At 33.5% G+C, this 72,089-nt stretch overlaps 2 protein-coding genes across 2 annotated transcripts in view; both read left to right on the plus strand.

Moving 5' to 3' along the window:
* Positions 1–2,144: 2,144 nt before the first annotated feature.
* Positions 2,145–60,024, plus strand: LOC129229590 (uncharacterized). Its single transcript, XM_054863926.1, has 7 exons — positions 2,145–2,314; positions 36,627–36,786; positions 38,436–38,800; positions 42,167–42,321; positions 50,115–50,258; positions 52,748–53,059; positions 58,614–60,024. The coding sequence occupies exons 2-7, from the start codon at positions 36,640–36,642 to the stop codon at positions 58,628–58,630; spliced, it is 1,140 nt and encodes a 379-aa protein (XP_054719901.1). The 5' UTR covers positions 2,145–2,314; positions 36,627–36,639; the 3' UTR covers positions 58,631–60,024.
* A 2,469-nt stretch (positions 60,025–62,493) lies between these two features.
* The window catches only part of LOC129229362 (cysteine-rich protein 1-like), a 17,423-nt gene continuing 7,827 nt past the window's right edge, over positions 62,494–72,089 (plus strand). Inside the window, exons 1-2 of the mRNA XM_054863652.1 lie at positions 62,494–62,590; positions 72,023–72,089. The exon at positions 72,023–72,089 is cut by the window's right edge and continues 28 nt beyond it. Coding sequence (XP_054719627.1) covers positions 62,551–62,590; positions 72,023–72,089 — 107 coding nt within the window. The 5' untranslated portion in view covers positions 62,494–62,550. The remainder of the gene's footprint in view (positions 62,591–72,022) is intronic.

Here is a 72,089-nt window from a genome sequence, read left to right on the forward strand (position 1 = left end):
TTTTAAATACTTGAGTGCTGTCTGAATTGCTTGTAGTTTTTTTTTTTTTTTCAAAGCAGCAGAGTGAAAAATAAAGTATTTTTCAGTTGAAATATTTTTGATTTCATTATTAATAGATACTATTTTTTATCAAATGAATGAGTAAATAAAAGAATGAATAAAAATATGAGTAGATAATGAAACAATAAAAGAATAAATAAATAAATAAATTGATTAATATATGAGAAAAAATGGGTGCATAAAATAGTGAATGAATAAGAAAATAAGAAACTGAATGAATAAATAAGTGAATAATTAAATGAAGGAGTGTAAATGGTTTAATTAATTAATTAATACGTAAGTGATTTGAGAAAGAAATTAGTAAGTAAATGAAATGAACTATTTCATTTTGCCTTATCTACTTTGCCTCGCATATACAAGGCATTTAAAATAAAAATAAGCTTAAAATTAAACAAATAAATACTGTACTGAGCATTCGTAGGGCTCAATTAATGTTTAAATTGTTTATGAAGAGAAATTTATCATTTTATAATAACAAAAATAATGTTTGACTTCATATGTGTTACTTTTTAGTTAAAATACTACCAGATAAGTGCTAAAAGCAGAAGAAATATTTCACTTTTGCCCCAAATTTCACTTTGCTCCACAATCCATTACTTAGTTAAATCTTTTCTCGAAAATCACAATGCAGTCTCTATGAACCTATTTATTTGTATTACTTTCGTTAATTACTGCATTTAAGATCATCAGTTTCAACAAATGAAAAATATCTATATCGTTCAGTATTTTGAACAAAGGAAGTGGGCAATATTTCAAAAAAGTGGCTGCTAATAAAATTGCTACTACTGACTACTGGTCAATGGCAACTGGGTAGTTAATTTTGGTCATGGAATATATGAGGATTTGTAAAGTACTCTAATGATATTCAATGCTTGGATTATTGTCTGTTACGCGAGTTTTCTCAAGAATTTTTTTTAAAAAAGGTTCCGATATGGAATATGATAAAGGATACCCTTTTAATATTTTTCTATAGCTTGATGAAAAGATATGGAATGGGATAAAGGATACCCTTTTAATCTTTTTCTATAGCTTGATGAAAAGATATGGAATGGGATAAAGGATACCCTTTTAATCTTTTTCTATAGCTTGATGAAAAGATATTTTCACTTCACTTTACATATTATTGTTCACGTTACAAAGAATGTCAACTACATTTTTACTGTCTTTGCAGACACTATTTTTCGATCTTAACATTGATTCATTGATGGCACCCCTTGCAAAACACCCGAAATAGCGAGACTTGCAAAAAGTCGCACTTATCAAGTTTCTTCTGCGATAATTATTACAAAAAAAAAAATGGATTGTTTGGTTTTTAGGTGTTATAAATATCGTTGCACGAAAGGAAATTTACGTTAAAATGATTATTTTGCTCTAACTATTAACATACACATTTAAATTTTCAAACATTTCATAATTTTTCATGCTTTAGATTTCCTACTTCAAGTCTCAGGCACATCCTGAATTGACGACATAAGGGTCTGGAATTTAAGGAAATATGGTCGTTCATTTAACTATTCTTTCGTGGGCAGGAAAAGGGCAGCAACAGCAAATTTATTTCTCTTTATTTTTTAATTTAATTTAAATTTTATTTTATTTTATTTATATATTTATTTATTTGCATTTTTGTAATCTGTTGTACGTTACTGAAAAAACTTGCTTATTTGGTTTCCGCTGAAAAAAAAGAGCGAAAAAAAGTCTAATGCCAACTTTCCCTATTGTTAGTATGAAATCCAAAACGCGTTTCTTTAAATATCACGAAAACTCATTTCTGTAGATAGTGCCGTTTACCTGCCCACGACAGTATTATTCGTTATATGAAGCTTCGTTATTTGGAGTTATTTGTTATTTTGTTATTTGTAGTCACACACTAACTCGTCTCCAAACAACGAAAAATCAGACGCTGACATGCCGTAACATCCCACTGCGTTACTATGAGTGGGGATGAAAACAAAATCTAAACAAAGAGTTAAAAGCAGGAAAAAAAAGAGATTTTTTTTTACTCCTTTTGATGCATAAGGCAAGCAAATCGAGTCGCCAAGATCTGGATGCAGCGCCAACTTGTTCTCCAGAGTTAGAAATGCCAGAAATAAACGGCACACATTACGTTTCCTTGGGATCAGGTGGTATTTTCTCAACCCAACTGTTTCAGTGATTCTTTTAGCGTAAAAACATTCTAAAAGATTCAACCAACACGAATACGGACGCTTACGAACGATTTAACCTTCCCGGTAGGATTACCAGTATATTTACTTAGGTAAGAAAACAAATTTTTATGTGAATTATCTTTTAAGTCCAATTTTAAAAGAACATTGAGGTTAGAAATTAAGTTCTTTTATAAGAGAGAATGAATCTATTTTAAGTATACCCACTAACAATGATTCGCTTTGATTAGAACAATCCTTTGTTTGTTGGCAGTGGTTAGCCACAATGCCTTTTAAACATTATAATTTACACTTCGATCGTTTCAGTGAATAAATAATAATTCCTGTAACACGCTATGTAAAAATATATGACGTAATATGAAATTGAAAGCTGCATAAATTTTTAAGGTACATTTTCTTACATTTAAAACATTAATATGATTATTACGTTAATTTATTGAACTGTTATACTAGTAAATTTTCAGTAAAACTTCTGAAATTTGTAAAATATGGAGCAATAGAATGTCTCATTAAAAATAAAATTTAAAATAAAAAAAAAAGACTGAGTCGCAACTCTAGAATCAAGAGAGAAAATTGAAAATCCTTTTAAAAGCCTTATACTGTTAAAAATCTATTGCAAGTATTTTATCTGTCAACAAATAGAAACTGGAAACAGGTAAAATTTTTAAATCATTGTGTTTAAGAGTCATTTTTTTTAAAGCTGGACAAAGTGAATGGGAGCCTGATAGTTGACACCTTCGATTTTCCTGAAATTTTCAGAATATGTTGCTAGTATTGTGATAAGACAAAGTGTAGCTTCTTTCTTCTCAAATTTGACTTGTTGGCAATTCAGTAGAGGTCAAAGTTTAAGAACGTGAGAAAAAAGAGCTTAATATATGATTGCTTTGCTTCAAAACCAATGGGTGTAGCAAGCCAATTTTTTTTATGTGGATACTACTTGATACTAGGTACATGCCAGCCGAAATATTTTGGTCGCTCATTCATGGCTTTGAGGGCAAAGGTCAATTGAAAATGCTATTTTTTTTACTTTTTTTGCCTTGTTTGGGCCCGGATATCTGCTAAAGCCGTGAGTAACCCTCGGAAATAAGTATATACCTAACTACTCACCACAGTATAGTACTAAGAAAAACATGAAATATCATGGGTTACTCTTTGCTTTAGTAGTTAAACGGTCTCAAAGTCGATAATTTTTTAAAAATAGCCAAGTTTAGACGTCAATAACTCTGATCGCGACGCATCAACAACTTTGGGACACAGCTTTAGATATAGTCCAAGTGGTCTATTTTAAGGTCCAGGTTAGAAACCCATGGCAATTAATAAACTTTTTTAGTTATACGGCCTCAAAGTTGAAAATTTGAGCTATAATTTATTTTTTTTTTTTCAATTACTCTATGATTGGTGAGTTAGTAACTTAGAAAAACATCTGTAATTACATTCAAAGTGATATAGTTTTAGACTCAGGCCAGAAAACTTTGGGATCTAATCATCTTGCTTAATTAAACGGTCTCACAAAAATGATAATTTTAACATAAAGTGTCAAGTTTCAACTAAGCTAATCCACGAAAACAAGACTTTCAGACACAGCTGTAATTGTGCTCCAAGTGATGTAGTTTTAGAATCTGCTTCATACCCATGACACTTTTAAAATTTCAAAAAAATATATTTTTAATTCGAACTTTTACTTGTTCAATATAGTTAATAGCACGTGTTGAGTTTTCTCCCTTTTCAAAATGTATTTCTGATTTTTTTTAAAAGTTTCGTACTTTATTTTATAGATGGCTTCATTAAATTATATGTAAAACCTATAAAACCGGATAGTAGTGGCTGATGTAGCCATTTTAAACAAACAACACTGAACCGAAGCTTTGAAAGGCGGAGCATTCAAAACAAAATCTATCAACAACCAGCTTTTTTTAAATTTTTAGCAGAGAGAATGTTGGCCAGATATTGTGTAAAGGTAAGGTACTGCTTTTTTTAATGTTAAACAACTATTTTTTCATTTAAGTAGTTTACAAGTACTAGTGTTCAAATAGTTGTACTATTTTAATGAGACATAACACGTGGTTTAGTAACAAACTGTATATAGTTTAACAAAATATGTTCAATTGAAAGTAAGGTAGACAAAAATTGATTCAAGTTTCAAAAAATAATCAATATAATTTTTTTCTCGTTAGTCAAATAAAATATTTTCTGAAAATTGTGGGCAAAGAATCAAGGTAGAAAATGTTTGAGACCTATTTTCGTGTTGATTTACTTTTTTTCTTTTTTAACAGAAAAAAAAAACCACTGTATTAGTGGACCGCTATTGTTCAGGTGTGATATTTTACTTTACCCCTAAGTTGCATATGAGAAGTACAAAAAATATGCTTAGTGCACCAAACAAGGCCATCCTAAGTTCGTGACCTCATTTATGATTGACTACTCCAACTTTTGCACATTCATTAGATAACATATTTCCATGGAAAAAATATAATTTTCAATTATGTTTTCCTACACTGTTCTAAAAAAGAAAGGCAAATTGGCTAAACTAGGAACATTGGTCTCCAACTCTGAAAAAAAAAAAACTCCGAAAAGAAACCATTCTCTGTTGCCAATAGGATAGCATATTAAAACACATTTGACACGTTCAATAAACTTGTAAAAAAAATCAAATTTCCTTCAGCGGAAAGGTGAAAGTACAATTGTCACATTTAAGACACTGATAAATTGACATTTTATGATTTTTGGTCACTCAGCACAGTTCGTAGACATATGTTTAGCGTAGGCAAGACAGGATCATATCCTCCACCCCATCACCCGGTGTCCTAGTGAGGACACTGGGCTGATAAGGCTAACCATGACCTTAATGGGCAAAAATATGCTTTTCTAGGTTAAAAAATCAAAGGAAAAAGCAACGGTTCACAGCGGCATTTATGTTTTTTTAATTCTTCAACTACATAGATTGGGCTTCAAGAAAAATAAAGAACTATTTTTAAATACTTATAAACGACAGTTAACCATAACGAAACAAAATTTAAAATCACGCTGTCTTGACGTCATCTACATCAACTACATCACTTAGGGTATGATTACAACTGTTTCTCGAAGTTACTAACTCATCAGTCATAGAGTAATTGAAAAAAAAACTTGAAATTATAGATCAAATTTTCAACTTTGAGACCGTGTAACTAAAAAAGTTTATTAGTTGCCATGGGTTTCTAACCTGGACCTTAAAATAGACCACTTCGACTATAACTACAGCTGTGTCCCAAAGTTGTTGATGCGTCGCGATCAGAGTTATTGACGTCTAAACTTGGCTATTTTTAAAAAATCATCGACTTTGAGACCGTTTAACTGCTAAAGCAAAGAGTAACCCATGCTATTTCATGTTTTTCTTAGTACTATACTGTGGTGAGTAGTTAGGTATATACTTATTTTCGAGGGTTACTCACGGCTTTAGCAGATATCCGGGCCCAAACAGGGCAAAAAAAGTTTAAAAAATAGCATTTTCAATTGACCTTTGCCCTCAAAGCCATGAATGAGAGACCAAAATATTTCGGCTAGCATGTACCTAGTATCAAGTAGTATCCACATAAAAAAAATTGGCTTGCTACACCCATTGGTTTTGAAGCAAAGCAATCATATATTAAGCTCTTTTTTCTCACGTTCTTAAACTTTGACCTCTACTCAAGGGCAAACAAATCAGTTTTTAAAAAAAATAAACTTCACTTTTTCTTATCATAGTACCACTAACACATCCTGAAATTTTTACGAAAATCGAAGACATCAACTATCAAAAGTGTCCAAGCTTAAAAAAAATGACTCTTAATTACCTTGTTGGCCAACAATGAGGTCGGTTACCAATCGCGTGAATAAAGCTTATGCGTATGTAAAATCTACTTTAAAAAATTGTTATTATTTATAAATTAATAATTAACTTATAAATTAAAGTAATGATTAACTTATAAATTAATATTATTTATAATTTAAAAATTATTATTAATTATTTTTTAATTCGAATTCTAAATTACATTGAAGTCCTAACACATTTTATCAGACGCCGAAAAAATACTCCTTATTTTGGTACTTTTTTTTTAATTTTGAAATATGTTTTCACTGAAAAAATCATGAAAACCTTTTAGAGGTTTTTAATTAGTATCTTCGTTAGATACTGTTACCTGAAGACGCAACCTAGCTAAGAACACTCTCGATCAACTCTCCTTCCGAACATTTTTTTTTTTTCAAAATCGGTCCACAGACAGATACACAGACACACAGTTACACAGATACACCCTACAGACACGTCAAACTTATAACCTCCTTCTTCTGTGTCAGGGGTTAATAAGTCAAGTTCATTAAAATTGGGTGGAGGGGAAGTAACTCGTAACAGTTCTTACACGTATATAAACTGCAGCTTTAAAATTGGGAATGCGTGTTAAAACGAAGGGGATTTCGACCCCCCAAACCACTCTTTCTACGGAAATGATTAAATGAGCTTATTCATAGAATTCAATTAATTCGAAATTAAATTTATATTTATGATCGTTATAATTTGTTTTAAAATTAAAATTTATTTTTATGGAAACGTTAAACTTAAGAAAGCCTTATAAAAATCTTTACCGATACACAACAATTAAAATGCATGTTCATAGCATAACACAATGGGGTCGTTTCCAAAATTTTAAAAGTATTTTTTTCTGAAAGAACATGCTTAAAAACATAGGATCTAACCATTTTTTAAATAATTTGTTTAAGTTTAATATTTAAAAAAAATACTTGAATCGGTCATTTTTATTGTTTACATTTCTTGCCGATGACATCACAAAGGATGAAATGCCATTTTGTGTTGCCATTCACAGAGCAAAATATTTAATTCCCATCTTTACTCACGTGTATTGGCAACGATATGGTTGATAGCAAACGTAGAGCGCAATTTTAATTCGCTTCTTGATTATCATAACGTGGAAACGCGGTACAAAGATGCGCCAAAAAGCATCATTTGTGACGTCATCTAGACCACGCCTTGTTTAAAAAATCGGACACTTCAAAAAATTAATTAAAAAATAACCGTTGGGAAAATGAAAGAATTTTCTGGGTCCATGTTTTTTTTTTTTTTTGCTTATTCTATCAATTTCAGTGACTAAAAGTACTACTTTTGACTGAAGGAAACAACCCCATTGAAATACGAATTAAATTCAACTTGAAGGAGGTAACTGGTAGTTCAGAAAAAATTTATTGATTAATTTTTTTAATTATTTATTTTTAAAATGAATTATTGAATTATTTATTTTTAAAATGACCGAACGTTGAAAAAATCTTTCTATCCGAATAAAGTAAACTGCGTCTCAGTAACTTTTAATGCTATTATTTATCTATCTTACTCTTGAAAACTTGCATCTAATTGACCATAAAACAACTACTATAAATTATACTAAAGTGAAGTTGAGTTGTATCAAGGAATGTCTTAAAAGGAATTGCAGTTCAAATAAGAGAAATAGAAAAAGGTACGAATTAAACATTCAAAACAATTTTCCTTGTTGATCTCTTAATCATGAAATAGGAAAATAGACTTTACTGTATTCCTAGTACCATGCTTAAAATAAAAAAAAGGTAGGAGCGATCTTACTGTTTAAGAAAAATGTAATGCACTCTGTCATCTCATCACACTTTTTCCAAAATGGCTAATATGCTTCTTCTGGGATGAAAAAAAAATATGTATGTCAGAATGAAAGCTATATTTTTTTAAAAAATATTTTAAAAACTTGCCATTGTTGACAAAATAAAACTATTGATACATTGCCAACAGCAGAAGAGTTAACGCACAACAGAGGAGTTGAATTGCTACGGAAGTTTCACAAGAGTCCCCAGAAAATGTTTTTCGAATATATCTTTAACTTTGAAACATTTCTTTTCCCCTGTTGGAGCTCATGTACTTCTGAAGCATTGTTTTTGCTTATGAAATGTTTGAAAACTTAAGCGATAATACACAGGGGTGCCTCTCTTCATTAAGAGCGATATCGTACCCCTCTCAACTACTACGGTGCCCTCACCGCTCCAAAATGAGATTAAAACCCCGATAAAAATAATACCCCCCCCCCCCCCAGGATAGTTGAGTCATTGCGCAGTCTGCGCAATGACTCAACTATCCTCCCCCCCTCCTTGTGCGCACCCCTGCAATACCTGTGAAATGCAGTACCTATTTTTGCTTGTGCTTGTTGTACATATACATAAAAGAGAAAAGAGACCGACTTCAAGAATTGGAGTTGGTCATTTTCCCTCCGAGTCTTGCTGCAAAAATTTAAATTGTACAAAAAAAAAAAAAAAAAAAAAAAACCCCTGGCTAAATATTTAAAAAAAAAAAAACCTTTTCTATACATGTTTTTCATCAAGAGATTTTTTCCAACAAAGTTTGTTTTAAGCAAATCCTCCTTTGAGTTCGGAATCTATATTTGCCATAAGTTTCCCCATAGGTGCAAATGTTAAGGTTTTTTGAACTGTTCAAAACTGATCGAAAAATTGTTCAAACCAAAAAGATTTTTTCTATACCTGTTCTTCATCAAGAGCTTTATCTAACAAAATTTTTTTGAAGCACATTCGCTTTTAAGTTCTGGTTTCGTCTTAAATCTCCCCATGATCTCCTTATCCCCATGTCCTCCATCTCTCCCCCGATGAAATTCGTCTTAAATCTCACCATAGACGCTAATGTATATGAAAAAATTTGAACTGTTTAAAGTTGAACGAAAAGTCGTTCAAACCAAAAAGTGAAACATAGAAATGTGATACCCTTCGCCGAGATATTTCGAACAAAAAGTGTTTTTTTTTTCAAATCGGGCTATTTACTCAAAAGTTATGAGGAGGTGGACCAGGGTGGAGATGCAGACAGACCGACATGCACAAATTTTCCCCATCTGAGAACCTTACTTTCCAATCTTTAATTTTTCGATATATATTTATTTTACTTATTTTTTCACTTTTTTTCCTTTGTTTATAGCAATATTTTTAAGATGCACTACGTTGTCTTCTTTCTAGATTTTTTCTGCTTTATTTTACTTTTATGTGAAGGTTGGCTAAAAATCGTTAAAGCTTCCGGGTAAACATAAAGCGCCTCGGATTTTATTTTCCCCACAGAATAATTAATAAACAACTAAATAAATATACTTTAGAAAATAAACAAAAAAATAATTTAAAAAAGTGTGCTTAAATAAATTATTTTTATCATCAAAAAAAAAAAAAGAAGAAGAAGAATAAGAAAGCTAAATATTTACATCAATAAATTGATTTAGGTATTGCCTCATCGGGAAAAAAGTGCATAGTTGAAATCCCTACTAATATTATAAATGCAAAAGTGAGTTTATTCATTTGTTTGTCTGTTTTTTTTACTAACGTTTTCACGCCTAACTACTCAACCGATCATCATGATATTTTGTGTACACAATGTCAGGGACGCAGAATAGAACATAGGGTACCCTTTATCCAAAAGAAAAAGGAATTCCAAGATATTCTTCCAATTTTAAAGAAATTCATAAACTAGCGAGTATCTCAGAAAAAAATCATATTTGTTTGATTTTTACAGCGTGTTATGGCTTTTGAAAAATTGTACAGGATAAATTTTACCCGAAGTTCAAGGGATAATTCGCAACTCCAGAGCTCGAATACGCTACCTTGCGGATATTTAAAAAACTGCCGAAAAAACTAAAACATTGCGTTCCACGTGTTCGTTTTGGGCAAAACAAACAGTTTGTTAGGTCTATTTTTTTATTTGCGTAATTCATCATTTGGAATCGTCATCCGCAACAGCGTAACATCAAAAATATCTGATATAACTGTGAGTACACATTTTATTTATCTTGTTCTGAGTGAATTTGAATAAATATCAGTTTTTCAATTCGATGAAAAATTACTCTTTCCTTAACCTAATTCCACATAAATGATTTAAATAACCTTCGTTACTACAGCATCCAACTTAAATGGACAGTATGCGAATAAATTTTCTTGAAAATATTTATCGCAGAACAGATTGAAAAATTCAGAAAGAACGTTAAGAATTTGAACAATAAAAAAAAAAGTTTGGAATTTTTATCGCTAAAATATCGCGCCAACTTAACTTTATTGCTTTGCAAAAGCTGTCATTATCGGTGGAAGAGTTTCGCCAAAAATCTGTTTATAGGGTTATGGTTTTAAAATTGTGTGAAGGAATAATGTATCTTGACAAGATTTTGCATATCAGTTAAATCATTTCCATGACGAATGAATTAAATGCATGATGATTTCTTTTGATATCCAATCATATAGTCATAGAAATAAATTATCTAGTGTTAAATGTTACTCTTGACAGTCTGTCACGTATGTGCACTATGTGACAAAAATGTCAAAAAATGCCGGAAATGTCACAAAAATGTCAACAAATGCCGGAAATGTCACGAAACTGGAGACATAAAATGTACTAATGTATGGAAAAAATGGTACAAAATGAAAATGCTTTCGAAGCGAACCAAAAATTTGTGAATTCCGAATTCAACATCGTGAAAATGGCTGCTTCAGAACAACTTACTGTGTGTTCTGCATTAATTGTTTACTTTCGTAATACTTTTTGGTTTCTAATCTCTTTCTACATGGGTCAGAATAACCAAAAGACTTTGAAAAATCTTTTCAAATGAATAAAGAACAAAAAATCATACATGCGAACAAAAATTTCTCTCATTTCCTAAGTTTAGAAGCAATTTATACGTTACAGCGTGCGTTTGTTTTAGTTTTTTCATCCGCCATTAGACAGTTATTGCAGCGCCCCCTATAGTTTGTTGGAGTTGCGAATTACAACACCCACCAATTCTTCATTTTTATTTGATTTCGTATTTTAAAACAAGGCTTATCTTGGTTTTTAAAGAGCTACTTTACGACACGTTTTCATGAAGACAGGAGGTAATATTTTCATTTTCTAAAATGAGGCTTATCTTGAGTTTTAAAGAGTTAGATTGCGACGTGTTTTTGCTAAGACGGGTAGTCATTTTGTCGTCGAAATCATATATTTTACTGAAAACAAATGCATGAATATTTTTCTAGAATTGAATCCATTATTCTGGTACAAATTGTTTTGGGCGTTTTGGCTGTAAAACAATTAATTGCTTTGTGTGCAGTTGATACAATTTATTTTCGAATTGAATTGCAGCCATTTTGAAAACTATAAATTGAAAAAAAAGGCAGTTGCATAGGTTTGATTGCACCAGATTAATAATTACTGACTGGTAACCTTTTAATAGACAAGCAGAACAGGACTGTCGTTTTAATGAAGGGAAAGTCATCAGATTGTATTAAACTTCAAGTTAGCCCAAAGCGGGTAGGTAATTTTAACAATGTATGTCTAATAAGTTTAATTGAAAACAATTTAAATAAAAAATACAGTGGCTCCCAAAAGTGTTTCGTACACTTTGAAATTTTTTAGCAAAACCAAAATAATGCGAAACTGAATTCGAATATGAAGTCCAATATTTTTTTACATCATTCCTACGTCATTCTAAATGAAACTTAGTAGTTTTTTTTTTTTTTTTTTCAAAATATTAGCGGATCTTCTTTTTGAAATGGGTCAAAAAACGAAGATTTAGAGAAATAACACGCCACAAAAGTCATCGTACACACAAATATTTTCGAATAAATTCATGATTAAACTATCATATGTCACTTTTTTATTATTTTTGCATTGTGCTGACCCTTCGAAGTCATTTGGCGTTAATTTCTTGTTTTTTTATTTTCTAATATTTCACTTATTACTTCGAAATGGCTGGTATTCGCATAAAACAACAAACACCATTCGAATTTTGAATTTTTTCCTCGCAGTAGCGGTAAATTGGTGTAAAATGTCTCTAAATTAGTTAATTTTTTCCATTCTGTAGTAAAGTGTTTGATAAAATGCTTTAAAGAAAAGAATCGGATCGAAAACAAGCTGAAAAAAGGTCACTTGGCAAAGTTAATAAAGCGTGATAGGAGACTTACAGTTAAAAAAATCATGAAAAAAATCATGAAAAAGACACATTTAAGTACTATAAGAGTTTCTGAAGAATTTGATGAAAGATTTTACGTTTAATATTCACCTAATATTGTTCGCAAAGTTCTCTGATTAGCTGGATTAAATGAGATCCCTTCCCGCAGAAATTTTCCTGTTCGTGCGAAAAACAGAAAGCTTACGCTTTCCGTCGCAAAATCAATAATAAATAAGCTCGAAGCGATTTAGAATAAAGTCTTACTTAGAGATAAAAATAAATTCAACATTTTTGGTTAATTTTTTGTATAATTGTTAATAGAAGAAAAAATGCGGAACGTAATCTTAAGAACTTAGTTGGATCAGTCAATCAGGACGGTGAAGGTGTTCTTGTGAGGGTACATGTGAGTATCAGGACTTCGTAGTTTGAAATGTTTTGATGAAATAATGAATCATGCTGTTTATATAATTATTTTAAAAAACTATTTTAAACTCTTAGCCAAAAATTTGATTATCGGAAACAACTTTGTTTTTTATCAAAATAACAATAAAAAGCACACGATTTTCAACGTTTGCTTTTAGTGCCACGAAAATTGTCCTAAAAAGTTTAGAACATATCCCCTCAATCGCCAGATTTGAACCTAAAGTAACATATTTAGAGATATCTGGAGGGTAGATTACGAAAATGCGGCTTTGAAACGAAAAGAGAGCTAGAAACAGTAAGACTAGAAGTGTGGTTGAACAATTACTCAGAAATTACACAAAAAAAGAGAGAGAGAGAAAAAAAAAACGTTGAAATCTATTCGCAGACGTTCAAAAGCTGTGGTGGATGTTGAATGATATTCTACTAAATAATAACTTAATAAAAAGTTAGATTATTCAATAAAAAATAGATATTTTTTTAAGTGTACGAAGACTTTTGTGAGGTAAAATTTCCAGCACTTTTTGGTTTTTGATTTTTAAAAAATTAAGTTTTAATATTTCATTAAAATTTTTCATACAATTGTGTTGAAAATTAATCATAGATGTTATAATTAAATACCGATTCCGAAAAATTAATTCTAACCAATGGATATGGGCCTATTGCATTGAAAGCCGTAGGTGAACGAACAAAGTTTGGGAGCCACTGTATTGCTTATAATTTCCTTGTATCATTGCTTATAATTTCTTTGTCGGCAACAATGAATTCGGTTAGTAATCGATTGAATAAAGGCTTAGCCGTATTTAAAATCTGCTTTAAAAAGCGTTATAATTCGAATTCTATATAATATGGAAGTTCCAAACGCATTCTATCAGACGCAGAAAAAAAAACTCTTTATTTTGGTACTGAATTTTTAAATTGTTAAATATGTATTAACTGCAAAAATTGCGAAAAACATTTTAGAGGTTTTTAATTAATATCTTCGTTAACTAATGTCATCCGAAGTCGCAACTTAGCTAAGAACACTCTCGATAAACTCTCCTTTCGAACAATTTTTTTTTTAATCAGTCCATCCGTGTAGGCGCTAGAGTGCCACAAACAGATACACACACACAGAAACGTCAAACTTATAACCCCCTTCCCTTGTGTGTCGGAGGTTAACAATAAAATTTAAAATTTTAAACACTCCCGACTGAGTAGCAAATGTAGAATCAAGAGGAAAAATTGAAAATTCTTTTCGCAACTACAGAGCTAGAATACGCTACCTTGCGGTGATTAACGATACAACTGAAAAAGGTCAAACATTCCATTCCACGTGTTTTCTTTTGAGGAAATAACAGGCTTCAAACAGTTTGTGATGTAATGTAATTTCAAAGGAATAGGAAACAAAGCTTCCCACAAATACGACAAAAAATTACTGTTAATCACTAAGCTTCGAAGTAAGTTATAAGTTACGGCATTTGTTTGTTTTACCTTTATCGTCCACCATTAGACTGGCTGTAGCGCCCCCTATAGTTTATTGGAGTTGCCAATTAAAAGCCTTATGCAATTAAAAATAAATTACAAGTACTTTATTTGTTAATAAATAGAAATTGGCAACAGATAAAAATTTTAAATCACTGCGTTTCCTTTCCTTGTCGGCCAACAGTGAATTCGGCTACCAATCGCATGAATAAAGGTTTAGCTGCACTAAAAACCTGCTTTAAAAAAACGTTATAGTTTGAATTCTATACAACATGGAAGTTCCGAACACATTCTATCAGACGCAGAAAAAATTATTCTTTATTTTGGTACTAAATTTTTAAAAATTTGAAAATGTTTTCAATGCAAATATCGCGAAAACCCTTTTAGAGGTTTTTAATTAATATCATCGTTAAATAATGTCATCCGAAGGCGCAACTTAGCTAAGAGCACTCTCGATCAACTCTCCTTTCGAACAAAAATTATTTTTTCAAAGTCGGCGCATCCGTTAAGGTGCTACGGTGCCACAGACAGATACACAGATACATAGATACACAGACACGTCAAACTTATAGCCCCCTTCCTTTGTATGTCGATAGTTGATACAATGACAAGCAACGATAAAATTAAAAATTTTAACCCCCCGTCCCCCATCTGAGTCGCAACTGTAGAATCAAGAGGGAAGATTGAAAGTCTTTTTAAAAGCCTCTATATTATTAAAAACCAATGTCAAGTATTTTATTTACTATTAAGTAGAAACTGGCAACAGATAAAAAATTTTCAATCATTGCTTTTAATTTCTTTGTTGGTCAGCAATGAATTCGGTTATCAATCGCGTGAATAAAGGCTTAGCTGTTATCAAAATCTGCTTTTAAAAAACGTTATAGTTCGAATTCTAAGAAACATAGAGGTTCCAAACACATCCTATCAGACGTGGAAAAAAATTCTGTTTATTTTATTATTAAATTTTAAAATTTTTAACTATGTTTTCACTGCAAAAATTGCGAAAAATCTTTTAGTGGTTTTAATTAATGTCTTCGTTAATTAATATCATCTAAACATGCAACCAAGCTAAGAACACTCTCGATCAACTCTCCTTTCGAACAATTTTTTTTTTTTCAAAATCGGTCCATCCCTTTAGGCGCTAGAGTGCGACAGACAGACACACATATACGCGGACACGTCAAAATTAAACCCCCCTTCCTTTGTGTGTCGGGAGTTAAAATGATAGTTTTATGCGATTTCTGGTGGAAGAGTCCTTGCAAAATGGGGCGTGGCTTAAGACTGTATGAAATTTGGATTTTTGAAACTAATTTGGTACTGATTTAAGGAGGAAGTAAATGTTTTCGACTGATAACAATTCACTTTGAAATCTCTGAAAAACTTTTTAGTAAAATTATAAAATCATCTGCTTCAATAGTTAATGCATAAAGTATTCGATTGCAGCAATTAGTTTGGGACTAAGTTTTCGACGTAAATGTAGCAACAAATTTGGTATACGGAAGGTGTAGAACTTATTATCTAATCTATCATAACAAAATTGACATAAGAGATAGGATATTGAACTTTTTTCGCTTAACTCCGTGATTTGGCTAGAGTCCACATAAGAGTAGGCAATTACTAACTCAGCATACCGCAAATCTCTAAAAGGGTTACGTTGCATTAAAGACACATTGTGTTTAGAAGAACGGGTAAGAATAAAGTTCAACAACCGTTAACTATTTCTGTCTGAAATCAAGAAAACTTGCCTAGCACTTGACTACTTTGAAGTTTATGCTGAAACAACGGTCTATCGGTGTTTAAAAAGAGAGAGAGAGAGAGAATAAGAAAAAGGGGAGGGGAGAAAGAAAGCATCTGCCTTTTGTTTCTCTGCGTGTCCATGTATTATGCGAGAATTAAAACCAGAGTTTTTTGCTAACAAATGCGGAAATCAAAATAATGGATTATGAACATTATCTTTTTTCTATCAATGGTCAGATGACCGGAATCGGTCATTGATCCCGTTGGGGTTGAGGGTGGATTTTTTCAGTTTTTCATTTTCTTCTTCAGTTTGTAAAAATGGAGTGATTTTAACTGCGAATCACGGTCATGCAATTTTAATTTTCATCGATATTTTCTCTCTTACTATCTTGATTACTTGCATCGCGATGGGAGAGCGGAGAAAGAGAGAGAGAAAAAAAGAAAGTAAAACTCCTCCAGTTCTCCCCCGAATGGTTGCAAGCATACTGTTGCAAGACCTTCTCTTTTATGTGGGAAAGTGGAGAGGTGACGCACTGGAAAAATTTTTCGCGATTCACTATTTATCATACTAAAACAAAGGTGTCAACCAACGGCCCTTGTTATAGTCAATGTTTCTAACCGAAAACTATATTCTGGCACCTGTCACAACAACCAATCCTTTTCATTAGGTGTTATTCGAACGTTTGCTGTAATTCGGAGATAAATAGCCAGAAATAGGTTTTCAAAAACAGTTGGTAGCTTCGTTTTTATAAAATAAGCATGTAGTAAAGATAACAACACAATGGTTTTGTTTCCTTCAATCAAAAGTACTACTTTTAGTCACTGAAATTAATAGAAAAAGCAAAAAAATAAATAAAAAATAAATAAAATAACAGTAATAACATGGAGCGAGATAAAAATTTCCTCTTCCCAAAGCTTAATTTTTAATTAATTTTTTTGAAATTTCCAATTTTGAAAAGAAGGCGTGATCCTTATGACGTCAGAAATGATGCACTTTGGCGCATCGGTCTACCGCGTTTCCACGGTATGATGATCAGAAAATAAATCAAATATTGCGCTCTACGCTTGCTATCAACCCTATCGTTGCCAGTACACGTGAGTAAAGATGCGAATAAAATATTGTGATCTGCAAATGGCATCAGTGAATAGCATTTCATCATTTGTGATGTCATTGGCAGAAGCGTAAACAATGATAGCGTACCGATTAAAGTAATTATTTTCAATATTAAACTTAGCAAATTATTTAAAAAATGGTCAGACCCTATGCTTTTAAGCATGCTCTTTCATAAAAAAATACTTTTAACATTTCGGTAACAATCCCATTCCCGTTTTGTAATTGTCTTTCATTTTTCTTGTTTTCCCACGCTATCTGTTTTATTTAATAGATTCATCTTAATATGAGCTGTATGGTAACTTCGGGTAAAAAAAAAATGGGAAGAAGGAGAGCAAACAAGTTTTGAAGCATTTAAACGTTAAAATAATGGCTCTTTGTGCTGAAGTATGACCATTTAAAAAGTAACTTTTGTGCAAAAACAAACAGTGAGAACAAAACGTCTTCTTCCACTTGAAAACATTTTATCTTTACAATGTTGTTCTTTTCTAATTTTTGACCGATTAATTACTATAGTAAACGTCCCTCGCATAACACGGTTAATTTCTGCCGTGCTATATCGAAAAAGTGTTATTTGAGACGTTTTTATTTTTTTGTTTAAAGTATTATTTTATTTTGATGTATTTACAAAACATAAAACAGAGGAAAGTGTACCGCGTTTTAGCGAAACCGTGTTATTCGAAACTTTAAAATAATGTAAATCAAGGCAATGTGTATCGTGTTATATCGAAATCAAGACTTAAAGTGTAAAGTTCGATGGTAGTTAAAACTTCGTTCCAATAAAACATGTAAAACACGCTATTCACTTTTATTTTAAAAAAATAATAAATAAAAATAAATACATATATAAATAAAAAAATAAGATAAGAAAAAAAAAGAAAAAAAAACTTTATCATCTTCATTTGCAAAGAACAGAACGCATATCATCAAGGAGAGAAATTAGGGAACTTCTGCAGCAATAAAGTTTGTCAGAGCAATAAACAACAAAAAAATAAAATGAATAGAATTATTCTATTCCTAAATTTTTTTTTAATTTATTGTTTATAAAATTTAGCTCAAGAATATTTTCTATGTTTTTTAACAGTAAATTGATGGAAAAATGATATTTATTTTTTCTTAAATCGTGTTATATCAAAACCGTGCAATGTTGAATTTAGTTTTTATACCGTACGCTATCGAATGCGTGAGAAAAAAGCGCAAATTGTGTTCCGTGTACTATCGAAACCGTGTAGAACAAGTAACGTGTTATACGAGGGATGCCTATACATGTACAGGATCGATGCGGATTAGCATAATTATAAACACGATTATTTGTACCCAGTAACAACCAAAAGAATTAGAAACTAAAAATTAAAGCAATATTCTGCGTTACAGAATATTCAAGTCAGACTTACCGTAAGTCACACTTCACTACTTTGCAGGAGAGCGTAAAAGACTGGCGCGCTTATAAAAGGGATAAATAATTACATATGAATCAGAAAAGAGAATTACGTTGTTAATGATCAACACGGAGTAATAGAATTTATGAAATCAGATTATTACGAAAAGGTAGGAGGCAGCCGCTTCATTTAAGGGACCAGGGGGGAGAATCCCCCCCCCCCTGGTTGTGAGAAATCCATGTGAGGGCGTGTTCTTTTTCTTTTCTTTTTTTTTTTTTTTGTTTCTTTCGGTGTAATTTTCATTAAGCTCTTTCCTTTTGACCATGAAAAAATTTGAAATGCGGGCCTCGAGGGAGGTAAGCAATTTTTGTACGAAAAATGGGGCGCAGGTGCCAAACGTTTGGAAACCACTGATTTATGGTATCAAATGTATCTGAGTTTATCGCGCTGCTATTTTTGGCTATTTTCTTAGCTTTTCACCTAAAAACAGTGATACGAACAAGAACGCACTGAGTAAAATTTCTCAGTTTGATTTGAAAAAATTACCTTTTTGGTCTATCTTAAAATCCTGACATTTTTGCATCGATAAAATGAAGTCTCCAAAAAGCGTCTGTGTGTTTGAACATGAAAACTCGAGAACTACGCGACCGAGTTCGCTGAAGTTTTCAGTTTATTTCTTCAAGTCCGGAAAAGGTTTGCAGCCCGATTCGAAAAATATTCGATAAGCAGTTCTTTTTTTATTCCAATTTAGGCTCAATGTTCACATTAGTTCCTGAGTATGGTGGTGAAAAATTACTTGAGCATATTAATATTATATAAGGTAACCAGTAAAGTTCTTGCCGTTTTTACTTTGTCATTTGAATAAGTGATCATATGGTAAGCAAATTAGTGTTTCACGTTGTTTAAACAGCTGTCAGGTATGCAAATTAGTGTATCACGTGTTTTAAACACCTGTCGGGCGGGGTTAGCTCTATCGGCATCCATGCATTAGAGTAGCAAAGTGGAAGTGTCAAAGGAGCTGATTCGGTGTTTTTGCTTTATGATTTCAAAATGAAACTCATCAAATATGTCCAGCATTTGGGGATAGTGCTGTAAATGAACGTACAGTAAGGCATTGATTCCAAAAATTCAGATCTGGAGATTTGTCTCTTTGTAGTGGACGACCACCAGCCTTGGATGATGAAGCCCTAGAGTCGGCCATCAATGAGGACAGTAGCCTAACACGTAGTGAACTTGCAAGACAGTTTCAAGTTTTTGATGAAACAATTAAACTTCATCTGCAAAAAAATGTTTTCGACTGATAACAATTCACTTTGAAATCTCTGAAAAACTTTTTAGTAAAATTATAAAATCATCTGCTTCAATAGTTAATGCATAAAGTATTCGATTGCAGCAATTAGTTTGGGACTAAGTTTTCGACGTAAATGTAGCAACAAATTTGGTATACGGAAGGTGTAGAACTTATTATCTAATCTATCATAACAAAATTGACATAAGAGATAGGATATTGAACTTTTTTCGCTTAACTCCGTGATTTGGCTAGAGTCCACATAAGAGTAGGCAATTACTAACTCAGCATACCGCAAATCTCTAAAAGGGTTACGTTGCATTAAAGACACCTTGTGTTTAGAAGAACGGGTAAGAATAAAGTTCAACAACCGTTAACTATTTTTGTCTGAAATCAAGAAAACTTGCCTAGCACTTGACTACTTTGAAGTTTATGCTGAAACAACGGTCTATCGGTGTTTAAAAAGAGAGAGAGAGAGAGAATAAGAAAAAGGGGAGGGGAGAAAGAAAGCATCTGCCTTTTGTTTCTCTGTGTGTCCATGTATTATGCGAGAATTAAAACCAGAGTTTTTTGAAAAGTGGGTCCTGTATGACACTCCCAAGCGTTTCAAACATTGGTTGTTCACAAAGGACGCTGCCCCTTACACCACAAGGCCACCTATGCACCCACGTAAGACCATGCTTTGTGTCTGGTGGACTACTCGCCAAGTGGTTCCCTATGAACTGCTTCCAGCGTCCCAAACCATCACTGCTGTCCTGTAAACACAGCAATTGAAACGTGTGCAACAGGCATTACAAATGAAGGAGCTATCACAAGTGAATCGCAAGAGAGTACTCTTCCTGCATAATAACGTGCGTTCACATGTGGCACGGGTGACCATGGGTACTATTCGGCAACTTGGTTGGGAGAATTTGTGCAATCCTCCGTATTCACCTGACCTTGCGCCAACAGATTACCACATCTTTCACTCCCTGGACAATCATCTTTGGGGGAAATCCTTCACAAATGAAGTTGTACTGCGGAAAGCAATCACAGACTTTTTTGCATCCAAGATCCTCGAATTTTACCACAAGGGGATTTCGCAGCTAGAGACTGAGGCAGAAGGTTCTTGATACCGATGGAAGTTAGTTTGAGGACTAACAATAGACCCTACTTTCTGTAAGCCATTTTTTGTTCCATCATTAAAAACGGCAAGAACTTTATTGGTTACCCTATATATCGTTGGAAAGAGTAGAACTTCCCGCGTTCTACGCACTTTGTTTCAATGCCCAAACATACTTACGGCGGGAGTTATTTGCTTTTTTACTTCGAATTTTTTTTAGGTTTAGCTGACATTTAGGTACTACTTTCTTCATTAAATCTATCAAATAAAAGTGAATGAATTGCTCCGCAGTTTTCTTTTTGACACCATTCGATAGAAGGATATTTTTTACTGAAGATCTATCCCGACCTATAGTCGAAAAAACTAAGCTTCTATCTCCAACGGAAAAAAAGTTACAAGCCTTTTTAAATCAAGTTCGAAAAATCCCATCTGCATTCAAGTTGCTGACCATTTTATTTTCGTGTTTCCGCGTATACGGTTTTTGAATCCATTGTTTCTTTCCATCTTTCTCTTAAACTTATTTTGTTTTGTGTTTCCATGGTTACGTTTTGTAAATCCACCTTTCTCATTTTATTTTCTTAAAAGTATTTTTATATCTGTAGCTACTCGCTACTGTTTGGAAGGGAAATTTTGCATGATGTTTTTTTTTTTCGTTTATTTAAGCCTGATTGTTGAATATACATCACTTAACACAATTTTTATTTTCAAAGTAGACCGTGGTAACGCAGCTAGTACAATGATAAAGCATGATGTATTTGAAAACACGACATAACCGATGTCATTAAAACTTTTCAAAGCCGATAGTCGACAGGTAAATGACCAGTGTTTTTTTTTTCTGGAACGCTTATTAGTGACGATTTTCCTAATTAAAAACACCATGAAAAGCTAAACACTAGTCCTTCCTTATTATTCTCCTCAATGGGGTTGTTTCCTTCAGTCAAAAGTAGTACTTTTAGTCACTGAAATTGATAAAATAAGCAAAAAAAAAAAAAAAAAAACATGGACCCAGAAAATTCTTTCATTTTCCCAGCAGTTATTTTTTAATTAATTTTTCAAAATGTTCAATTTTTCAAACAAGGCGTGGTCTAGATGACATCACAAATGATGCTTTTTGGCACATCTTTGTACCGCGTTTCCTCGTTATGATAACCAAAAAGCGAATTAAAATTGCGCTCTACGCTTGCTATCAACCATATCGTTGCCAATTCACGTGAGTAAAAATGCGAATTAAATATTTTGCTCTGTGAATCGCAACGCATAATGGCATTTCATCATTTGTGATGTTATCAGCATGAAATGTAAAAAATGAAAGCGCACAGATTTCAATATTTTTTTTTAAATATTAAACTTAAAGTAATTATTTAAAAAATGGTTAGATCCTATGTTTTTAAGCATGTTCTTTCAGAAAAAATACTTTTAAAATATTGGAAACGACCCCCATTGAAACCTTTTTTTCTGGAAGAAAAAAGATTTCAAAGTTGTTTGCTTAAAATTTATCTTCTGCGTTTACTTGAAATCAATGATTTGCTTGCTTGAGAATTTTGAGACACATTTTATTTGCTTATTTATTCATTTTATTGCCAAGTTGTTTAAATAGTTTCCCTGCCAAAAGATTTTTGCCTGGCAAAAATTTTTGGCATTCCCCTCCACCTTCGTTCACTTCTTCCTTGCAATTTAGGTATTCAATGGGGTCGTTTCCAAAATTTTAAAAGTCATTTTTTCTGAAAGAGCATACTTAAAAACTTAGGATCTGACCATTTTTTAAATAATTCGTTTAAATTTAAAATTAAAAAAAAAATCTTAAACCGCGGTGCGCTTTCATTGTTTACGCTTCAGTCAGATGAATTCACAAATGATGAAATGCCATTCAGTGTTGCCATTGACAGAGCAAAACATTTAATTCGCAATTTTACTCACGTGTATTGGCAACGATATGGTTGATAGCAAGCGTAGAGCGCAATTTTAATTCGCTTATTGATTATCATAACGTGAAACCATGGTAGAAAGATGCGCTAAAGAGCATCATTTGTGACGTCATCAAGACCACGGTCATTTGAAAAATCGGACATTTAAAAAAACTAATTAAAAAATAACTGTTGGGAAAATTAAAGTATTTTCTGGGTCCATGCTATTTTCTTGCTTATTCTATCAATTTCAGTGACCAAAAAGTAGTACTTTTGACTGAAGGAAACAACCCCATTAGGGGAAGTATGATGGGAAGTAACGGGAGGTCACTTCGAGCTCCCAAAAAATCCTTTTTCGGCATATTGTTTCTGACGATTCGGCAAATGGTAAAACAAAATTGCAATGTTGCAATTTGTAAATGCCCGTACGTCCTTTTCATTAGATGTACATAAATGTGCATACCCGTATTTTATCATTTCTCAAAATTCGTAATTCCGTTCGGCAAATTAAGAATTTCTGCCCTCACAAAAATTTATATTCGGAGCGCTCCTATCTAGCCTCACACCTTTTTCGTTTCTGAAGGAAGTCAACGTGGGAAATTATTTTTGTTTGAGACTCATCCCATGGTTGACGAGTCCAAGTTTCACGGTTTTCTCATCCATATGACAGCTCCATCTCTACTTTCAAACAGTTCTGAAATTCAACAAATACTTTTTGAATTCGTTTAGCAATGAGATTAATATTAAGTGATGGAGAAAACTCCCCAAACAAAGGGCTTTAACGCAATCAAGGGCGTCCCAAACGTAATTTTTTCGGAGTGTGGAAACTCACTATTTCCCAAACGGAACTCCAAATTTTACCGAATGATGAAAGTTTTGCAGAATGAATGGAACTCTAAATTTCACCGAATGATAATAAGTTGCCGAGTAGAACTCCAAATTTTGCCGCATCATGGAATTTTTGCCGAATGGAACTCTAAATTTCACCGAGTAATAATAATTTGCCGTATAGAACTCCAAATTTTGCCGAATGATGAAAATTTTTCCGAATAGAACTCTAAATTTCTCCGAATGATGATAATTTGCGGAATAGAACTCCAAATTTTGCCGAATAGTTAGAAAAGATTCGCCGAATATGGACATTTTTGCAAGGTCACAGTGACCTCCCATCGGGGTGCCCCTGAACGCAGTTACAGTCATTATTCAACCAAATAGTTTAGCGGAAAACGTAATTCAAATATGTAACTAGCTTCAACTTCAGAAATAAACAAACGACCGTGGTGATTCATTGCCTGGCATTGGCACTATTTTTACTCATTGCCATTCGCTTAACTTTAAATCTTTAGTTACGTTCTGCTAGGTATAAACTTGACTTTCAAACAGTACACCCTCTACGACTGCCTGTTGATGCCACACACAGCTGTTGCCAACGCGGTGGAGAATAAAGCCACATTCACAGACATCCTGATACTGAAAAGATCGTCTCGAGTTTCCCCAAAGGCACGAGGAGGCATTTTCTCATTCGATGGCAAAGGGCCATTGGCAATTGTCCCGCCCTATTCAGAAACACCCACGCAGTGAAAACGAGCATATTTCGTCCAAGAAGATTTTAACAGTTACAAGCAAATATTTACTACTCAAAAGTGCGAGAAATGATAGCTTTGCCTCCTTTTGGGACACTTCCTGGAACACTAAGTTCCAGGATTCTATTATTTCTTTTTCAACAGCTTTTGTATACGGATGTGGAACGGTAAACAAGTATTTCGTAGAAAAAGCTTTTTTTTCTGAATTTTTGTTACTTCTGTAGCACGGTGAAGAAACAATGTTTAGCTTCGATTTTTTTTTTTGGAATGTTTGCAAGTATATTTCACAAAAGTTAACGGCGTTTTCTGTACTGTTTTGTTCAAACAAACAGAGTTGCCATTTTACTTGGTAAATATTTTAGGAAGACATAACAGCAATGAAAGTATTGCGTTAAACGAGAGCCAAGAGAACTCAGACAACATTCGACTGAAGTACTAAAGTAAGGATATTTTTTATAGTTGAATTGTTAAAAAGCGCTAAAACACATTATACATTCGTGGTTTGACTTCCTATAGCTTGCTTTCTTTGGCCAAAAAATTTTGTACACAAAACTCGAATAAAAATTCTATTTAAAGAAATATTTTCGTTCATGTCAGGGAAAAAAGGTTTAAGACTGGGAAGGAAAAATCATTTTCTCCGATTAAGTAGATGTTTCCTTAAGTGAAGATATTTTTCATGGTTGAATTGTTAAAAAACACTAAAGCACATTCATGGTTTAACTTCCTACCTTGGTTTACAGTTTCTTCTCCGGGTCCGGGAAAAAGGATGAAGTCTTGATTTCAGTAAAGTCCGGATAAGTAAAGATATTTTTTACGAAAAAGTAAAGATATTTTTTACGAAAAAGTAAAGGCATTTTTTATAGTTGAATTTTTCATTTAAGTAGAGATATTTTTCATGGTTAAATTGTCCAATTAAGTAGAGATACTTTTTATGGTTGAATTGTTAAAAAGGATTAAAACGTATTTATGTTTTGACTGCCTAGCTTGTTTTGTTTTTGAAAAAAATCTGTATACAAAATTTAAATAAAAGTTCTTTTAAGGGAAATATTTTCTTCCACGTCAGGAAAAAAAATTAAGTTGTTAACACGCTTTTATTAGCTTCATCTGTATGTATGTATGTATCTTGCAACGGAATCTTGCAGCTCAAATTTCGCCCACGTTCTGCGATCGGATTCTTTTGAAATTTGGCACGCGACCTCAGACCCGATAACAATGCAATATTCTATAATCAGATTAATTAATTAATTCTTTTAATTGTTAGTTTCCTCCAATTTTAATCAATATTTTGGCATAAATCCAACAATGTGAAAAAGGAAAAATTTAAAAGAATACATTAAAAAATGCCCGCAAAAAATTATTTAAAAATATCTACAAAAACCTTTAATTTTTCTACATCAGACAAAATTTCTTCCAATGTTCCAAGGTAATTAGAACATGAAATATAATTGTTTTTAATTAATTTCATGCCAAAATTTAGGTAAGCCTTCAATTGGAAATTCATTGCTGATCAGACCATTGTTGAACAAAACTTTTATTCAAAAGCATCTCAAATTTTCAAAGTAATGTTGATATGACTTCCGCACACATATGTACATCGATGACTGAGATAGATTAGCTGGATTAGACAATTACTTCACAGGCAATTTATATGCGAAGTTGAATGTTTTTAGAGCTAGGCTATTACACTTTAAGGGATTAAGTTGCTCTTTTTGGAATTCGAGAGACCACGTTTCGAATGCCACCCGAGACCTTTAGTTGCTTTTTTTTTTGGGAGGGGGGGCAAATTTCATGAAAATTAAAGATTTTGAACAATGTTGAAATGAATATTTTTTCGTAAAACAAGTTAAACTAAAAAGAAGAAAATAAAATAATAGTTTAAAAAGCTAAAAAAACACGCTTTCGTAGCAAAATGAACTAAAAAGTGAAAAATAATCTTTGGATGATAGTAGTTGATCAATCACTTAATTTTAATGTAATACAAAAAAGCGTGGGGGGCTTCTTATCAGTTGTCTTGAATTTCTTCCATTTGTTGTCCATGCAAAAATGTAAATAGACAGCACCCCGTGGTTTTTTGTAGTACATTAAAATTAAGTGACTGGTCAACTACTATCCTCCAAAGATTATTTTTCACTTTTTAGTTCATTTTGCTACACTGTAAAAAAAATCCGGAAACGTTTCTGAGTATATCGTGCAGCTGTGGTTCATGAAAGTTTCAAAAACGTTTCTGAGTATTTCGGAATCCTCTTTCTGTAATGTCCAGAAACGTGTCTGAGTATTTCGGAATCCTCTTTCTGTAATTTTCAGAAACGTTTCTGAGTATTTCGGAATCCTCTTTCTGTAATGTCCAGAAACGTGTCTGAGTATTTCGGAATCCTCTTTCTATAATTTTCAGAAACGTTTCTAAGTATTTCGGAATCCTCTTTCCGTAATTTCCAGAAAAGTTTCTGAGTATTCTGTGCAGCTGTGGTTCATGAAAGTTTCGAAAACGTTTCCGAGTATTTCGGAATTCTCCAAACAATTTTCAAAAACGTTTCCGAGAATTTCAGAATCCTTTTTCCGTGATTTTTTCTAAAAAATAATTCTTTATTATAGTATTGCATACCATATCAGTTTCAATTCTTTCATATCTAAGAGCAATAATACAAGCAATTTTAGAATCATTCGTGGATTTTTTTTTTTTTTTTTTTTTGAATTTCTAATGACAAATAGCATGGTTAACAGCATAACATATGCACAGTTATAAATTTTTGAAAAATTATGAAATAATCTAGTAGTTTCATTCCTAATCACAAAATCGTCGGGGAATTGGAGGAGGGGGGGGGGGTACCTTCTGAAAAGTGGGGATTGTTTGTTAAACAATCTTAAACTTCAGTTTTTCTCTCTTGATGAATTTAAATATGACACCAAGTCCCCCTGCTGGAACCATTCGGGTTGATTCTTCTGTTCTTGCCCTTTTCCAGCTCATCACAAATATAAATACTTATTCAAAATAGGTTACTGATTTTATTTTTACAGTGTGCGCAAAATGCATTATATATTTTATTTATTAAAACATTGAACTCTATTACATGATTATTCCATTTCATATATACGAGAATCCCCCCCCCCCCACCATAAGAGTAATGGTGCACCCATAAAATGCTATGAAGCGCCCACCCCCCCCTTGAAAAAGCAACATCATATACATTATAAATCAAAGTATCATATACATTATAAATCAAAGTATCATATAAGTTATAAGTCAAATACTTTAATATGGTGTAAAAATACAAAATTATTTTATTAAGACTTTTTTTTTTTTTTTTTTTTTTGCTTTTGGTAAAATTGAGGCTCGTAAAACGAAAAAAATGAAGACACTTTTAAATACATATATGTATCTATTTGTTAAAGAAATTAATACACATTTAACTAATTTAAAGCGTTTCGCTAATGCAAATATTTAAAGAGATATCGTCATTTAGATAATACTGAAGCACTATGTTCCTAATTACAAGAGATAGTTTTTTTTTTTACTTCATACAATCTAGCTACACTGTTTACAAGAGAATGAAAACATGCAACCTTAAAGACGAACTATCAAACCTGACAATTTGCATATTATTAGGACTCGACCGATGCATCGGCCTGGCCGATGCATCGGCGCCGATGGTTCAACAATTTAGCCATCGGCATCGGCATCGGCGGCCGATGCTAACTTGCAGGAAACATCGGCCCATCGGCCTTAAAAAACATCGAAAAGTCGATGGAATTGGCCGATGTTTTTGGAAAAAAAAGGACCTTTGTTGTTTTACTTTTTAATACAAAGTAAAGTGAGTTATTGTTTTCATATAAAATTGTTTACTTAAATTTCAGTATGAATTTTTATTTCAATCACCCCTGAAAGAGTTTTTAATACTGCATTCAGGTACCAAACAAGTTAATTATTGCGTTGTTTCTTGCGGTTGGATGTACGTAAGTATCTCTCATAAGTCATAACTCAAAACTGGTCAGCTGTAGAAGGTTAAATTTTCGCGTGTGGGGTGTGCGTACGTTCCAGTTGTGCAATTCCCTTTTTGTTTTCAATCGGGTGTTCTAAAAAGCCTATTACTCATTTTTTGTGGCTGTTAATTACTTATTTCAAGGTAAAACTAATACAGCGCCTCAGACTGACGATCATTTGGTGATATATTGCCGAATTGGAGACTATGCCCCTCCTCCCACTCCCTCAATTTCTGAAATTAAACTGTAGTTGTACTTTTGAGTTGTTTAAAAAGTAACACCATTCATATTTTTTTTTTTTTCAAGCTTTATTTTTTGTTTAGGAAAAATTTAGAGAATTAATCTAACAAAATTGATTAAAGACGTTTTGAACAGTGACATAATTCGGAAATCAAAGGGACTTTTGAATTTTTTCTTCGTAAGTGCTGAAGTAGATTCAGAAACTCTTACGAGGCGTTGGTGGTAGCGGTTCTGTAACTAAAAAAATGAGGCCGAAGTTTAATGTTGTGAGTTGCCCCAAAATCAAAGGGTGACTCTCCTAACCCACCCTCGTCGTGTCAAGCATTTCTTACATATTTAGCGATTATTTATTTTGGTCAAGAAATGTCATTTTGTGTATTTCTTATATTTGTTTCACCTATATTTCGTATTGCGCCATCTTTTTTGCATCAATAATAGCGTTCGATTTTTTTTTCTGTTGAAAGTAACAGAAGTTTTTATGTATTTATATAAAATCAATGAATAAGTTATTTTCGTTTTTTTCTAGAAAAGTTTCAAGGATTTTCCATTATGCAATTTTTTTTAATTTCAGAAACTTATTCCTAAATTGAAAAAATTAATTTGAACTTGTTTGTAAAGCTTCATAAAAGATTAAACAATCAAATTATTCAATATTACGTGTGCAAACATCAGATCAAGTAGTATATGTATTCAGTTATTAACATGGTGTAAACATTGAGTTTGTCTATTGTAGTTGCGTTTTAAGAACCTCGCTCTTTTCATGGCTATTTCTTTTTTCAGCAAAATTTATGTCACTCTTATAGCTTTTATGAAAAATGCAAACTTTTCTATTCATAAATTTTAAATAAGTATAAAAATATTCCTAATATGATTTAATATTGAAATTTATCTGTTACCTTTTTTGTTTAATTTGATGACTAAAACGTCTACGTGCAATTTTTCCACTTTAAATTGCGTTATTTGTTGACGGTATCATAGTTTTATTCTTAATTTTAACGATAAAACATAATTTAATGTTTTTTAACTATGTTTAATGTACCTAAATCCATATATTATTACAATATTACTGAAATCTTAGTTATATGTTCAATTTAAAAAAATCAATTGGTTATTAAACAGTCTCTTTGTTTTTCTTCCTTTTTTCCTTCCTTTCCTTATTTTATTTTATTCTTTTTTTTTTTTTTTTTGGTTGTTCTTTGTCTTCCATCATACAGCAGTCAAAAAAAGAAAAACATAACTACACCCTATACAGATTGTACGTACTACGATCCAAAAGTTCGGGGGACAAGCTGTATAAAACCTTACCCAGAATAGTTCACATAACCGAAGCACATCCACCTTCAAAAGGTCACCATGAAGGAGTATGTCAGTGTTGCCAGATGGTCAAATCCAGATTTCTCCAATTCCTTTCCAACTTTTCCCCCAAAAAGCGATGTTTTCTTTCAAAATTCCCCAAATTTAAAAATTATTTTTCCACTAATATTTTCATAAAATGAATCGACTTCCCCTGATATTTTTGTCTCTTGAAAAATCCCCCCCCCCCAAATAGCCAAATTTTCTTACAAAATTCCCCAACTTTTTTTTTCTTCCCATTTTCGCTTTTTTTTTTTTTTTTTGTCTTTATCTTTTTTTATCTTTACTAATAATAAAGCTGAAAGTCTCTCTCTCCGGATCTCTCCGTCTCTCTGCCAGGATCTCTGTGGCGCGCATAGCACCTAGACCGTTCGACTGATTTTCATGAAATTTGGCAAAGAATCAGTTTGTAGCATGTGGGTGCGCACCCTTAAGCGATTTTTCGAAAATTCGATTTTGTTCTTTTTCTATTCCAATTTTAAAAACATTTTCCCGAGCAAAATTATCATAAGATGGAAGACTAAATTACCAAGTTATCATAATGTGGAACCGTAGCGTGGGCAAGCCAATTGGCGAGAAATTCACCACGCATTATTTGTAAATATACAGGGGAACCAAAATACCTTTTAATTTTTCTACTACGGGCAAAGCCGTGCAGGTGCCACTAGTCATAAATACAAGCGCCTGACCGAAAGATAAGAAATAACCAAATATTTTTTTTTCTACTCGCATTTACTACTCTGCTTCTGTAAATTTTAACTAAGATTTATATATATATATATTTATCTAAGAATATTCTTCATCACACTTATTTTTGCCTGTTTCACGTATCAACTAGTAACTCACGCAAAACTATTAATGCGAATTCCATACATAATATTTCACATAATACGAAATGCGAATTCCATAAAGTTGAACAAAACTAAACCAACGCTGTTTGATACAAACAATGTAACTACCAGATGTCAAGACGCAAATTTAATTACAAATTTTCCCGAGGTTTTTTCCCCCCAGGTTTTCCCCAAGAAAAAATTTTTCCCCCAAAGAATTCCCCTCAACACCCATTTCCCCAAAATTTCTCCAGAGAGCACCAGATTTCCCCAAAATGGGAAAATTTCCCCCAATCTGGCAACATTGGACTATATACTTCTTCCAGCGTTCATATAACTTTTGGAAACACTCATGGAAGCCGTTTTTCGCTACCTTCTGTGATGAAGCTTTATCTTCTCCTGACGGAAGAAAGCGGCGTCATGCAAATCTTTTTTGCTGGGAACAGGTAAAAGTCATACGGAGCTAAGTCCGACGAAACGTTATGTTATTTGTTTGTCATATCAGAGTATTGACAAACCAAACCGTGCATCCTCAACATGAAAGTCGCTTTCTTCCTCACGATGAAGTTAAAGCCTTACAGGAAGTTGCGAAAATGGCTGCCAGTGCTTCTAAAAGCTATACGAACGTTTGCAGAAGTGCATAGTCGTTCAAGGTGACAATTTTGTTGATAGATGTGCTTCGGTAATGTGAACTATTCAGGGTAAGGTTTTATACAGCTTGCCTCAAACTTTTAAATCATACTACGTACGTATGAGTTTCCAACTTACTATTTCATAACGTTTTTGAGTGACGCAAGTTTACGCGGATGAAGATATCACAAGTGAGTTTGCGATAATTAACTAAAGAGGAGTTCAAAATGGAAATTTCGGTCATCTATATGTTCTTAGGTACATATGCATGTACAGATGTGCCGAAAAAACTTGTGAAGTTTAAATTGGGTGATCGTAAAATATAAATTTAGGTCGAAATCTGATATATATATTTTGTGATTACAATTCCTTATTCATCGAAAGAAAGTAAAGTGAAATGAATCAATGATCCTTTAAACCTGAAAATCTTATCAATTTATTTCTGTTAATTTTTTTTTTTTTTTTTTGCCATCGGCCGACAACATCGGCCATCGGCCATCGGCAATCGGCCATTTGGAGGAAAACAATCGGCCATCGGCCATCGGCCATCTTTGAACAATCGGCCAACAATCGGCATCGGCCCATCGGCCAAAAAATGCCATCGGTAGAGCCCTACATATTATAACATTTAATTCATAATGCTTGATACATAAATGTTCAGCCAAATATTAACTGAGATTGACACATAAAAACAAAGTACACAATAACACTTATTTAAAGTTTTTTATAATCTTCAATTCATAAATTTTACAGAATAAAACTAGACACACTTGCACTTTAAATATGTGTTCTACGTAATGTAAAATATTTTCAAATTGCAATAGTTCACAACGAAAAAATGATACTGAAGAAAATAGTTTTTTTTAACGAGATTTATATGAACTAAATCTCTTTAAAGTAATAGAGTTGCAAAGCGACTTACCTATTCGTCGGTGGTGGTCTTTTGCAGGCTTTAGTCACCAAAAAGGTGATTTTTATGACAGAATAAAATTCTGCCAACAAAAATTACCCATTTGGTAGAAAGAAGAAAAGTATCCAAGAAAAAAGTAAATTACCTACACAAGTTATGCGACGCAATGAATTTACATGGCGTCCTCTCGGCAGTTATTTGGTTTTTAATTTCAGTTTGTATTCCTTCCGCGAGCATGCGTCGAGAATTTGCACTTCGTACTTAAAAATAAGTGACATAGCTTCAAATTCAATCTCATGACGATACATATGCAAGAAAATATAAGACTTTAAAATTATCTTCAGTGAATTCATGCGAGGAACAAAACTTCTACTAATCCCCTTGATGAGTGTTACTTCGCATACATGAGTCAGCACTTGTTTTCATTGCGTGCTTTCGAAAGTTTCAGTTTGGATTTGCTGCTTTACTATAAAATTGCCGTGTGAGCTGCGCATGCGTCGACTCTTACTTTTTTGCTAAACGGGAAAGGTTTTTGATTATAGCAGAAAACTGCGGAGGGCGTACGAATCTGTGTGTTGCGGAAAACGTTTTTGTATATTCAGAGAGTTTTCCGAGATTTTTTACAGTGTACGAAAGCGTGTTTTTTTTAGATTTTTAAACTATTATTTTTTATTAAAGACTTTTTCTGTACTTGCTTTGTCCGTCATAATTTTCACATTTTGCTTCCGGTTGCCAGGTTAAATTTTACCCGGTGAAACTTAACACACTTAAGCTTTTCAATTGTTGCCAGAAACAATGAAATAATAGTAATCATAAAACTAAAGTTTTGTTAGTAAATTTCGCACATAAGTTTCAAGGCTAAACCTTAAGCAAGCATACATTTGTGGGTTCTGGAAATTAAATTATTATCTAAGCAAAATATAAGACTTTAAGATAAATATTTTTATTTATGTGAGATTCATTGTGTGCTAACGACTCAATGCGTCAGACTAAGGCCCCTATATATACGAGCAGGCGCATCAGCTTAAGATTAGCCATTTTGGATCGGAGCGCGTGTTTGAGTGGTTCTCTTTTCGGGCGAGTTATCGCGTTTGGTGATTGTTCACTGTGAGCAATTATTAGCGGCAAATGATTTATTAAATAAATTATTACTTTCGGCAAATTTGGCGAAATCCGAAACTTGACTCTGGTAACCCTAACAGTGCAACAATGAAAAATCCGATCCAAAATGGCTAAACTTAAGCAGATGCGTCGGCCTATCTATATAGCGGCTCTAATTCGCTATGCGCATAACAGAAATCCAGACTTTCAGCTTTATTTTTAGTAAAAATAAACAGAAAATGAAAAAAAACTTTTCCTGTCAAAGTGAAAAAAAAAAATATCATGTTTTGGAAATTTTCAAAATTTCCTTCCCAAAGAAATTCAAGTCAATAATTTACTGGGTTTTAATTAACCGGGGTGTTATCAATTCTTAGCATTTTTAGTTGCGTAGTGTAAAAATATTTTGATAACTGATGTAGAACATAATGATTAAAAATGTATTGCATGTGATGCATATTCAAACTAGTTGCAGTTTGAAAGATAATTTAAAAATAACGGTTACAAAGACATCAAAAATGCAGAACTCATTCGCAATTTCCTGAAAAATGAGTTTTGTTTGTATAATGTTGTGGTGTAAGTTTCGCATTATATTTTGTTTTCGTTCATTCACTTATATCCCATGAGATTGATGAAAGTAAAAACCGACTACTGGGTTCATACATAGTTGAGCACTGGATTTCAGAGTCCGATTACTAATGCTTTTTCCCGTATTAAGAATAGCTTGGTTTCTAACATGAAAAGGATTTACTATTTCTGAAACAAGTAAGTGAATCACCATCAGAAAAAATTTAGCGTAAACTTTAACTATGCTTTTGTTGTTGTATTGATTGCTGGAATTTATAGGTTAAAAAAGATCAACAAACGAGCTCTTAAATGGCCTACTACTGGTGCTTTTACCCTATATGTTGCCGGCTGAAATACTGATTGCACATTAGTTTACTAAATTATCATCCTTAAATTCGGAACAACGTCACAAAGTCACAGTTTGAAGTATTTGCTCCTCATTATATAACTAAGTTATAGTGAAATTTCAGCCATTACGAGAGATTGGTTAGGCACTAAGCTCGTGATCGACTGGGCAATGGGGTTCAATGCTTACCGGCCAAAAACCCCCGTGTACTGGTTAGCGTTAAATCGATCATAGTCACAATATCCTCCAAGTTACCGACGCAAACACAAAGTATTGCTAATAACACTAAGCGGCGGGGGGGGGGGGGGGGGAATCTTTTCAAATGCATCCGACACTATTCTTTCTGATTCTAAGGTAAAATAATGACTTACTGAATCCAAGTATGACCTCGTTATCCCACATTACTTAACGCTTTTTAAAGATAGATCCCCCTATTTTTTTTTTTTTTTTTTTTCACTTTTCGACAGTTTTTATAGATATTATTTTGCTTTGGAGAGTGAAGAAGTCGTCATATTGGCCATCAACATTCTTCTCAAGGGCTAGAGAGATTGATAAGTTCATAAACATGAACATCTATAGCAAGAAAGGAGACTAAGAGGGGCACTCCCAAATGAAATATTTAAAAGATCATCAAATACGATCGGTTATTTTTTCTTTTTCTGAAAGTTTTTTTGTACAATCTTTTCACTTATTTTTCGGTATAAAACCAGAGTATTGGCCTGACTAGTACAAGCTCCATTTACGAAAATTTGAACACCCTTAGGGAAAAATTTAAGAAAAACCTGGGAAGTGTAGCAAGTTACTGCATACGAGTCGCATCGCAGAGAAAAAACGTTTGGTTTTTCCTTTTTAACCTACTTTCCGAGTAAAAGTCAGAAAAAGAAGAAAAAAGCATGAAAGAAGGCTTAATGCATCTTAAAAATATCGCGAAAAACAAAAAAAAAAAAGTCAAAAATAAATAAAATAATTAAATAAGTATCGAAAAATTAAAAATTGGAAAGTAGGGTATTGAGATGGGGGGAAATGTCTGTTGGTTTGTCCCCCCCCCCACTCCTAACAACTTTTGAATGAATAGTCCGATTTGAACAAACTTTGTTTTTGTTCGAAAGCTCTCGACGAGGACACCTCATTCCCATATTTCACTTTTTGATTTGAACTATTTTTTGTTCAATTTTGAACAGTTCAAAAAAAACTTAACATTAGCGCCTACGGGGAAAGTCAATGTAGATTCCGTACTTGAAGGCGAATTTACTTCAAACAAATTTTGTTGGAAATAGCTCTTGACGCTAAACTCCAGACTCCGACAATTTAGGGGCACCTGATTCCGACTCCGACTCCTGGTGCCGACAATTAATCGGACTCCGACTCCCCGACTTAGACTCTGACTTCGTAGCTTTGGCAAAAATTTATACACGGAGGACAAATGACTGACTCCGATTCCTGGATATTCGTCTCCAACTCCTTTATCTCAAAATGAGATTGACTCCGACTCCGACTCCGCAGCTATGGTTTTAACTGTGAAATAATTATTGTTGGAAATAGCTCTTGACGACAAACTCCTGACTCTGACTCCGAGAATTTAAGAGCACCTGACACCGACTCCACGACTTCGTAGCTTTGGGAAAAATTTATACACGGAGAAAAATGACTGACTCCGATTCTTGGATATTTGACTCCAACTCCGACATCCCAAAATGAGATAGACTCCGACTCAGCAGCCATGATTTTAACTGTGAAATAATTATTGTTAATAAGACTTATTTTTATTTTCACGCTGAAGTTTTAATTTAGGTATTCAGTTTTCGGCGAATAAACTCGAAGTCATTTATGTTTCTACATAAAGATATGCGGAAACGATTTTTTTTTTTGACAATGAAAAGTATTTCTTTAAGTTGACATTTTATTGTTTTTACTTATTTTAGTAAGTTCATTAATTCTTAAAAAAATATTTTTAGCAACAGGGGAAAAATAAACGATTTTTTTTTTTTTTTTTGATATGATGTATTTATTTTAATGAGCTTATTAATTTTAATTATTATTTTTTCGTTTTGAAAGCTGTTAAAGAATTTTTTTCAATGGAAAAAAGTGTATTAGCTGCTTTGTTTAAAAGGTGCTGCTATTTTATTTGTTCGATTTTTCTTTTACGCATCTAATTTTTTTTAGATGAGTAAGGAATATTTTATTTTAAAAAATCAGTTTAAAATATTAAAAAAATATGTTTGAAACAATTTGCGATTTTAGCTACTTTTGAGAATATTTATCAGGTACTAGAAATTAGTATGGGTATACGGGAAAGTAGGCTCGTTTCGTTCTAGACGGAACTTCTTGTTTAATTCAAGTTACATTTTGCATCTAATTAAGATTAAAAATGAAATAAAGTATGTTTATAATTTAGCATTAATACATGTTATTATTTCTGGAGTTGCACCGCTCCTCAGTTATAGTAACATATAATATAACATCAAGAATTCTCTTTTACATTTGTATTCATGCAAAAGATTTCTCTTTCAGGTAATCTTTTCCAATGGCGACCCACTCTTTTGCTGGGTTCAGTGCCAGTCCTAAACCCTCCCCCTGGGGTTACAGTTGGACGACAGAAAATGACTCATCGACAGATTATCGATCTTCCCCTTCTGGAAGGGAAAATGTAGCAATAAACACTCCTGTTGTGGTATGATTGGATTTTCCTGTAATTTCTTGCTTAACTTTGTTTCATTTAATAACATAAAAATAATGACCTCATGCCTGTTGGCTTGGCAGGCAAGCAACATTGCTTTAGTATATTTTTTAATTATTCAAGATGAAACCAAATTACTTCCAAATGTAAATATACTAATAGTATAACATTCCACCGCAATTTTCTACCCTCATCTGTTTCTTTAACGAAACGCAATTTGTATTCATAGTTATGATTAAAGGGCTAACTTTCTACAGAGTTTCCCAAAAAAATATGACCGCGGAATTAAGGGGACTCTCGTCGCTATCTTGGATTTTAGTGAATTTTTACCAGTTTTCGTTTCATATCTCGAAAGCTATTTACTTAAGAGCAAAACCATTAACTGAAAAATTAAAGGTCATAAAAGTTTACCTTTAAAAGTGTTTTTTTTTTTTTTAAAAGCTTTAGGAAATGTGGAGGTCTTTAGTTCCAAAATTCATGAATTTCAAACCAGAGTCCGAGTTAAAAGAAAAAGTGATTGGTAATCCTTTCGCAGTTTCCCAAAAATTAAACAAGGGGAGGAAATAGTCAGTTTTTCAAAAATTCACAAGCGTTGAAATTAAACTTCTAAAAAAGGATAAGGCGAGTTATTCTCCCATAGACATTATGCCAACCAAATATTTCTGATTTCCTCTTTAAATCCGGGTTCTCGTTAAATCAAGGCTCGTTTTAAGCGGTTATGTTATATTAATGTGTTTAATCTCATTGAAAATTACATCGTTGAAAAGAAGGTACTTAGATCTATTTTCCCACATAATCGCCATCTTTTTCGACACATTTTGCAGACAGTGCTCCAATTTCTATATCCAAATGTCGCATAACTCTGCCACCACGCCGTTGAAGAAGCGTTATTACTCATCTTTAGCTTCATCGTCGCTCCACTTAGGCGACAAGTGATAATCATTAGGCGTGAGGTCCGGACTGCAAGATGGTTGGATTATGACAGTCCACCAAAAGTGTCAAAATTTCTAGATTCCAAAAGGTACGTGAGTACAAGAGGTCGAGCGTTGTCAGACGTGTTGAACGGATATACACTTGTCACCATACACTTGTGTCAACTGGTAATGATTATCCACGGGTGGAATCTTTTTGGCGTTCAAAAGCCTCGAATTACGGAATAAAACTCGCATTTGGCGGGATCAACATTTGGAACATCCATACTGCCGTGCTAAGCGCAAAAGTGGTATCTGCAGCTGAGTTCAAAATGAGAAATTCCCGTTTAAAGTTGTTTACCTCCATATATTTGATTCAAATGCAACTTTTTCAGATTTTTATAAAAAATATTGCCCATCGACAAATGATTATAAAACATTGTATTTGAGAAAAATATGTGACAAAGAACCACTTGGTGACAATACAAAATGTGCAGATAAAACTTTTGTGCTTAGCACGGCAACATACCAGACAGCCAAACTTAACGAAGCTCGACCAGAGGAGTCGTGAGTGGAGGAACAGCACAGTGGTGTAGTTGAATTTCACCTTATTTATTTATCGACCCTCGTTCTAATAAATGAACAAAAGTTTCAACCACTTTATTGATTAGTTTAAGCAAAAATAAAGCTAATAAAAACATTCGGAAGAAAACTAAATTTCTCTCATTTCAGAATAATTGTCCATCATCTCCTGAACCTCAAATTATGGCAAACCAGTACGTGAATTTACCGGCAGCTTTGCTTACTTCCCTTAAAAGAGAAAAGAAGCCTTTCACTTATACCCCTGGTGGTGTAAACTTGTCAGAAGTTTTGAACGCCAGGCTTCAAAAACGCATGGAACGCAAGAAGAAATATTCCGAGGAACGTATGTCCTCTACAGAAAGTTGCCCAAGTCCTGTCGACAACTCGCCGAAATTCGAACCTCCGAAGCAAGTAATTGTGATGCCAACATACAATTCTCCTCTGGATATGTATTCCATGGAAAATGCTCTAGAAGCCCTGGAAGTTCAGGCAGAATTAGTTGCTGCAGATAAAAGGTAATACAGATTTAGTTTTTGTTTGAATTACCCTGGAATCAATTGTTGACTTCGTTGGTAGTTTTTATGGCAACGCGTCCGCTGTTTAATCTTTTAGGGTAAGATTTGTTGACTCCTAAACAACATTGTTTTTGTAGCTTATTCTCAATGACAAAGGTGAAATTCATTTTATAAATTCTTTATACATAGGAAACAAATCAAAGTAGTCTCAGACAGATCGACTAAAGAGAACTGTAAACTGTTATCATAGCCAAAAGTAAGTCTATTAGAAAAGATACGTGGCGGTGGTTTTTAATACTGTTTCGAAAATCAAAGAACAGTGATTACCGTCAGCATGCTTGTCCTCAACTTTGTGCATTTGTTTCGAATTTTTCTCTGAACAATTCAAAGCAAATGCTCAAATATTGTGCTACTTTGAGTATCGTTCATTCGCTTTTCCAAAACTGTAGTAAGCTCAGTTTGAAATTCTAATTTCTCTTTCATGCCTTTCGAAGTAGTATGAGACCCTACGTTCCACTATATTTATTTCTCGTCTGAATAGGTGCTATTCCCTTTATTTATTTCGTAAAAATAAATTAGACTCCTTCTACAGATTTTCTAGAAACATTCTTTTAATTATTGACTATTAATTAAGTCAATATATTTCATATCTTACGTCGCCAACATTTCGTTTGCTTTGTGCAGTCGTTAATTAGGAGGAAGCATTTGATAAAGGGTGCATTTAAAAAATGACACAGCAACATTAGTAATACAGTCCCGTATGTAAAGATTGCAACACCACGAAGGACTTACGCGAGTGCGCTGGAAATTGCAGGAAATATAAAGTAGGGCAAGATATGCAAATGGTTAGAATTACAGACCGTTCAGAGGGCATGCGTATGCTGAGCAGCGCCCTCTGAACGGCGGATAGAATCGAATATAAATAGACGGCTTCAGCGAGGCGTGTTTAATTATCGGTAGTTATATGCTAGAGTAAACGTTAACTGAATCTTTACTATGCATCTTCGACGAAAGAAAGCGAAATTTGAGCAAATTTCGGAGTTTGAACGGGGCAGAATCGCCGGCATTTGTGAAGCTGGATTGTCTTATCGTGCAATAGCCGCTCGTGTGCAGCGTAACAGCAGCACAATCATGCGTGTTTGGAAGCAGTGCACGGACGAGGTTCGGACAACTCGGAAATCCGGGAGAGGATCCCGAAATGTGACGTCAGCTCGCGATGACAGACACCTGGTGCGTATGGCGCTGACGGACCGCAGAGCTTCTTCTAGACAATTGGCAGCACAGTGGTCAACCGCTACAGGTGTTTCATTGTGTGCTTCATCAATTCGGAGACGTCTGCTGCAGCGTGAGCTGCGCGCAAGGATTCCTTTATACAGCATTCCTCTCACGCAAAACCATCACCGCCTGCGGCTACAGTGCATAGGAGCTGGCATGCTGACTGGCAGCAGATCGTCTCTTCTGACGAATCCCGCTTCAATTTGTGGCACCATGACGGCCGAATTCGTGTAAGGCGCTATGCCGGTGAACGGCACATTCCGGAGTGCAGTATCGAACGCCACAGTGGACGAACACCCGGAGTTATGGTCTGGGGTGCCATAGCATATCATGGACGATCACAATTGCTACGAATTGTGGGCAATTTGAACTGTACCCGATACATAAACGAAGTTTTACAACCCCAAGCTATTCCTTTCCTGCAAGGATTACCAGAGGCTGTATTCCAGCAGGATAATGCCCGTCCACATGTCACCAGGACTGTCAAATCCAACCTTGATTCGCAGCAGGTACAGCTTGTTCCTTGGCCTGCATATTCCCCGGATATGTCACCGATTGAACATGTGTGGATTTCGTTGGGCGGCGTCTCGCTCGTGATCCTCGTCCTATTTCTTCGACAGATGAACGTTGGTTGCGCATACGAACAATATATAATACTCTTCCGCAGATATTCAAACTTTGTTTCACTCCATGCCGAGTCGTGTAGCAGCTCTTATTGCGACGCGTGGTGGCCGCACAATATACTAATTTTTATCTCTTTTTATTGTTTGTTTGGTTTGAATATGTAATCATTTATTTGTACCTATACCACTCAACTGTGTATTAAATTTCATTCAACTGTGATGTTTCCTTCATGGTGTTGCAGTTTTCACCAAACAGGAGTGTATTATGTCATCCTAATACGAGTTCATGGTTATACGTTGAAATTACATCACTTCTGCTAATTTGTAAATGCGGTTTCTAAGGGAATGAAAGAATTTCGTGGAAAATATAATGAACACAGAATATGAATTAAACTGAACTATTTTCAGTTAAATAAAATCAATCCTTTTATCTTTACTTCAAACAAGCAGCACACATATATACCCACCAGTACATGACTTATTCCAGCTTCTCTTCAGAGTTTTCAAGAAGGTCACAAGTTATTTTTTCGCCGTCCAAAAATGATTTATATTTTTAACCAATACGAAAAATTGTGTCACCATCATTATTTTTATTCTTTCTTCCACTTTACAAAGGCTCTCAATTATTATGGGATCGCTAACAAATGATGTCACGCTTTTAGAAGTGGAGGTGATTTCGTAAAACTAACAGTTTGAGACAAGGAGGGAAAAGGGGTGGGGTGGGAAGGTCAAGACGAGAGACATCACACATTTCCTTCAAAGCAAACCCATGTTTATAACATTATGTTTATGCCACGCTATATAGCGTGACATGTGACAAGGGGGAAAAAGGAGGTATAGTATGACACTTTGCGATAAAAATGAGGTGAAAGGGGTCAACTTTTTTTTAAAAAAAGGAGGTGTGGCATCATTTATAGACAGGCCCTATATTTTTATTACAGTTTCAAGTTCCCTATTACATTTTATGGCTTAAAAACAGAGTTTGCTCATTGTGGGTAGAACATTTTTCAGTTGGAAAACAACAAAAGACGATTGATGGTTATAAACACTAGTTCCCATTAATTATAAGACTTTAAATTGTCTGATTGAACTTCTTAATTTCATACTTGTTTTTATATTTTATCCTTCTGCATTTATATTTTTACAAATTTTCAATTTTCCCTTTATATATTTTACCTTGTTACACTTGTATAGTTCACTCCCCAATTACCCTCTCTACATGTGTTTGCGCCATCTGTGCGCACTGTAGTCAATGAGTTTTTCTATGTTCAAGAGCTACTGCTAAAAATAAAAATAATAAAAAACGATTCTTAATTTCCCTCTCTTTTTTTTGTTTAATACGTTGATAAATTTTCCTTCCTAACTGCTTAGGTTTCAGTGTTTTTAATGTTAGAAACCTTGTGTCTGAATACTATCAATGATATTATTTTCTTCAGAAATAAATTAATATTAGAACTTAATGTTTTAGTCTTTCTGCTGCTTCACGTTCAGCTACATTACCTAGGAACCACACGTTCAAGTTTGACGAAAAGGATATGGACTCAAATCGTGGTGTAGCACAATCGAAAGCTTTTAAAGTTCTGCAGATTATCACTGACACAGAAGAAGAGCCAAATTACAACGGTAAGGAGTTAGATAAAGACTTTGATTAAAACTTTTGAATTATTTTTTCCCCGAAAACTCACGGAACTGCTTTTTTTGTTTAAAAAAAATGTGTGTCAAACACTCGAACTAATACACTCTACAAAAAAAAAAAATCAACGCTCCAAGGATTTGTCAAACGAAACGAAATTTTACATGCGTGAGGACAGGGTAATACTGTACAAAATGAACCTTTAGTACTGGAGAAATCCCAAATTAGTGGAGGTTTCAGTATTCGGTTGAGCCACTTCTAAAGTGAATGTATGAGGCGATACAGTCCAACATCGAAGCATAGCAGCTCCGTACGTTGTCCTACGTCATCTCGCATCATATAGTTACTGAAAACGCGCCATTAATTCGATCAAACTCATAGACTGTTCAATTTACCGTGTCAAGTGATCCCAAATATGCTCTATGTGTAACAAATCAAGGTATCGCGCAACCAGATGAAGTCCGCTGATACCCTTTGTGTGTGACCGAGCATTGTCCTGTTAAAAAATGGCTCTTGGAGTCTAGCCATGAGCAGAGGCGTGCGCACGGGAGCCACCAAGGTTTACCGCGGTACACCCGTTTGCTCAAAAAAAAAAAAGACGATGAGATTAAAATAGAGCACTATAATGTCTGCTGTACAGTGAAAGCTGCTGAAATGAGACTGAATTGGCTGTGGTTGACTGCAAAGAAGCTTCTCACAACCAGCTTCTACATCACGCACCCAGTTTTGATCATTTCTTCTTCAAGTATTCGCATTTTAGTTGTGTTTCATTAGTTTTTTAAAAAATGTTTTCATGAAACGATGCTGCAGAAAGGAAGAACTTATATTTCACTAAATTAAGTCAAGCTAATTTAAATGGCAATTTATTATGAAACGTTAGAACCTAATCGTAAGTAAAATATTCCCGAAGAAGTAGGGGGAATCGGGGATTTCTTCCCTAAAAAAGCCTCGAAATCGTTGTATAAAAAAAAGCAGTTTTAGACGATTTTTTAAAATGGAAAGATAAGTTTGGATACCCTCCCCCGGTAAATTTTGCAACTGAATTTCTAAAAGCGTAACTGTAGATTATCTTCTATTGTTTTTGAGAGCGGGGGCTACGGTGGTTCTCACTTCTCACCCAGTAATATTCGAAATTTTTGTTCTAAAAACGAAGTTTTAGACGATTCCAGGTGATGTTAGAGGGAGGAAAGATTCAAAGCATTCCGGAAATTTTTCGAAACTGAAGCTCCAAAAATCTTATTTTGGCCTACCTTCGGAAGGGAATTAGTTTTAAGGGAATGTACCTCGGAGCATTTACGAAATTGAAGCAACAAAAAAGACGATCGTAAATGGTTTTGGCGAGATAGGGAGAGACGCTCTCCCGAAATTTTTTTAAGTTGTCGCTTTAAAATCGAAGGTTTAGTCGATCTATAGTAATATTTCTGGGAGAAGTTTTCTCACCTTTTAATTTGTAACATATATTGTATTTATTTGAATAATATTTCAAAATATCTCTTTTTCCATTGAGAGGTAAGATATGCCGCCCCCTTTTCGAAAAAGATGGCTTAGCCACTTCTAGGAAAACCACCCCTAACAGCTCTCATATACGTCACTGCAGTGTAGAAGTATTGAGCAGACCCATATTTTAAAAATTCTTTTTTTTTCCACAGGGTGGGATTTATTACTGACTCCTACTTTTCCTTCTAGCTATATTATTGCTAATCTTCTAAGAAAAATCTTTTAAAGTAATCAACTTTAAACTCATAATATTTTTCCGAAATAATCTTGCAAATTGCGGCTCCTCTTCCTGTTGCACCCTTGGCGAGAGTCGCTCCTGTATCCCTAAAAGGTACCACATCAATCTAACAATGTTAAAAGTATTTTTACTGAAACAGCAAATGCTCGTATTTCAAACAAATAGAAATATCAGATTGGGAATTGAAAGTTTCATTATTTAATTCCAAAATACTCAAATGGTTTTGGAAAAGAAAAACTCGGGGAGGGGTCCCCACAGTATTTGTATCAATAATCAAAAAACGAAAAAGAAGATAGGAAACGAAGGAAGGAAAGGGAAGGGAGGGTAGTTCCCGAAACTTAGCAGTTCATTTTACGTTACCAAAAGTAGACTAAAAGAGTGGTTTTGAAACTTTGATTTTGAAGGAATTCTGTAGGAGAGTTCCCAAACCCGATCCTTTCCACTATCTTCATCAGAAATGGCTTACAATTACGTATTTAGGGAGCGTCAATTCCCAAAAGCTTCAAGGATAGTACTCCCACTCAAATCCCAGAGAAACGCCCAACCTAAATCCGCGAGAAACACATCCCTTTCATCCTTAATGATTGTCTAAAATTTCGTGTTTAGAACCTCAATTTGAAATTATTTTTCCGAGATCCCCGAACCACCCCTCAACTCAATATCATCAACAAAAAAAGTCTAAAATTTCTGTTTTGGAGTTTCAATTTCCGGGGGACCGCACCCGAACTCCATGGTAACATCATTGAAGATTATCTGCAATTGCATGTCTGGAATTTAAATTTTGGAAAATATCGAGGGAGGGTCCGCGAACGTTTCCGCCACACTAACATTACCAAAGATCCTCTTAAAACTACATTTTAAAAGCTAACTTCGGTAATTTTCCGGGAGAGCGTCCCCCCTCGCCAGCATCGTTGAAGATAGTCTGAAACTTCTTGTAAGTTCCTCAATTAATTTTGAAAACTTTCCGAAAGAGAACCCCCCGATTTTCTCCTTCCCACATTATCAAAGGTCATATGAAATTACATTATTAGAGCTACATTTCGAGCCATTTTCTAGGGGAGAGCCCCTTAACCCCCAGTTCTCTACACAATCGGAAAAAACAACTGCGTTTTTAAAAAATTTCAAAACATGGACGGGGGAAGGGTCTCTGAACCTTTCCCTCCTTCCTAACATTACCAAAGATAGTCTAAAATGCATTTTTAAGACTACAATTTCGAAATTTTCTCGGGGGAGAAGTCTCGAACCCCCTATTATTGAGTGCACCTTACGCTTACGATTAGGTTCATATTTTTAATATTTAGATCTAGTTTTGACTCCCTAACTCCATTTTAAACCAGGAAGCTATATTATCTTGTTATATTTAAGAAACTTTTTGAAATAATTCAGATATCACCGATTTCATATACTCGCCTAATTTTGTGACCTCTCCTAGACCAAGCACCCTTTTTCCGGTAGTTATCTAACCCCTCCCCCAGGCTCCCTGGTATAGTGGTACCCCCCTTACTGAAGCTCTGGGCACGCCTCTGTCCATGAGTGCCAACACATGTGATTGTCGGCACTCTCTGCTACAATGAGATGACGTCTGCCTCCAGCTCGGTTATACACTGTTCCAGACAGAGGAGTTCTAATAAGAACAAAACTGCAATCTCTGGATATGCTAACGAGGCTGTCGGTACATAGCATATAGTGTTTTCAAAACCTGAAAAGAAGAAAAAAACTAGCTATGTCCCTGAATAGGACATTCTCATGATATACATTTTTAAAATGAATCCAGCTAGAAGTTTGAAATCTCTTTTTTTCTATTCAAAGAAATACCTTTATTAAATATGTCTTAATTTTTCAATGTGTCAATTCAATACACATGATACACTTTTAAAATGAATCAGTTCAAAGCTTGTGAAATCTCTCTTTCTATTCAAAGAAACAGCTCTACTCAATGTGTCTTAATCTTTCAATTGAATTTCGGACCAATACAAGTTTCTCAAATATGTATTTGAAATTTACTTTTCGAACGAACAAAATCGGCTATTGTGTTCCTAACCTGTTTAACGTACGTTTAATTAATGTTTAAGGTAATCGTAAAAGTCTCTTAAAGTAGTTTCTAATCTTTTTTTTTTTTTTTTTAATTCCTACTAAGAGATAGTTGTAGCGTGATCTAAGAATTGATAATCACTAATAGGTAAAAAAAATAATTAAAGTACAATACTTATAATTGCTTCTTCGGTCGTGTTCTACTGCACTAAAGAGTTAAAATCATTTATCAGAAAAATGACAGATGTTCTCAATTAGAGAGAGTAAAATATTGCATGTTTGATAATCATAAAAAAGAATTACATAAATCAAAAGATTTTTTTTATTGTAGATAATCGTGTATAACAAGGATTAAATATCGCAAAAAAATGTAGACTTTTTGATCATTTATCAAATAAAGTACGACCTACCTTGACTTTCTAATTAACTCCACTAATCTGGAAGAGTATGATTGTGAAAGATGATTATTAGAAAAAAATAAAGAAAGTAAGCTTTTAATTGTTGAAATACATGATGCAAAAGGTTCCCTTACATGGGGATTGAAAATTTACTTTTCTGTAAAATTGAAACACTAGGCAAAAGTTCACAATGGTGGGTGCATCAAATAAGGTGATGTAGACCACGAAGGGCAACCCAACCTTTTTTCGTATGCAGGATAGTAAAAATTCTCTAGATCGTGATTTTTTCGTCATGAGAAAACCTAACTGATGATACAACGCAATCAACAAGCAGCTTACTATCAATAGTCAAAGGTGTAACGGCTCTTACTGCAAAAAAAAAAAAAAAAAACCTGTCAATACTGCCTGATCGTATTTTACAGTGAGCTTTGTTTCTTCGTGGTTCACTGTAATTTACTAGTATGACTTTCCCGTATACCTACATCGACTTTCTACCATCTGGTCAATATTCTCTTAATTATCGACGGCTTCAAATTAAGTCAAATATACCTATTTAACATTTTAAGCTGATTTCTAAAAGCAAAATGTATCCTCTTCATCTAATGAAATAGATACGTAAAAAATAAATAAACAAAGTAGTAGCATCTTTTGAACAATGGAACTAGTATTATTTTTTCTATAAAAGAAATTCAGTAATTGTTTTCAAAGAAAAGAGTTTTAAAAAAAAATCAAACAAATAAAGTAAAAATAAAAATAAAAAGCACATCAAAGTAAGTACATTTTATGAAAATAAAAATTGCTATTAGCTCTTTCTTTTGGGACAAAATTCGCAACTCCAGAGCTCGAATACGCTACCTTGCGGTGATTAACAATGCTACCGAAAAAGGTAAAACATTCCACTCTACGTGTTTTTTTTTTTTTTTTTTTTTTTTTTTTTTTTTGAGGTAAATTACAGGTTTCAGACAGTTTTTGGTGTAATGTAATTTTAAAAGAATAGAAAAGAAAGCTTCCCACAAACACGATGAAAAATTACTGTCATTCACTAAGCGTCAAAGCAAGTTATAAGTTACGGCATTTGTTTGTTTTACCTTTTTCATCCACCATTAGACAGTGGCTGCCGCGCACCCTATAATTTATTGAAGTCGCGAATAAAGCTCCTCAGATTTTAGTTTTCCCCTGTCGCAGAAAATAAATAAATAAATGTAATTTTAAAAAATAAATAACTAATAAGAGAGTCCTCCTAAGTAAATAATTGTCATCAATAATAATCGTCTGCACACTTCTTTCTTTCTGTTATAAACCGTAACCGATGCAGAAAAAAGTTGTGTACGAATTGTCGACAGAAATCTTGACAATTGTTTAACAGGAAAATCTTGCCAATGCGCAAAACTGACTTGATATTTGAGACCTCATTTTCAAAATTAAGTTACGAAGTTAAGTACATTTTACTTAATCTTTAACTTTGTGGAAGTAATTTTGAATCTTTACTGCTACATAAATTATAAAATGCTTTCAAAAACTTTTGTTTTGTTAGAAATATCCTTTAAAAATGTTATTTATTACTTATACTGACAAACTAAAACTATTTAAGAGAACGTCTGCTTGTTTCATAATTTTATCTGCACCTGAGGCTGATTCAACTGCTTTCTAATTTTATATGAAAAATATTTCTGCCAGTTGGGGTTAGAATTAGTTTCAACTATTGTTAACATTTAAGCATTTTAAATCATATTTAAACATTTAAACAATATCAAACTACGGACACACTGTAAAAACGATTCAGAAACGTTCCTGGAAAATAATGGGCAGCTGATGTGCCCAATTTCTTCCAGTAACATATCTTACAAAAACCAGGAACATTTTCCGCTAAAATTCATTAACCTTCCTGAAATTATCCTGGAATCAGAAATCTTCCCGTTTGCAGCCAATCGTGTCTCTGGAATCTTAGACTAAACTTAGGTGTGTACACTATAATACAGGGTGTATCAAAAAGAATCATCTGATTTGGCATGTCTATATTTCGAACAGTAATAAACATATGCAATTACAAATTTTTTTGGATGAAAGGGAAACTGAAAAAGTTTCCATATGTCCTTCCATTTTCAAAGGTGTTCCATTTGTCCACCTTTAGATATGCGGCATATGTCTAAACGGTATAGAAACTCGTCCCACACTGCAGCGAGCATGTCCTGAGTTACGGATTCCACTGCTGTTATGATGCGCTTCCTTAGATCATCCATTGTTGTTGGTCGAGGAGGCACATATACAGAGTCCTTTATAAATCCCCACAAGAAAAAATCACATGCAGTAAGGTCCGGTGACCTTGGAGGCCAGAAATGTAAGGATTTGTCATTTTGTCCAGTGCGGCCGATCCACCGATCACGAATCGTTTCATTTAAAAATTCGCGGACTGCCAGATGCCAGTGTGGCGGTGCCCCATCCTGTTGGAAATGTAATCATTCGAATCGTTGGGGATTCTTCAGTTGGGGATTCTTTTTCTGGATGATTCTTTTTGGTACACCCTGTAGTTTGGCACCCTAAACTTAGGTGTGTACACTATAATAGTTTGGCACCTAACTGCGCTTCAAAGAGTGCTCCAAAACCAGTATTGCAAACAAGGCCAACGCTAAGAAAGTATTGCAAGTAAGTATTACGAATTTTACCCTGCAATTCTTGCTAAGCTATAGTCCATAGACTGATTTGCGCCCTTTGGGAGACTTATCAGTCTGGACGGTCCGCAGTCAAGCTAAAGCGGATACACTTCATAAATACGCTCAGTTAATCTTCAAACTACACTGTAAAAACGATTCAGAAACGTTCCTGGAAAATAATAGGCAGCTGATGTGCCCAATTTCTTCCAGTAACTTATCTTGGAAAAACCAGGAAATTTTTCCGCTAAAAGTCAGTAACCTTTCTGAAATTAACCTTGAAACTTTCTGAAGAAGTGTGAAATCTCCCCTGTTAAAGCCAGCCATGTCTCTAGAACCGTCCAGAAAAATTAAGTAGGTTTAGTGTTATTGATTAGAACCTTCCGGATTAACCAAGAAGGCTCCACAAAAATCAGAGCGACCATGACCAAAGCTATGCAAGATGGAACCAACCATATCTCCTGCCTTGCAAAGCTGTAGCTGTCCATTGACTTTTGTCGCTCTCATTAGGAGCTTAGTCAACCTGGACAGGCCGTAAGCAACCATAGGCCGATACACTTAATAAAACGCTCATTCAATCATTAAACTGGTTGCTAAAAATATTTTCCACAACAGTGAAAAGTCTGCACGCGTGCAACTTGTAGTGATTCAGGAAACTTTTATGTGAAGATACTTGTTTTTACGAGAAAATAGGTGAAAGCGTGTGAAATCCCGAGACGTTCCACAGAAATAACCAGTAACGTTTCGGAATTTTTTTACAGTGTAGGAGCTAAACATATTTTTTGCAACAGTGAGAAGTCTGATTTTGTGCGTTTTGTAGCAATTCAGGAAACTTTTTGACAAGAATACTTGATTTTTCCAAGAAGTGGATAAAACCATTGAAATCCCGAAACGTTGCACGGAAATATCCAGTAACGTTTCGGATTTTTTTTTCAGTGCAGATAAATGTTTATATATTTTTTCTTCTTTAGATCGAAAAAAAGGCCATCATGAAGAAATGAGGTTTACGGGAATCAGAGATAGTAAAGCGATCCCTTCCAAATTTTTCCATACATTGCAAATGATTACAGGAACTGAAGAGGATGAGGAACCAAATGGTGACTCTACACATCAAGGTAAATTGAACACATTTCTTGTGTTTTTATAATGTTTTGCGTCATTGTAGTAGCTCATAGTATAGTCAAAAGCAAATTACCGTTTATAATACCTATAGAAATCCGTGAGTAACACAAAGGGTTAACAAAGTCTTGCAGTAATGAAGAAAAATCATTAAAAAAACTGCTTCCAATTAAAATATTGTAATTATTTTTTTGTTTGGATCCTTTTACTTATTTTTTTTTTTTTTTTTTTTCGCAAACAGCTTTAATACAGTTCTACGTTTGCACTTTTTGTAGTCATGAGAAGATTTAGACGATTTTCAACTTCGCTCCAAGCGCTGGCGTAATTAGAAATTTACCTTTTCGGGGGGGGGGGGGTATAACAGTTCGAACATGGATATAAACTGTCATATTATAATTGGCAATATGTGCTAAAACCAAAGGTTCTGCCGTTTGTGATCCCCAAAAACCTCCTTGCGATGCCTAGGGAGAATAGACGCTATTCTCAGTTTTTGATATTACCGACACATGCATACCTTTAATATTGTAGCAATGGGGGAGTATTTTAGTGAAAAAAAAGACCAAAATAAAAACGAATTGTGTGTGAATCTAAGTTTTTTTCCCCAAATAAATTTTCTTTATCTGTGCAAGACTTTATAAACACCCTATAACAGGGGCGTGCACAGAGGGGGGGGGAGAAGGGACACCTGTTAGCCTTAGTTCGAGCCTGAAGGAAGACTGAGGTTTTTAAAATGGAGGGGGAAATATATGTAGGGACGTGGGGGGTAAGCAATATGGAGGTGAGCTCATAAAACTCATTTGTGACGGCCCCCAAATTTCTATGCACGCCCCTGCCCTGTATCAATATCATATTCAAGTTGCATCTAAACATAACTAATGCAACTTGTTGGAAAGACTCGACTGGGTAATTTGACGCTTGGCAACTTGATTACTAACTGTAAAAAAAAAATGTGTAACCTTCCTCCATAAATCGGTGGCAGCATAGCTGCTTCCACTTCTCTGGAGTAACTTAGCTGATATAATTGATGTAAGGTTACACATCGCTTGTGGAAGGTTACACCATCACTCGTTTCTGTGTAAGGTTACACCAGAATTTTATGCCTGCTTACAGAGAACTTGATTGAATGGTTACACACTAGCAAAAATTGAGTTTTCATCTGACTTTCTTGAAGGGGTACTCGTTTTAAATTGTAAGTAGACTTATACTTCAAGTTAACTGTTCGATGGTTTAAATTATTCAGATATACTAAATGATCAAGTAATAATTTCTTTCTATACGTTTTAAATTAAAAGTACAAAAATAAATTAGTAGGTTACAATACATCAAATTTCGTAAAACAGTATATAAAAAAAAATCATGCTAGAAACCCCTTGTTTTTTGTCTTCTTTACAGCTTTTGTTTTCAATCATTTGTTTATCCAATATTTATCAAGTTCATGCTTTTTTGCAACCAGTATACACCAACCATTTATTTGTTTTAATATACTAACAAGACATTTTTATTGCACTAAGAGAGGAAATAACACCCAGGACGCCTGAGTGGTTTCCGAACCCACAACACGAGTCTCACAAACAGGTCGCAAAGCAAGTTTTTTTTAACCGCTTGGCCACAAAGGCCGGTTTTCGTTTCGCTAATAACTGTTTACCAGCTCTGTGCCGATGCTGATCTTTACGCATGCGCTTTGAATTCTACCGACTGCAGGTGAGAACCATAGCGCAAGGTTCCTGCAACAATTTGAGTTTTTAAACCAATGATACAACACACTCTAGAATTCGTCTAACGTTACATCCATCAATATTGGTAACCTTACAAAAAATTTTTAGTGCTTTCTTCCTAGGCGAAAATAGAAAAATAGTTTGCATCACCTCATCTTTACTTCACATTTTACATTCTATAGAACCTTTATCGTTTCTTAATTATATATACGATGTATTCAATTGGCAAACTATTTCAAATTTAATAGAGCTTTTAATGTTGCTTGATTTAGTTGACTGATTATTGTACATTTTATTGTTATTTAATGACTCGTTTCCTTCATTTGAAAACATTGCAATGGCTTACCTTATTTTCGAGGGGGGGTGGTGAATTCTACACTCTAGTCCTCAAATGTAATTGCAACTGAAACAAATGGATAAATAAAACTAGATGTTTATCCCATAATCACTCACAAGAAAAAAAGAATTTACCGTATTTTCAGGTTAATAATATTAAAAGAGTTGATCAAAATATTGAAAAATGACAGTTCCAGACAAATAATTTCTTAGAGTTCATAGAAAAGCTCAGTGTAACATAACTTTCGAAATATTCTCAATCCGAAAGAACTAGTCTCCCGGGCGACCTGACGCCTATGACTTATGGGACCCTGGACGTGCATGTACAAAATTGTTTAAATCTTATTTCCTTCCTGGATAACATCAAAGTATTGACTTTTAGACGTTGCTTGCCTATAGACTCATTAATTTAACTAATAATTTTTTTTTTATAGAAACACAAAGGACGGCTTTTTATGAAAAGCAGCCTTCAAGGTCAGGTTTCAATGCTCAACAGAAACCAGCTCAGAATCCTTCTCATCCAAACACGGTGGTTCAAAATCATGTTCCTCATTTCCAGCCAATGGGCAGTCAGCGAAATCCCTATGAACAAGCAACAAATCCTGCTCAGCAAACGAACACATCTGCATTAAAACGACCAGCAGCTTTCTTGCCCATGAAAACGGGTGGTGATCCTCTTAGTAGAGTGAAGCCCGTCCATCCAAGTTTCCTGACAAACGGGCCAAGGAAAGTCTTTAATCCGTCAAGTAAGTATAAAATTCATGTAGTTATGGCTTTATAGAATTAGAAATAAGGTTCTCAAAGTTTAAGTTTACTTTATTTTATTTAAGAGTTACATTACAAAAAATTCAGGAAAATTTTGCGGTAAATATTACTGCAACGAGTAACTAAAATTGAAATAAAAAAAAAAAAAACGACCGAGTCTCAAATGTAGAATCAAAAGGGAAAATTGAAAATTCTTTTAAAAGCCTCTATACTATTAAAAATAAATTGCAAGTATTTTGTTTGTTAACAAATAGAAACTGGCAACAGATAAATTTTTTAAATTATTGCGTTTTCTTTCCTTGTCGGAAAACAACGAATATCGGTTACCAATCGCGTGAATAAAGATTTAGCCGTAGCTAAAATCTGCTTTGAAAAAAAAAAAAAAACGTTGTGATTTTAATTCTATATAACATGGAAGTTACAAACACATTTTATCAGAAGTAGAAAAAATTACTCCTTATTTTGTACTAATTTTTATTTTTAAAAAAATATTTTCCCTTCCAAAATCGCGAAAAACGTTTTAGAGATTTTTAATGAATCTCTCCGTTAATTAATGGCATCTGAAGATGCAACCTAGCTAAGAACCTCCTTTTGAACAAAAAAAAATTTTTTTAGACCATCAGTTTAGGCGAAAATTTCAAAATCAGTCCATCTATTTAGGTGCTAGAATGCCACAGATACACAGAAATGTCAAACTTATAAGCCCCTTCTTTTGTGTGTCAGGGGATAAAAAGAAGTGTTTATACGGTACAGAAAACTTTTACATCAAACTTTACCGGAAAATAAGCGAATAAAGCATTAATTGGTATACCACGTGACTTCCCCTCCTTTCTTGAGCTTCATTCAGTATATGGACTAGCGCACCATTCTGCAAACGACAAGAAGTCAGGCTCGAATCCCACTATTTGTATCTCGTTCTCTTTATACAGGGTCACTAGCCACTGCATTCTCATTTTTTTCTACTGTAGAATTTTGCAGTAAAATAGGAGTTTACGATGATAAATACTGTAAACATGGATGCCAATAAAGTTTCGAGAATTTTTTTAAACAGAGTGTCTAAACCTTTTCTCTCTTAGATAATCGTGATTGAATTTAAAATCCCACTTGGCGTTGCAGTTCGCTTAAATTAAACTTATATTCAGGCTGCACTTACTTTCAGTGTAAATTTACTTCCAGGCTAAACTTGTTCATTTATCAGCCTTAGTGCTTCAATGTCGTCTAAAGAAGATGTCATTTTCACAAGACTTCTGCTTTCAGGTCCTCTACTAGAGACAGACAATTTTTTTTTTAATCAATTCATTTATTTTCTTTTAATCAATAAATTAATTTTACACGAAGTATGAATTCAAAAATAATCAATACCTTAGAAATATTTCGAAAATTAATTCATTATCTTCTGGCGAAAATTACTACAGACAACTGCTTATTTAGTATTTATTCAACAAGTCAAATAACTCTTGAAAAGTAGAAGGCTCCTAGAAGAAACTTCTGAAAAATGTTTTCCCACTGCCAAAATGATTTTTCTAAATTCCTAAACAAAAAACCAAAATAGGAAAGGGAAATCATAGTCACTCACACTTTTTTTGGAATAGGGTAGACCGGGGCACGTGTACGCAGTGCCCTTTTTCAAAACAAATTATGACTGGAGAGCCAACTCTCATAATAGATTGATGCTGCTCCCTAGCATATTCTCACAAGTTTTTGAGAATCAGTCGAGCTTCCGTCTAGCAAGCAGAAATAATAATCTGTTTTCTACCAAGTTGAGTAAGTTTTGTGTTGAACATTTTGAAGCTTATTGTGAATAAATAATACTTAGTTAGGAAAGAATAAAAGTATAAAAGTCAGCAGAATTTTATCCTTTTTTTGAGAATTGTACTTGTATGAACTGAAATGTTATTATTTTTTTTTTTTTTTCAAATAAAAAATAAATCCAAACTTGGCGGCGGGGCAAGTTCACGCGTTGGCGTTGGAGCACCTTTACGCACGTACTTACTGTGTTTTACTTCTAAACGTGCCGTGATGCATTTTTCGATCCGATCTGTCTCTAAAACCTTTTTAGTATTTTCAGTTTCAGGCTGTTTAGTTTTGAAAATTACCATTCAGTTTTTAATTGAGTTACAAATTCGTATCTTATAGCTTACAATCATGTAGTGCTATCTTCATGCCCATTCAGTTTTTACTTTATACACTGCTACTATAGTAACAATGAGTTACAATCAGTAGAATATTGGAAATCTTAAAAATAAAATTTCTAAACATATTTTCAGCTGAAACATCAGTGTAAGACTTTTCGTTGAATAAATGAACTCCTATCCTTCTCACACTTCTAATCAGTTTTCTCTGCTATAAGTATGTCCTTGCAGTGAAGCTAATTTGCCGTGAAGAATACAGCATAATTAGACTGCTGATGCTAACTAAATAAACTCACCAAATTTTGCTTCTACAAGTAACAATGAGTTACAATCAGCGGAATATTTGAAATCTTAGCAATAAAATTTCTAAACATATTTTCAGCTGAAACATCAGTGTAAGACTTTTCGTTGAATAAATAAACCCCTATCCTTCTCACACTTCTAATCAGTTTTCTCTGCTATAAGTATGTCCTTGCAGTGAAGCTAATTTGCCGTAAAGAATACGGAATTAATAAACTTTACTGTTGCTAACTGAATAAACTCACCAAATCATACTACAACTATAGTTGGGGTAAACCTAACCTGGCAGTGTCGTGATGCTGTAATTAGGATCTGCGTTGTCTTCACAATGCTGCCAGGTTAGACTTCCTCCAACTATAATAATAATGAGTTACAATAAGTATAATATTGGAAATCTCAGAAATAAATTTTTTAAATTTATTTTCTGATGAAACAGCAGTGTAAGACTTTTTGATGAATAAATAAACATCTATCTCTCTCACGCTTCGAATCAGTTTTCCCTGCCACAATTATGTCCTTGCAGTGTAGCAAAGTTATCTGAAAAATATACCATCAATAGACAACCTTGTGTGTTGCTTACTGAATAAACTCATCAAATCTTACTACTACTTCTAAGATTGAGTTACAATTATTAGAATATTGGGATTCTTAAAAAGAAAACTTCTCAACATACTTTCTGCTGAAAAACTTTAATAAAACTTGGCTTTTAAGATTCTGGAAGACAAAATCAAATATAAGTTCATCTAGAACTGATCGAGAAGTTCAGAAAATATGATTCATTTGAAATAACTTAAACAAATGAAAAACAGATAACTAAGAAATTGAAATTTCAAAATTTATACTGTGTTTTGCATTATTTAACAGTACTAGAAAATCGCCCATCAAAATATGACGGGTGAAAATTGCTTCTGAATTTGAATGAAGCAATTGTCTGTTTGATGATGTTTTGATAGTTGAAATTTTAACCCTAACTCCAGTGGATAAACCCAAAACTCCAGGAGATAGCGTTCATTGTTGACCACTTTTTCGTTTCTTCATTCCCCTAAAATGACACAGTCTTACTAGCAAAACAGTCAAGTGACCGGATCCAGTTCAGCCTTGTCACAATAAAGCCTTTCCCTGCATTTTAAACATCACCAAAACACATTATTAAATTACCATGCCGTGGCGGGAGTTTCATTGTTGATGACGTCAGGAGCGTTATTCGATCATTAGCTATCTTTATCTTTACTAATAATAAAGCTGAAAGTCTGTCAGGATCTCTGTCTGTCCGGATCTCTGTCTGTGAGGATCTCTGTGACGCGCATAGCGCCTAGACCGTTCGGCCGATTTTCATGAAATTTGGCAAAGTTAGTTTGTAGCATGGGGGTGTGCACCTCGAAGCGATTTTTCGAAAATTCGATGTGGTTCTTTTTCTATTCCAATTTTAAGAACAAAATTCTCATTAGATGGACGAGAAAAAAACGAAATTATCATTAAGTGAAACCGTAACCAAGTCAATTGGCGAGAAAATTCACCATACATTATATGTAAATATACAGGTGAACCAAAAAACCATTTTAATTTACTATTACGGGCAAAGCCGTGCGGGTACCACTAGTTATATATATATCAGTATTATTTCTGAAAAGGCAAAAGTTTTAAAGTTCTTTTGCTACGAAAGAAATTAACCTTAAGAAATAAAAAAGTTTATTCGCCAATCAATAAATTCAAGCGTGTTACATTCTTTTATTAATGCTGTAGTTGAAAATGAAGGTCTCTGGCTTTTTTTTAGCTTGTGTGTCAACTACTATTTAATGACAGAAAAGATTATTTAATAGCGTGTGAGAGTTTCATTACTAAATAGGGCACAGAAAGAAAAAACATTGAAATTACGTACTAGACACTCATCGTCAAAGTATGATTTATTTTTTTTAACTCTCAAAATATTAGTGAGAAAATAACTTTATGAATGAAAGGTAAAGCATGTTATCTAATTGTGCATTTCCGAAAATGCAATTCTATGATAAACTGAAAAGATTATATATTTACAGTGTTATTCAGAAATATTTTTCAAAAATCTACATGTACATAAGATATGTAACAAGCAAGAATAATATTGCAACATATGGTCGCAAACGTAATACTGACGCACCATATGCACACAAAATGATGTGAAGCACCCTGAAAGGTGTGAAACATATCACAAGCAATAGGAATTTTACAGTACAAATACGATTTTAACCTTTTTAATTTCTCAATATGGTTTAAAATAAGATAAGTAAATACCTTTGTGCTGAACAGTAAAGTAAGAAAAATAAGAAAAACAACGTTAAAAAAAGCTTACAGCTTATCTTCTTACAGTGTTTGAATAACTGTTTTAAACCTTCCTTAAAAACTAAAATGTTTTGTAAGTCTTCAGTAAATTATCATCACTTACAGTCAATTTCGCATCTTTCACTCTCTCATTTCGTGTGCCCGAAGCGCGCCAGCATTCCATTTGCGATAAAATGTTCCAACATTATTCTTACTTGTTGCCCTTTGCCTAAGTTGCACAAGTAGATGTTTGAATAAATGTTCTAAATCACTCTATGTTAGACTACCATTTGTTGGAAAATCTTTTATTTCCTGTGTTGCAGCTGATAGTTGTTCACTTGGGATTTTCCAACAACGAAGAATCTTTTACCATTTCTGCAAAAACGTTTTCAAACGTCCTTCCCAAAGCGTTCGAACTATTCATTTCCGACCACACATTGCATCATGATGGAAGTTAATATGTATATCTATCACCCCTTACTTTTGTGACAGTTAGTTCTTTAACATACTAATATATGATAGCAGAAACTTACATTTAGATATTAGAACATACAAATTTGGGAAATGCGAGCATGCAAGTATACTTAAAACTATTTACAGAAAAGGTATGAATAGAAAAAAAATAATGCTGTCCATCAATAAATTATGAATGTAAAGTGCAGTCTAGTTTAATACGTAACGGGACAGATTTCAATCTAATATATTCATTAAAACGGAATATTGAAAGTATTTTTAACTACCCGGTTCGTTTTTATGCACAAATAACAGCAGAAAGTTTTGACTTAAAACTTTTTTGTTTCTCTTTCAGCTGGAACAGACTTCTAAATGAACTTGAAAAGTGAATTTTCAACGTTGGAGCTAGTCAAAGAAGATGTATGCAAAGATGAATAAGAATCGTTTGGCATAACGGGAAATGCCTTAACCTCTTCATCATCATCATCATTGTCATTCTCATCATCATTTACAGAAAAGCATTCATTGGAAATAATTGCTAAAGTATTTCAAATCGTTGAAAATTCCAAAGCAATAAAAGTTAATACAACTAAAGAAAAACTACATGATTTCTAGGTTATTTGAGAAATGCTTCTTTTAAATTAAGGAATTAGGAGATTCAGGTTGCTATAAAAAAAGTCAACTCAAACGACAGGCACAAAGTGCTTCTTACAAATGAAAGAAATGTGCCAGTATTTTTCCGGTCCAAGTAATATGATGCCAAAATTTCTAAAATTGCTAAGACGAAATTTCTGGCTTAGATTTTAAATTCTTACTAACACAATGGATTAATAATACACTCTCACTCTAAAACCCTAATTGGATCAATTAAATAGGTTATAAGTTTCAAAGATGTATTATTTTGAATGTAATGTTAAAATGTGCAGTTATTATTAGTTATTACTAAGAGCATGCAAAAAAAATGTAGCCAAGTGAAGACAATTATGCCAAATATATTTAACTTAATACAATTTATAAATGTACAAAACTGCTTTTTTTACTAAAATATTTTTCATGAAAGGTTTCTTTAAACTACGTTTAGAAAACGCTGTCTAATAACATCGATGTTACGGGTTTGAAAATGCATGAAATACATGGTTAAATCTAGTCAGATGGAAGCCTCTTTTAACAAACTAATATCAAAATTGTAAGAGTTCTACATCTACGAATTGCATTCTTTCCTAGCACGAATTAAAATGCAACTGAAGGGAAAATTCTTTTAAAGACGAATTTTCTCATATTAAAACAAATATTTTACTCCAAATGTATAAAATTATTTTGAAGAACTTAAATACCTAAAGGAATAAATCGAAACCAGAAATTAAACCAGAACCAGAATGTTATGCAAGTATACTATTATTATTCAACATTTCAAAGTTCATTAAGTCTCAACTTCATCCAGCATTTTTATCAACAGTAACGAAACAAATTGCTCACTTTTAAAAACATAGCTGCTCAGCTGAATTGTACTTCATTTTGAGACACGATTTAATGTGTATAGCGTGACAATTAAAGCTTTTGTTCTGTTTTTTATTATAATGAACTCATTTAAATGTCATTTTAATTTTTCAGAGCATCAACTTTTTTTTTCTTTTGCTTTGGCTAAATAGTGAAGATGTAGAAAACTTACTGCGTTGAAATTTTTGGTGTAAATATTTCATCCTAAGGTATGTTAAGAAATATTTTGTCATATAAAGTATTGAATAAAAGATTATTCAACAATCTTAGTCATTTTCTTTCTGGTTTTATACATTGCGAACACAAAAAAAAATAAAGTAGGGTCAGCTGAGGTAAAAAAACAGTATGAGGCAAATGGAAAAACTCAGCCCACTTGTGGTAATTTTTGAAAATAAACTGTTAATGAATGAAGACTTCGTGACGTGAGTACTCCGTATTTCCATGCAGTTCTGAAGGAGTCATCATGGTTTGAAGATGTCACTGAAAAAAGTTGTTTCCTAACGTTTAGTGGTCTCACATTTCTCTTCAGCAGGTCTACAAATGCGAAGTAACAGGTATCAGGTACTTTTACTTGTCATGCGGAGGGTTGTCGAAAACATTTATCTATGAGTTCTCCTTCCCAGACATTTTTGAGGTGCAATTTAGACGTTATTGTTTACTTTATAAATACTGTGTTCTGGGGCGAAAATACTTTTGTCTATTGTTTTCAGGGATGTCTTTTCATCCAAAAGCTCACATGTTTAAAAGCATATTTAAAGCTCACATCTCTGGGCGTCTATAAAAGCTTTCTTGCTGCGTTGAAACACGAGCAATGCAATTTTAAAATTTGTGCTTCTGACATTGTTAAAGTGAAACTTGTTATGCATAGGCTTTGAAATTCTGATCCGTAACCTTTTTGTGTGACGGAAATGACGTAGTTTTCTTTTCTTAATTGTTACCAAAAGCAATGAAAAAAAATAGTAATTACAAAGTTACCACATTTCCGGTTTTTATTTGAAGACAAAAACAATGAAAAATAGCACTAACTATAAAAATATTTTTGTTAATAAATTTAACAAAGTAATTTCGCTTTTGAACGAGCATAATTATATTTGTATTTTGGGCATTTTAAGCTTTTCAAATAATGCAGTTTTTTTTTTTTTTTTGAAGATTTCTTTGGTACAAGTCAAGTCATCAGTTTAAAAGCGTAATCTACATCGCTACAATGTCAGCCTTGAAATTACTTTGCTTACTTTAATTAACAAAATTAACTGTACGATAACTATTATTTTTCCTTGTCTTTGGCACCAATTAAAAAGTGAATTTCGGGTATCGTTCAGTTTCCTTGTTTTTATAATCCATTTTCTTCACTATAATATACAATGTTGTCGTTAATATGCAAAAGTCAGGTGCAGAAAAAAATAAGATCGTGGCGTGAGAGGAAACGTGCGGGAGAAATGACAGTTCAGTATATTAAAAAAAAAAAAAAAAAAAAAACAGAAAAAAAAAATATATATATATATATAACTTCTATCGTGTGTCTTTACAACACACTTTTTTACTTTACTTTATTTTATTTTTTATTTCCGCTGAAAGTTGAATATTTTCTTCGTTCTAAAGCATTGTTGGTTGGTTTTGTTAAAATTAATTAATAACAATGAAATTATGTAGTTGATGCATTATTTTTTTAATGAGTCAATAAAAGGGAAATTTATGAAGTACTAAGACCAAATGTAATTATTGCTCTCCAACAATTGGATAAATTATTTATACTTATTGCAAGAATTGTCGTTACCGAAAGTGCTGAGCTAATATTTGTACTATTATCTCATATAATTTCTTGAAGCAAAAAAAAAAGGAGGGGGGAGGGGAATTATTTTTCTTATTAATTTGCATTTCCAACATTTTTATTTTCTGCGGTTCTATACAGTTTTAAAATAAAATATGTTGCAATTAGTAATTCATTATTTTCCAATGTTCAGTTCAAAAATTAAAAACAAGTTATTTGATGTTACTGATGAATTTGTGTTTCAAATATTTTCAATTATTCTTTCAATCTTTAGAATTGATATAATGGAAAAAGACAATTTCTATTAAAAGAAAAACTGTATCATGGTTTATTGCAAGAAAATTAATTGATCTGCATGCCACTTTCTGTGTAAACAATTGCTTTATTATGTATTTATCGCTTTAGTAACAAAAAGGGGAAAATGGAGAAGTATTTTTTATTCAGACAAGAGAACTTCTTAGGCGTAAATAAAAAATATTGTTGCATACTTTTTAGTTTTAAGAGCACATTTTAAGTATTTTTAAAAAATATATTCTCGCAAATTTTCATGATTTTTCAGTACATGTAATCCGGTCTGTGGTAATCAATGTCATAATTCTATAGTTAAAAAAGTTAATAAATTCCCATAGTTATAGATTGGAAAAAAACGTAAGAATAAATCTGGTCAATTAATTAAATACCAGATAACAGAACTTGCAACAATCCAATCATCAACTCCCCCCCCCCCCGAAAAATTTAATTTCAAGGATCCTACTTTATGTAAAATGTCGGCATGGCGAGCAATAGTGCTCATTAAAAAAAAAAAAAAACATTTCATTTGTACGGATAAAAATAGACATGACGTCCTAAAACAAACAATGAAACTTGAAAAGTGTGAAGGAGCATTTAAAAAAACAAAAGTAATAATAATCCTCCACTACCCAATACCAGTTCTTTTGACACGGAACTGATGACGTCACTGATAAAGTGGTCGAGCGCGCGGGAACGGTGATTTCATTAGAACGTTTCCGACATTCTTTGCATCATCATGCCGAACTGTCCGAAGTGCACAAAGCCAGTTTACTTTGGTAAGTGATACTATTTTATCATTTTTTGCTGAATGTTTCAAAAAATAATGTTTGTATAGCAGTTATAAAAAGTGGGCATAATTATTTTCCAGTCTTTAAAACTTATTAATTAGTAATTGGGCGTGTCAGTCACAGGTAGACTCAGTGCGTTATCTGCCTATGGATGCAACTTTTTTTTTTTAATTCTTACGAAAAAAGAGACATACCCTTTTGGTGCTGACAAAATGCTTTTGAAATTTTCTACTTCATATTTTTCATTAAAAAACTGATTGAGTTAAAAGTTAATTTTATGAATATGTTTTGCATTGGTAATGGTCAACATGAGCCAATAAAACATAATCATTGAAAAAAAAAATGTTAATTTGAACTAAGTACGTTTTGTATTGCAAGGGAATAAAGTGATACTTTTATTAAAGTGTTGGAAAATACAAATACAAATGAAAGAAGTGGTAAAGGGGAAAATCTTATTAAATCGCATCATGCATTATGTTTTATTTCAAATTTTATATTAAAAATAAAACGCAAAATACAAACTTGCTATGAAAAATGCGCGCATATGTTTCAGCTCTACACGAAACAACTTCTTCAGTGCATAGTACGTTGAATGAAGCGTTTTTTTTTTTTTTTTCACAAACGTTCTTAATTTTTTAAATAATAATCATTAAAATAATCTAATTATTTTGGTGATTTGCAGTTGTTTTATCAAATATTCGCTAATGAATACAGTAAAACCTGTGAAGTTGACCACCCTTGTAAGTTGACCACCTGTCTAAGTTGACCGCTTTTTTCAGGCACGGAATTAGCCCTTATCATATTAATCAACCTCTGTAAGTTGACCATCTGTTTAAGTTGACCACTAAAGTAGTGCACCGCAGGCGGTCAACTTACACAGGGTTCACTGTATTAGTTAATCAAAATGAACGCCACTTAATTTGATAATATTTTGGTAAAAAATAACTATTTAAGGCAAAATGGGCAATGAAATTAACGTTTGAATGTTCTTGCCTTTACCTCGTTAAATTTATAATATTTTTTGCATTTAAAATTAATAACTGAAAAAAAAATAGTTTGCGCGGGAATGTTGTTTTTATTTGTTTCATGCTCATGGGGTTTGAATATTTTACTTCTACGCTTTTTTCGTAATTTCCGAAAAAATGCTGCACTTATAAAGGAAAAAAAAATATCCTGGAATTAAAGGCCACATAAAAATCCATGCATCAAAAATATTTTTTAAAGCTCTGATTTTCAAAATATTTTTATTTCTTGTGATAAAGATAAGCAAATACAAACTCATAAATCTTACAGAATCCGGAAGATAATAAATTTCAGAGTTTGTTTTCCCTTTTCGGAAGTTCTTTCACCGTTTAATGTGTTTTAAAGGTTCTGGAAACTTTTTACGCCTATAAAATATTATTTTTGATCTAAATAATTTCTATAAATTTGTGTCTATCAGTTAGTAACTTTAAAAAAAGTCCTCTATAATCATACGTTTAAGGGCAATCATTTTAACACTCTTTGCTAAAAGGGCAAAAGACACTAAGAAACATATAACTAGTACAATAAACTCCTGATTACAGGGAAGCACTGTAACTGCGGACAAGCGAATTTGCGGATAATCCGCAAAATAGGTGAAGAACGATACTAGTGTATGCAATAACTTAACAAGATCAATAACACTCTGAAACATTTAACTAACACAACAGCTAAAACAACATCAGTGTATCAGGGGCGGACTGGGTCCTGCAAGAAGGCGTCAACCTTGACCTCCAAAGATCGCAACAAAATAAAGGTGCAAAAAAAAAAAAAAAAAAAAGGAAGAATAAAAGGAAAAGAAAAAAAAAACCGTTGGTACACAGGTTTACGAGTTTTAAGAAAAGAAAAAAAAAGCGAAGGGTACACATTTGTGAAAGAAAAAAAAAGGAAATTGCACCAAAAATATTTAAAAAATAAATAAATTTTTAAAAAAAACTTTTTTTTAAATAAAAAAGGTATTAGGCTGAAGGGCGCATGGGGCCGCGGGCCGGCTGGCCAGTCCGCCCCTGCAGTGTATGTAAAAACTGAATGCTAAAGCTAAAGCTGAACGCTTATTATTCGCAACTCCAGAGCTCGAATACGCTACCTTGCGGTGACTAACAAAACTAAAGAAAAAGGTAAAACGTTCCATTCCACGTGTTTTCTTTGGGGTAAATTACAAGGCTTCAGACAGTTTGTGGTTAATGTAATTTTAGCAGAATAGAAAACAAAATTTCCCACAAACACGATGAAAAATTACTGTCATTCACTAAGCATCTAAGCAAGTTACAAGTTACGGCGTGTGTTTGTTTTACCTTTTTCATCCGCCATTAGACAGTGGCTGCAGCAACCCCTATAGTTTATTGGAGTTGCGAATTGCAAATGAATTAATTACCCTCATACGCGATCGTTGCGTGCAAATGGAGCAAACAGATTAACTGAAAGAAATTGAGCTAAGTCACTCCTAAAACGCATACTATGTGAGGGGAGGGAAATTTTTTCGAACAAGACTGCTGGTCCGGTCATTCATTTAAGAGCGTAAGCAATGTAGATCTAAAAATAGTAAATGGTGTAGATTTAAATTAGTACATAATGCAGATTTAAAATCAGGTTTCAACTCCTCATCGGGTTTCGGTGACCGTGGTAGGACTGATGGCATTGGAAGGTAGGGGGAAGAAAGCAATAAATAGAGATATCTAAAAGTTGATTTAGCACTCGTTGAGTTAAAATGTGCGCATTTATTTACATTCGGTTAATTATCGCTGACATTTTTTCAAGGGCGAAGTGTGAAAGACAGCGGAAAAATTGATAGTTTACTGTATTAGCAATGGGGTCGTTTCCAATATTTTAAAAGTATTTTTTTTCTAAAAGAACATGCTTAAAAACATAGGATCTAACCATTTTTTTAATAATTTGTTTAAGTTTAATATTTTAAAAAAATTACTTAAATCGGCGCGCTTTCAATGTTTATGCTTCTGTCCGATGACATCACGAATGATGAAATGCCATTCTGTGTTGCCATTCACAGAACAAAATATTTAATTCCCATCTTTACACACGTGTATTGGCAACGATATGGTTGATAGCAAGCGTAGAGCGCAATTTTAATTCGCTTCTTGATTATCATAACGTGGAAACGCCGTACAAAGATGCGCCAAAGAGCATCATTTGTGACGTCATCAACACCACGCTTTGTTTGAAAAATTGGACATTTTGAAAAATTAATTAAAAAATAACTGTTGGGAAAATAAAAGAATTTTCTGGTGCCATTTTTTTTTTTTTTTTCGTATTCTTTCAATTTTAGTGACTATAAGTACTACTTTTAACTGAAGGAAACAACACCGTTAGAGCTATGAAAAAGTTTAATTCTACTTCTCATCTGCTTATTGTTATTTATTTATTTATTTTTATTCTATTTTTCAAGATTTATTTCATTTATTATTTTTATTTTTATTTGTTTGTTTTCTGCAGTGCTGTATTAATTATAGTACTGGTTCATGAGCAAAAAATGTAATGTATAAAAGAATTTTTGGATACCCTTCAGTGTCCCTATGTCGTTGGGAAACCATGCATTTACGATATTATAAATATATCACTGTTCATCAATAGCACGATGAATTAAGTATCTATTCTATTTCAATATGCAACGCAGTTACTTGTCTTCTTTCTAACATCCAATCGGAAGAAGTGGAGGATACTCTTGATCTATGAAAGCAGTACAAAGCTTCGCTATCTGAGGATCTGGCGCAAAATTATTTTCAGCTGACAGGACCACATTATGTTTTTCATGGGCTCTGCGGAAAGGGGGGGGGTGCAAGAAGGTGTGCCTGCACCCTCCCGGCTTTTAAGCATGAAATTTAGAAAGAAAATTTTGGATATCAACTTGAAAATTGTTTCCCCTCCGTTTTTTTTCTCCCTCACACCCAGAAATGTATCCGGTTTGGTCAATAATGGTACTTATATGCTTATCCCACTTACTTCATTACAGTACAATCGTTTAGTGGCTACAAAAAAAATCAAAATTTTCAATTTGAAATAAAAAATGGTACGTGATGGAATTTGTTTAGTATTTTTCCTAAAATCAGAGTCCTAAAATCTATACGAATCAGATGTGGGTTTAAAAAAACCCTTTTTTTTTTGGTTGTAGGTCTGTGTATAGAAGAAAAGTAACATTTATATTGTTGAGGTGGGGGTATAAAAGTGCCTATACCTATACTATAGGTATACCTACTACACGGATTTAAATCTTAGTTTTTATGCTGTGGATTTTTTCACTCAAAACTCACATCATTTTAACTATGTATAGGGTGTCCCAAAATTAACGTAAGATTTGAATTTGCCACAATTTTTGCTGTGAATTGTTGGCAGCCACGGAAAAAGAACAATTTGACAGCTGGGAGTTTAGGTTTAGTAAAAATGGAGTGTTATGCTATTATACAGCTAGCGAAACAATTCAATCACTGCATAAGAAATTTCCTGTTCGTGTACTCTCTCGTTTCGGTGATATGAATTGTACCCTAGATCGTGTGATTTTACATCATTAGACTTCTCCCTATGGGGTTATTTGAAGTCAAACGTCTATGTCAGCAATCCCACAACCACCTGCGCATTACCTAATTGCGATATCGAGCGCCAATAACAGTAAACTGCTTGACCCACCCAAACTTTCATTATTTTTCAAATAATTGTTCGATAATGAAAACGCATTATAGAATCGAAAACGCTCCATTTGTAATAACCCTAGACCCTCAGCTGCCAAATTGTTCTTTTTTCAAGATTGCCCACAATTTATTGCAAAAATGGCGGCAAATTCAAATTTTGCGTTAATTTTGGGACACCCTTTATAAAGTTTTTAAAATAGAAACTATCATGTGAAAAGAAGTAGAAGGACTGTAATCCGTTTTGCCCATCATCATGTACAGTGCTGTAATTATGTCCTAGTGCAACTAAAAACGAAACCAAATAGTATATTTTCGTTCATACTGAAAGGTAATTATTTGGGAGAATTGAAAGCTCATTTAAAGGCATTGGAACGCCGGAGTACAACAAGAAAAACATGTTGCAAGTAGTTTCGTCGAAGCACAATCGAAGACGTAAATTTTTAATATCAGCAATCTCCTCCCCCCTCCCCCCGCACACCACCTCCTCATCTTTATTATGTGCCATGTTTTGCTACGAGTTGTACTTCGCATCTTCCAGTTAGAATATTCGTAATATGAGCATCTTTTCTGGAAAAGAACTTAATCTTTTATCAGATTGAGTCAGATTGTAGTTTTATGTCTCCAAAAAAAAAAAATGGCAAGCTCGCGAAGTTTTTAGCATCAAATCTGTTCACTTAGTTTTTTTTTCTCTTGAATATGTTTTTTAGATGACTATGATGACGAAATAAGTCTAGCATGTTATTTTTGAAATTCATTTACAGAGACTTATTTTTATCGTCATGGTTACAAATCATTTGCGTTCATTCAAGGCTCAAGTAGACACATTAAAAAAAACTTTTTTTTTGTATGTGTGTGTGTGTGCGTAAAATCCCGATTTTTCAGGAACAACATTTATGCAGATGAACTTAAATAGCAAAACTTCAGCTAAATGCAAAATTTCCCTATTACTAATTCCCATCATTTAAGATTGATAAGAAATAAAAATTCCATAACGGTATACACTATAAAAATACTCTTTATGATAAGTGTACGAGTGCAAGTTAGACTCTATATTGCCATATCCTATTTGTCATTTCTTTTTATGGATTTGCCTCGTATTATCTAATCTAGAAAATCACCAGTCATAATATGACGGGTGCTAGTTTCTTCTCCATTTCCATTTCATTCCATTTGTAGAAACAAGAAACCCAACGAGTAGGGTCGTATTGCAATTCGTGATTTAGAAACACATAAAGTAAACACGATTAATTTTTACACGACGTCAAAATTCAAATGATTGCCAGCTGCTCGATGATGAATGTTCTCTTTTTTTTTCTGATTTCAAAATCATCATTTATTTTACTTCTCCGAATGATTGAGAAATGGTTTGTCGGAAAAGTTGAAATGTGCCATTTAATCACGTTCTCTCATTACGCAATGTGTTATGGTTATGGTTTTCATTTAGAATTTCAATATTATGGATGTGCAATATTTTATTAATCTTTAATCTTTGATTTAAAGAAAAATGTTAATGTGTGTTTGTGTAGTTTTTACATTTTTTTGAAATTTATGATTAAAACAATTTTGTAGTCACAACATATGGACATGAACAGAAACTTTTTTATAACAGATATTTGCATATACTTTGAGAGGTTAAATGGTACAAAAGGTACCGAATTTTCTGAAGCAATGTTTCATATTCAGTAAGTTACAGCCCTATAGTCAGGGCTAAGGCAGAAATAGCCCTGAATACATGAAATACACGGCCAGCTCAGTTAATGCCAGCCTAGGACTTCAGTTTTGTTCTTATTAGCACTTATCAGCCCGACATAGGAATTCCCCGGCATAGGCAATAGGAATTCCGGTGACCGGCTGATGAGTGTTAATAAGCACGAAACTGCAGTCCTCGGCTGGAATTGACTGAGCTGGCGGTATATTTCATGTATTTCTGCCTTATCCCTGGCTGTGGGGCGGCAACTTAATGAATATACCTGCCATGCCTTCAATATTCGAGTTGAATCGAACCATTGTTTCGGTCACTCGTTTGGTCAGTGCTAATTCTGTATTAGCTACCAGTTTGGTTGACACTCTTGGCTTCCTTAAGACGTTTTCCATCTCCAGCTCAGTCACTCCTATGCCGGGCTGATAAGTGCTAACAAGCACGAAACTGCAGTCCTCGGCTGGAATTGACTGAGCTGGCGATGTATTTCAATGTGGCATCCTTTCAAAATAGATTAATTTCAGATATGTTGTAATATTCTCGACTGAAAACAAGCAAAAGAAATTCAGTTCATTCAAATACACTCAGGCGTTTTAAGAGCCTTTTGAAAAACGTTAAGTTTCATCCACTTTTGCTTTTGAAGTAGCAGTAGCGTTCTGTTTACGTACTTCCTATAAGTGTCGAAGATCTGTTGTGGTCATGTGTCATAATATTTTTCTCTTTTCACTTTTTTTCTCCCTTTTATCTAAAGAGTTTCATCTAGTTTATTTAGTTCTGCCTAAACACGAAGTTGATGTGGAAGTTTTACAGTTGAATTGTATTTTCCAAAACTTGCAATAAAACGCAAATACCAAGCAAAGCTGGAATGTATCGAATGAATTTTGAATTTCGGGAAATTCAAGAAATCACAAACTGCAGGTTAAAACCATGAGCGGATTTTCTGAAGCCTTTTTATTCTTCATCTCATTGTTTTTTTGTTTTTTTTTCGTTTTCAAGCAGTTGAAGAATTAAATGAAAAATAATCATATGTATAAGCTTTGTGCTACAATATGATTAAAGTGAAAAACCAACGTAAATAAAGCACAAATTTTGAAGAAAATACAGCATATAGCTATTTCAAGGTTACAATGGAGCCTATTCCTCAGTGCGAAACGCTCACCAACGCAACCGAAAGTCGCGAGAGAACAGTCGCGAGAGAACTGTCAGTTCTCTCGTGACTTCCAGTTGCGTTGGTGAGCTTTTTGCACTGAAGAGGCTCCATTTTAGCCTAGAAATAGCTATATGCTGTATTTTCTCGTAAAATTTACTCTTTTGGTATTTCTTGCTGTGGAATTTAAAGTAGAGTTAATTGTTTTCTAGTAAGCAGTTTTGATTTTTTCTCCCTCCCCCTTTTTCCCCTTTTCATTTCTCCTCCCACTTTTTTCTTCTCTCCCCTCTTTTCTTTTCTTTTTTTCCTTCTCTTTTTCTTTTTTTTTTAGGGACTCGGAGACATAACTGACCAGGGAACCGCCTTGGCTCTCTGCGGCCCTGCATACACACACACCCACACACGAACACTTGCACATAGACACAAACACACACGCTTACATGCACACACATACATGATTGAGAGTTTAACAGAATTTGCATTCAAGTTGTCAAAATTCAAATTATTTTTAGTTCTTACACTTTGAGAGATATTGATCTTGTATGCCACCAGAGTCTTACTAGGATAGTTTATTCTTGAAAGCACTCCTTGATATTTTTTAGAGCATTGAAATTGATTTGGGGGAGTGAAATATAGAAAAGTATTAAAGATTATAATAGTGATCAATTCCATAAAAATTATTAAAAAAAATAAAATAAAATAAAAAACTCACTAAATATGAAATGGAAGATGGCATGGAAAGATGTGATCCGTACTACATTTTGATTTTAAACTTTTAAAATGTTAGACACTTTGAGTTAAAAAAGTAGCAAAACATACAAATGTAATATTTTCAAAGCTTCAATTGCTTTTTTTCCAATTCTCTCCAATAATGAATTTCTAAAAAAAATACACAAAGCTTAAAAATGATTTTTGAGACGTATTTCCAATTTACAATGCCTGAAATGCTCTGATGATGATTTTCATGCTGTGAAATTTGGGGATCAAATGAGGCTAATTGTTCACGGAGTGAGTAAAAGGAGAACTTCTTACATTTTAGAAAAGTTAACAGTATGGCGCATGAGTCTAAATCTCACATTCAATCTAGTTCTTGGAACCATTTGTATTTAACTGCAAAAAGGTGTGCAAATTTAATTTCCTTTGTAAAAAAGCCGTAATGGTACACTTTAAAACATTGAAACTCTTATCTGTGAATATTTGTTTTTTTATTTTTTTTAAGCAATCACATTGCTAATTGTTCTCATTTGATTGTTTTGAATTCCTATGATTTTATTTCCCCTGCCCCCCCCCCCGTCTCCCTCAGCAGCACCACCGTCAATCGACCTCACGATGCTGCTCCTCTAGCGAAAACCGTCTCCAGGTTGAGCCCATTACCTACACACACGCACATACATACACTACACACAAAAACACAAACACAGAACTGCACACACACAAATATAAACACACACGCTTACACATACACACACGCACGCACACACATACACACACGCAAGCACACACATACACACACGCAAGCGCACGCACATACACGCATACATACACATACACACCTACACACACATACACACCCACACCTACACACACACACATACTCACACACTCATGCCTGCACACAGACACAAACACACACGTGATTGCGAAAAACATAATTTGAATTCCAGATGTCAAAATTCAAATTAATTTTTTTTTTTTTTTTGTTTTCTTTTTAGTTTTTAGTTTGGAAGCGATACAGTTTCTCTGTTGTTGGCGGTTTCTGAAATCATCAACAAATAATTGAATTGTTTTCATTTGCATAAAATTCCTGAGAATCCATTTTTTAATTTTTTTAAATTTATTTATTTATTTTTTGGAACCAACGTTATACGCAACATTAATTTTTCTAAAATATTGAACCTTCTTCTTCTTTCTAGCTGAACGAATGACTTCGTTGGGAAAAGACTGGCATAGGCAATGCCTTAGATGTGAAAAATGCAATAA

The sequence above is a fragment of the Uloborus diversus genome, chromosome 9 (assembly GCF_026930045.1).
Source record: "Uloborus diversus isolate 005 chromosome 9, Udiv.v.3.1, whole genome shotgun sequence".
Classification (NCBI taxonomy): Eukaryota; Metazoa; Arthropoda; class Arachnida; order Araneae; family Uloboridae; genus Uloborus; species Uloborus diversus.

Coding starts and splice junctions, on each gene's coding strand:
- LOC129229590 (XM_054863926.1), top strand. CDS start 36,640: ATGGCGACCCACTCTTTTGCTGGGTTCAGTGCCAGTCCTAAACCCTCC. Junction 36,787..38,435: donor CAATAAACACTCCTGTTGTG/GTATGATTGGAT, acceptor CTCTCATTTCAG/AATAATTGTCCATCATCTCC. Junction 38,801..42,166: donor TTAGTTGCTGCAGATAAAAG/GTAATACAGATT, acceptor TTAATGTTTTAG/TCTTTCTGCTGCTTCACGTT.